The 63,108-nt window shown below is 38.9% G+C and overlaps 4 protein-coding genes, 1 long non-coding RNA gene and 1 pseudogene across 6 annotated transcripts; 3 read left to right on the forward strand and 3 right to left on the reverse strand.

Annotated features, from left to right (window-relative positions):
• Nucleotides 26,253-27,822, forward strand: LOC109947060. Its single transcript, XM_020556436.1, has 2 exons — nt 26,253-26,457; nt 26,842-27,822. Exon 2 carries the CDS (start codon nt 26,844-26,846, stop codon nt 27,390-27,392), a length of 549 nt encoding a protein of 182 aa, XP_020412025.1. The 5' UTR covers nt 26,253-26,457; nt 26,842-26,843; the 3' UTR covers nt 27,393-27,822.
• LOC109947061 (T-complex protein 1 subunit gamma-like) lies at nt 28,008-30,744 on the reverse strand. The gene is made up of 3 exons (XM_020556437.1): nt 30,383-30,744; nt 30,172-30,246; nt 28,008-29,816 (listed from the first exon to the last, which is right to left on the reverse strand). The coding sequence occupies exons 1-3, from the start codon at nt 30,515-30,517 to the stop codon at nt 29,580-29,582; spliced, it is 447 nt and encodes a 148-aa protein (XP_020412026.1). The 5' UTR covers nt 30,518-30,744; the 3' UTR covers nt 28,008-29,579.
• Nucleotides 33,490-34,939, forward strand: LOC18786231 (protein MKS1). The gene has a single exon (XM_020556328.1). The coding sequence runs from the start codon at nt 33,902-33,904 to the stop codon at nt 34,592-34,594; it is 693 nt and encodes a 230-aa protein (XP_020411917.1). The 5' UTR covers nt 33,490-33,901; the 3' UTR covers nt 34,595-34,939.
• LOC18786355 lies at nt 39,688-43,521 on the reverse strand (annotated as a pseudogene).
• Nucleotides 46,102-52,375, reverse strand: LOC18787284 (cysteine protease ATG4). Of its 2 annotated transcripts, XM_007217864.2 has the most exons (9): nt 52,065-52,375; nt 50,856-51,365; nt 50,689-50,774; nt 50,477-50,527; nt 49,981-50,360; nt 49,021-49,159; nt 46,817-46,872; nt 46,673-46,743; nt 46,102-46,562 (listed from the first exon to the last, which is right to left on the reverse strand). In XM_007217864.2, the coding sequence occupies exons 2-9, from the start codon at nt 51,313-51,315 to the stop codon at nt 46,342-46,344; spliced, it is 1,464 nt and encodes a 487-aa protein (XP_007217926.1). In that variant the 5' UTR covers nt 51,316-51,365; nt 52,065-52,375; the 3' UTR covers nt 46,102-46,341. The 2 variants fall into 2 exon arrangements, with proteins under 2 accessions (XP_007217926.1, XP_020412710.1); XM_020557121.1 differs by lacking the exon at nt 50,477-50,527.
• LOC109947093 lies at nt 53,211-54,686 on the forward strand. Its single transcript, XR_002270085.1, has 3 exons — nt 53,211-53,312; nt 53,409-53,641; nt 53,726-54,686. It is a non-coding gene; the product is annotated as an uncharacterized LOC109947093 (long non-coding RNA).

Below are 63,108 nucleotides of genomic sequence, written 5' to 3' on the forward strand. Positions count from 1 at the left end.
ATCTGCAGGTAACTCCATGTTGTCGGGAGTAGGATGAGCAGCCAAGAAATCGGCAAGAGCTTGCCCTTTGATCGCCTTTTGTGGCACAAATTTTATCTCAAACTCAGAGAGGAGGAGTGACCACTTGGCTATTCGCCCAGAGAGCACAGGCTTGGACATTAAATATCGGAGCGGATCTGCCTTGGAAATCAAGATGACTCTATGAGAGAGGATGTAGTGTCGTAGTTTCTGGACAGCAAACACTAATGCAAGGCAGACCTTTTCGATAGGGGTGTAATTTTGTTCTGCCCCTACGAGTGTTCTACTCAAGTAGTAGAGTGCATTTTCCTTTCCATCATCATTGTGTTGAGCGAGCAATGCCCCCAACGAGCGTTCTAACGCTGCAATATACAAGATTAAGGGCTTCCCTTTAATTGGCGCCATAAGAACTGGCGGATTTAATAGGTATTGTTTAATGCTTTCCAAGGCATTTTGACATGCTTGATCCCATACAAACGGAACATCCTTCTTCATGAGCCTCGAGAATGGTTGGCACCTTCCAGAGAGATTTGAGATGAACCGTCGTATATAGGCTAGTTTCCCTTGCAACCCTCGCAACTCCCTTAAATTTTGTGGGGGAGGCATTTCACGGATTGCCTTGATTTTTGAGGGATCAATTTCAATTCCTCGATGTCGGACAACGAAACCAAGGAATTTGCCTGAAGTTACCCCAAATGCACACTTCAAGGGGTTCATTTTCAACTGGTGCTTTCGGAGTCTATCAAAAACTCGTTTTAAGTCACTCAAATGATGCTCCCTTTTCCTGGTTTTAACCACCAAATCATCAACGTAACACTCAATAGTATTGTGAAGCATGTCATTGAAAATTGTTGTCATAGCTCTTTGGTAAGTTGCCCCAGCATTTTTCAACCCAAAAGGCATCACAGTGTAGCAATATATTCCTTTTGGAGTGCGGAAGGCAGTTTTTTCTTGATCCTCTGGAGCCATTTTTATTTGGTTGTAACCTGAGAATCCATCCATGAACGATAGAGCACCAAAACCGGTTGTTGCATCTACCAATAATTCTGTGATTGGGAGCGGAAACTCATCTTTTGGGCATGCGTCATTGACATCTCTATAGTCCACGCATATACGCAGTGCCCCAGTTTTTTTTTTAAGTACTGGAACAATATTGGACAACCAAGTGGGATAGTGGACTTCTCGAATAAAACCGGCAGCAATAAGCTTGTCAATCTCAATTTCTATTTGGATTGTTAGCTCTGGCCGAAAACGGCGTGGCGCTTGCTTCACCCATCGAACCTCGTTAGGTATCCCAAGTTTGTGAACTGCAACGTTTGGGTCTAACCCTGGCATGTCTAGATAACTCCATGCAAATACGTCTCGGTACTCTTGCAACAGTTGTGTGTATTCTTCTAACTCTTGCGGCGTTAACGAAGCACTGACAAAGATAGGTTTTGGGTCGTCAACTGTACCAAGATTAATTTCTTGCAGATCATCAATTGTGGCTTGACCACCCTCCTCCATTTGGGGTGGAGCTGGTTGGACTATGTCAATGAATCCCTCGATATCTTGAGGATCATCGTCTTGGCCCACTGCTTCTTTGAAAGAGGTGCAATTGACTTGGACAAGGTCATCCTTTATTTTCACCCTTTTGACCTTCTCGATCACGGCTTTCTCTTGACTCCTAACCTTCCATTTCCTTTTATTATGGACTTTCCCTTGTTGAGAATTGGAAGGGTTTTCCAAGCGGTGAAAGACTGAGATGCGGGATGGCTGTCTGCTCCCTAAGCGTTTGAACACAGAGACACGAAGCGGCCTTATATTCACCTCATCTTCTCTAAACATAGCTTGTTCCATATTAGTGAGTATCTCGGACTCGGAAACTTCCAGCTGTGGCCTTCGAAGAAACACTTTGAGCACGCCACACTCATTTTGAACTGTGAGGCCGTCATTGCTTTTCTTTGTTTTACGGCCTCTAAGTTTTATCTTTAATGGAGTAAATGTTGTTTCTGGCAATGATTCTTTTTTGTGAAGAACTATACGTTTACTCAGGCCCTTGTTTTTGCCAAAAGTAGTCGAAATGACCAAATCGTCCCCTGGGATAGACTGATTGATCTTACGAAGAGGACGAATGTAGCTTGCCGTCATCAGTGACTCCATTGTTTGTTTCGAGGAACTTGTTTCCTTTTCACTAGGCTCCTTTTTTGAAGTCTTGATAATTATCTTTGGCTTGGGAGCCTTTGCAGTCGGGATTTCTTCCACTTTTGAGAATGACGTACCACGAGGTTTTAGCTTCACTCGAATTACGTTTGAAGGTTTGGGTACTTCTACCTTTTGTGCCTTTCCCGTTTCAACAATCACTCTTTCCTCTTTATCAACCTTTGATGGCTGTGTGAATGAGATACCTAGTGGACTGTAAAATTTTGCATCCGAGTAATTTACCTCTTCGCCTCTGAATGGGTCCATGTCAGCTGAAACGCTCTTGACTTCCCCATCCATCGAGTATTTGAAGCACTGGTGAAGTGTGGAAGGGACTACGCCATATGTATGGAGCCATGGGCGTCCTAGGAGAACATTGTATGAAGTGTCAGCATCGATCACATGGAATAGGGCATCTGAATATAGTTCCCCTATTTCCACTTGCAGTGCGATAGAACCCATGGCTTTTTGCCCAAGTTGATTGAACCCTTGAATAGTCAGCATAGATGGAGATAATTGTCGGGCACTCATCCCTATAGCATGAAGTGTCTTTAAAGGGATAAGATTCACAGCCGAACCACAATCTAACAAGATTCGATTGATGATCGTGCCTCCAACTTCGCCAGTGACATAAAGAGGTCGATTATGGAATTTGGATCCAAGTAAGAAGTCATCTTCACCGAAGGTAATTGCTGCCAGACACGATGCACAAAACTTCGAGGTTTCAGTTGTGTGGACCTCTACTGATTTGAAACATGATTTGTACAAATCCGGGCTCTTTAAAGCCATTACAAGTGCTTCTCTAAGCTCTCTCGACATTTGTAAAGCGTCATAAACACTTAAAGGAGCGGGGATGCGCTTAAGATGAGCCCAGATATCATACTTAAGTGCATGTGATTGTGAAGGCTCTTTTGTTTTACTAGTGTCGGGCTCAAGGTCTTTTGCTTTTGAAGAGGACGGTGGAACTTCCCTTGCAACAGCTTTTTCCGACAAGGAGACCTTAATCTCTTTCGCCTTTGACTTCTTCTCGATTTTAAAGGGATCAGCTTCCTCATTTTCTTGTTGTTTATTGGCAGATGGGATGCTCCGACCGGAGCGGAGGTTAATCTCATCAACCTCTGTGTCAACCTCATATTCACCCACAGAAACCATATTGCATTGGATAATTTCTTCCTCAACCTCGGATTCACTCGAGAAGAACTCAACTGGCAAGAATTCAGTGAGTGTGACAGGGACCCTTGCGGGTTGCTCATATTCATCCTCTTGAGGGATATGAACCTTCTTTTGCACCTTCTTCTTCTTCCTTTTATTTTTTAAGGCTGGCATGCCTCGAATCTTGACACCAGGACGAGAAACAGATTTGTGATTGGGTGGGAAATGTTTGGCCATGTGCTTGGCTCTTTTAACAAATGTCTTCCACCCCTCAGCAGATTCGTCGGCCGAAGAATCTTCCCATACCTCTAGACTGGGTGCAGTCATAAGCTCATGAAGAGCGGGAATTTGAAGATCACTAAACCACGGTGCATTTGGATAGGCATGCACAATTGTACCCTCATTGTCAGTATTAATACCTGCAAGTTTCACTCCGTCTAGTGGTGTAGTGGTAGGTGTGAGCTTTTCCTCTATCATATTTGCCGCAGCTGAATGATGTTGGGGAGAAGAGTCTATCACCAAGCCACCATTGTTGAGGAGCTCTTGAATTTTGTCTTTCAGGATATAACAATCCTTGAGCGTATGACTGATGAGGCGATGATACCGACAATACCTAGGGTCATTTGTCTTGTTAGCCTCAGCAGGACGCTTTGATTCTGGCAAAGCAATACCATTGGAGGCCAAAAGTTGGTCAAAGATTTCTTCTACATCCTCATCGTTGAAAGAATATTTAACCTCTTTGCGCTCTTTGAGAGTGAGCCTTTTGGGTGGGTCTTTGCTTTGGCCTTTGTCATTTCTCTTTTCTGTTTTGACAAAAGTGGCCAATGACTCTCCCTTTGCAGACTTCTTGTCATTTTTCTTCTCCCCAAATTGAATTTTTTGGGTCGCGGACTTTTGACGAGCAATTTGTCTTTCAACATTGCTCGCCTTTGACACCAAGGCATCAAATGATTGGGGTTCAGCAGTGGCAACAAAAGTCGCAATATCTGGTATGAGGTTGTTATAGCACATTTGCACGGCTGATTGCTCAGTAATTTTCTCCGGGCATTGAAGATTGAGGCTCCTCCATCTCATTATGAAGTCATTAGCACTTTCCCCTAGCTTTTGGGTAGTTTGAGCTAGGTCCATGATCGAGACCTTCTTCTTTGAGCTGACAAACTGTGCCAAAAATGCTTTTTGCATGTCGTCCCATGTCAAGATAGAACCTGGCGGCAGTTGTGTATACCAAGTGAAAGCTGACCCTTTTAGGGATTGGACAAATTGACGCACCAGAAGAGCGTCTGACTGAGATGTCTCGCCACATGCTGAGTAAAAATGTGCCAAATGTTCATGGGGTGAGCTACTTATACCATCAAATTTATCAAATATAGGCCGTTGATAACCCTTCGGGAATGGTATGGCGTCATAGTGGGAAGGGAAAGGTTTTCGATACCCTTGAACAGGAGGTGCTATAGACAATTGAAACTCACGAATTCCTTCAGCAATTAACACCTTTATGTCATTTGGGGAAATTGCGCTCGTAGAGCTTTCTGCTTTTTCCTCTTTTGTTTGTTGTTCATGGGCGGTCGATTCATTTGTTTTGCTCATATCTTGCTCACCTATGATGTTTTTTCCTTTCAGCCGAGCGGATAGTAACGCTATTTCCGCGTCTTTTTCTGCCAACTTCTGCTGCATTTCCCTTCGCAGGTCTTGCATCATTTCTTGGATTAAAGGTAACTGGTCCTCAGTGTTAGAAGTACCAGTCATCATGACTTGCATGCTTTCCACTCCCTGATGAAGTTTGGCCCCTTGGGATGATATACAATCATTCCCTTGAGTTTGAGATATAGGATCATCATAGAGAGGATTCCATTGCAAATAATCATCCAAGGTTGAGCTTAGACTGGATAACTCGGGAATAATCGTCCCAACCATGTTTCGGGATTTAGAACGAGTCAATGGACCCACGTAGGTCCTCGACTGATCTTGAGGTTTTGGGACTCCCCCTTGTGATACGAGAATCTGATCCCTTGAAACATCAGTTATCTTCACCTTTTTCACGCGTTTCCTTTGTGGATGAGGTATGTTCACCACCTTCTTTTTCATGACCGTGGCTCTGCTTTTACCCTTAGGAGAACATGGGTAAACCTCTTGTAATGTGGATTCCACAACATGGGCTCTAAGGCTTGATGGAGGTTCGGCCTCTTGGACCTCGACGTTCTTCACGAAGTCGTCTTTTTGACCTTCATCTCTAGCTTCGTTGATGGAAGTCATCAGAACAGAATCTGTAGGATATAGGTTGACTGGAATTGATCCAATCATGATTTGGACAAATTGGGAAGTATTTGTTCTCTTGGGAGTCGGCACAGCCAGGGTGGTTAAGGTGTTCTTGCCCTCAGTCATTATTGGGCTTGTCCCAGAAAGCTGGGATAAGATTGCCTCAATAGACTCCTTTTTTGCTTCTTTCTTTCTTAAAGCACGCGCAGCCCTCTTTCTTCCATTTCGGAGAGCGTTCTTGGACGCAGTTTTCTTCAATTGGGTCTTGACGACCTTAGGAGTGACCTGAGGTCTGGCCCTCTGAATGGGCTTTGGCACAGTGCACTTGATGAGGCTCTCACCAACAATGAAAGTCTTTTTGAACCCTACTCGTTTGGTGCACGCATTCTTGGTAGTTTCAATTTTGTGAAAGAAAATCGTTACTTGTGGTGCCATCGTATCTGGTTTTGTTAACCTGATGAAAAACACAAATAAATAAAACAAACATTAGTCACTTTATGATTGGAGATGAAAAGGTAAATGGGTCCCACTGGGCGTGCCAAAAATTATGTTGAAGGAAAATTGTGATCTTCCTAATATAATTTCACCACCACTAATTAAATAATGGGGTTTTATTATTTTAGGTTCGACCCATTCGAGACGCAAGTCTCTTAATTACAATCCCTTGCTTCAAGGGAAAACCCTTTGATTCCATCATAAAGAAACAGAACGTGTGTGTTTTGATTTTGCAGCTACTCCCAAGTCCAACCTCAGGATGCCTACGTATCCTTTGCAGGAATCAAGCCACTCGTAGTTCAAAGATTCATGATGAATAAATGACTCATCACAAAACGAAGAATTTGAATGGGTTTAATTGAGGAGTTTGAGTGAATTTAGCTGAATAAACCAGGGATTCGATATGGAAATATGTTTGGGATGGTTGCATCAAGATTGAATCTCTAGATTGCCTACGTACCCTTTTAAAGGGATCAAACCAACGTAGTTCGAATTTGATTTGTGTAAAGGTAGATATTTGATTTTGGGGGAATTTGGTTGATGTAACCAGTGATTCAAATTGGTTGCGGTTGCGCCTATTGAGATGTTAGACTGCCTACGTACCCTTAACGGGGATCAAACCGACGTAGTTCCAAACTTTGGAAATTAATAGGTAAGTGTAGCCCAATAATTGAGAATTTGTGTCTTTGGGACAATTTGGAAATTTTTATAGGTAGATGACCTATGGGAAAAATTGGAAATTAATGAGTAAGTGTGGCCCACTAATTAAGAATTTGTGTTTGAGATATTTGAATTTAATCTCATTGGAATTTTCACGAGTAGATGACTCATGAGAAAAATTGGAAATTAATGGGTGAGTGTGGCCCATTAATTGAGAATTTCTGTTTAAGAGATTTGAATTTAATCTCAATGAAATTTGTATGGGTAGATGACTGATGGGAAAAATTACATGGTTTTATACCATATTTCTTTTTGTCAATCTCCAAGAAAAATAATGAGAAATTTTGATGAACCCGCTAATTCTCTACAATTGACATTTGCGTTTGGACCCAAATATGGCTATGAGGATTGTTGAATTAATCCATTAACCATATGATAGGAAATAAGAAATCTAGACCTCTATAAATTTAATGGGTAATTATTTGGCCACCCACTAAATATATTGGGCCTTTAAGAATTACAGGGTATATAACTTAGTAATTTGACTATGAACCCTTTAACACATATATATTTTTTTATCTGTTGGTTTGTGCTCATTTGGTTTATCGAAAACCAATCACAATTGAACTAGGACTTCAGAGATAGAGACTGTAAAGGACTCGTAATTTCTGACTTGGAGAAGAGTTACGCTACTGCCAAGACACTTCTGCTCTATTTAGAGTGCCAGACTGACCCTGGCTCAAACTTCATGCCATTAACTATTTACTGCCTCACTGTCAGACTTTTTCACAAGAAAACCTCCACAAGGTACGGCTCTTCTTTGTTGGTCACAGTTTACCCCTTCACCTAAACTGACATCTTTTCCTTCCTGTTAGCCTGACCTCAAGGCTTCATCCATGTGCAAAATAACCAAAGTGGCGTACAGCCACTCCCCTTTTCTTTTCTTTTGTTACTTGTTGACTTTTCTTCTTCTCTTTCTCTGCAACACCAAGTCTTTTGTCCCATTTATTTTACTTTTCTTCCAATTTCAATAAGTGGCGTCAGCCACTTCCCTTTTCCTTTTTTTTTTTGCTTGTTGGCTTTTCTCCTTCTTTTTCTATGGCTGTAGCAAAACTTGTTTTTTAATTGTCATATATCATGCTCTGCACTTTGGCTGTTTGCTAGGAAACCAATGAATGGGGGATTCAATGCATGGGCAACGTGGCCCTTCCCAAGTTGTGCTCCTTTTAACCCAGCGAAGTGGCGTACAGCCACCTTCTTTCCTTTTCTTTTCAAAGCTGCCATATGGAACTGCCAACCAAAACGTGGCCACTCTTTTTTTTAAAATTTCTTTCACACACCCAGAGCCCAACTAATTTTAAGTTTTGCTTGTTGTGGCCAACCGTACCCCCGAAACTTTCTCCCCTTTTCTCTTTCGACAGGAGTCTTCCTTCTTCTTTGTTATTTGCTGCTGCTATCTGCAGCATCAGGCCGAGCCACAGCCAACATGGTTGTCTTCCTTTTCAAGCACAGTTTATTTTTTATTTGCTGTGAGATTAAACCCTCAGTGATTTTGTTTGTGGGTTTTGTACCCAACCTGGATTTGTGCTCTTGAGAGAGGCTGTGACAGAAAAATATGGCCTCTATTTTCTTTCCCCTTTGTTTTACAGATCTCCATTTTTTCTCTGCCTATTCTTTTCTTCATGACTAACATCCTTTACATTTTTTTGATGTAGTTTGCTCAGAGAGAAAAATATAGGCCTTCTTAAACAGAGATGGAGAGGAGTGGTGAGAAAGCCCAAGAGGTAAATCACGCTCTCTTGTTTTTTTTTTTGTACATTTTTGGAATTAACCCTCCAAACACCATCTCCATTTCAAAGGATTTCCTCTTGCTCGGCAGAGCTTTGTTAAACAGGAATCCTTTCATGGATTTGTTGTTCATGATTTAAGGGTTGCCACCCATTATGGATTTATCATCCAAGAGTTTTATTTGAGGGTTGCCACCCAATATGGATTCATCATCCAAGAAAAAATGATTTGAGGGTTGCCACCCAACAAGAATTAATTGACAGGATCCAAATACCTGTGAAAATCTCCTCTTGTATTTGTGCTCCTGCAATTTTCCTTCTGCAACAGTTTTCTTCTTCTGTCGTGTTCTCCTCTTTTTTTTTCTTCCCCCTCCTCCTTTAATGCAAAATATTTATACTAAAAACTGGATAACCAGCTCCCCCAAAAATAGGAGCCACTAAACTCTTTAGACCCCCACCTTTTTCCAAACTTCCCCCCACCTTTTTTAAACTTCCCCCCACGTTCCAATATTTTGTGACTTTTGTGATTTTTTTATTCCAACACGTGGATTTGTTTGTAATTATACGGCGTCTTATACGTATTTTTATTTTTACGCGTGCAAAGCTTGAGATGCCTTTGACTATCATTATAAGCTAACATATGTATATGTTTTTTTTTTGTTTTTTTTTTTTTTTCTACCTTTGATTTCAGGTGATGGATGCTTATGGAAATCTTCACAAGGAACATGCTTCCGATGAATATGGTAGGGCCATGGCCTTTGGCCCCCAGTACATGAGATCTTGTCCTCTGAATTCGATCAGGCTTATGGTACCACCTGAGAGTCGGACAACATGGTTCACCACAGATCACGTGAGTAGTGGACATCTCAAATTCAACCCCCATGAAGAAGACCGAGTTATTCAAATTTCTCAAGCCAAGGGCCCATGTTTTCTGGCCCATTCTTTGATGAAAGTAAACAATGAGATTGATGGAGATAAGCAGTGTCTTCCTAGAGATGAATTTTATCCGGTTATGCACAGGATGCTTCGTAACCAAATTTCGTGGGGAAGCAATTTCAAATTTTTCGGTCGGGCTAACTTTGGATCCTTTGTACTGGAGTGGACGGAGTCTATTTTGAGTGACTTTGGTGATGTCCTTCGTCAAGCTGATATATATGGGGCTGTGGCCATTTCTCGGTACTCCTATGATTTTTGCCCTAATGTTTGGAGAGCATTCTGCGAGTTATGGGGGCCTTTATCCAACACATTTCATCACGGGAACGGTGAAATGGGCATTTCCTTATACGACCTAAAAGTTATTGGCGGGTTACCAATTTTGGGTCTCCCCTATGATGAATTTATCCCTTTAAACAGAGAATTATGCCGTGAAGACTTGTATCCTTCAACCATTGGTGAACTTTTAAAAATCCATGCTCAACTATGTGTTTTCCATAAGAAAGGGCAAGTTTTCCACGATCAATGGATTGAGCATTTCTTTCGAGGGGAAGCCATATATGGTGCTGCGGGGAGTAAAAATAACATAGTTCCCAAACATAAGGCCAAAGACCTCAAATTTCCCTTGAACATTTCACGTGAAGGACAATTGGCTGCTTTTTTAGCCTTTTGGCTTAGCCGTTTTGTTTTGCCCCTTGATAATGCTATAAGGCCAGAATGTTTCTATATGGCAAGTTTGATGGCGAGAGGGTTTAGAGTTTCACTTGCTCCAGCAGTGTTGGGACTTATTTATCATGCCCTCGGTACAGTTGCTACTCATCGTAGGGGTCCTGGTTTAGCAAATGCATATCTTCCCATTCATTATGTGATTGGATGGTTAGGGGAGCACTTTCCTGATCTGATCGACCGTCGGAGTGACAATGATTTTCCAGCACATTACCCTCTTCTAGCGAGGTATAGTCAGATTGAAGCCAAATATGTCAGCTCTAATCAAGCTAGAATCATCTTCAGGAGTGAGCTTATGGTTTATCGCCCCAGTGTCTTCCTTGCACCAGAAGATTGCATTCTTTTAGACACAGAGAGCCTTGCGGACGATGCCTTTGAATTCTTGGTTTGTATGCGCTCTGCACTGCTTCCTGTAAGGTTAGGTGGCGATCTTTGGTTGGAGCCTTACTACCCAAATAGATTTGCTCGCCAGTTTGGCTTTGATCAAGGAGTTCCGGAGAACAAACTTTTATTTAGTGTATGTGAGAGGCAGCGATGCGGGATTGAGAAGTTGGCGAGAGCCCAAGCAGTCCTTCTGCGCAAAGATACCACAGCGCGTTTCTATATTCCGCGCTCCACCCGCATTGGGGAATGCTCTTGGTGGTATTGTAGATGGTGGATGACTGCATGTGCACCTTATATGGGCTTTTCTGTGTCAAAAATTTTCTCAGTGGTAGACAAGCATGTCCCGAGGAGGGACCACGTCTTTGTGACTGATAATTTGAAAAGTATTTCGACCGGCATGAGCAAAAGCGGCTTTAATTCATCTTTACTTCCTCGTGGTGCTTCTTCGAACAGAGGACACAAGAAGAGAATTCACAATGCTAAAGGGGAACATTTCTCAGGGGTTAATCACGTGATGCACCAATCCCAAAGGATTAATCGAGACTCACACCACAAACGGGCGCGACATGCAGATCACAAAAAGGTTGAGGATGGAAGCTCTAGCCATGTTCTTGACGAAGAGAGTTCTAATCCGGTGCAGGGGGAAACGAGATTTGACGACATCCTTTTTCCTCGCGAAATGGAGCCTATTAACGTGGATAAACCAGTCTTTGAAGTCATTTCTTCAAGTGAAGAGGAAAATATTCATCATGAGAGTGCTAACTCCAGCATGGGTGGTAGTGGGTCAAACTTCCTGGCAGAAGTGTCTGAATTTCAACAAGTTCAGAATAGCCCAGCTGATGATCAGTTTCCTGAAAGTGTTGGGCCTATAGCAGTTGTGCGACCCCTCCAAAATTTGGTATCAGTCGAGAACTTTGTTCGTCAGATTTTTGGGAATGGGGTAAACCAGAATAGGCGGGAGTTTATCAGTAAAGAAATTGAAGGTATCTTTAGCAGACTTTACTCCTCAGAGACACCTGCTCAACTTCATATGCACCATTCTGAGATCATCAAGGCCCTTCGACTTTTGGGGTCAACCGTTGACATTCTTGAGTGTGGTGAAACTGCATTTAAGCAGTTTACCCAGCTTGTGGATTGGATTTTTGAGCTTGCCAGGCGACATTCCAAGAGCAGTGCCTATATTGAAGCCTTAGGAGATGTGAATATTGATGTGATTCATGATTTGATCCGCCAACACGAGGAATGTTTAAACACCAAGCTGGCTCTTGAGGCAGAACTTACAGAAGTTGCTAAAGAGATTGAAGGCTTGGATGTCAGGGAAGTTACCATCAGGGAAGCAGAAGAGAGAGTTCGCCAGATGCGGAAAGAGCATGAAGCTAAGAAAACTTCCCTTAATATGCAAAAGATGAACTTGGAGATTTCTTTGGAGCATCAGAATGAACAAGCAATACAGCTTCAACAATCCAGAATTGATGCTAAAGAAGATCTACTTCCCCAGATCAGGAGCACTCGACTGTCAATGAAGGCTCAAGAGAGAGAGATCCACCGCCTAATCAATGCCTTGTTTTCTTCTTGTAGCGAGCTCTAAGTGATGAGGGCGGCCCAAGCAAAATCAGAGCACAAAAAAAAAAATAAAATAAAAAAATTTGGATTGAAAACCCGAAAGGGCGGCCCAAGTAAAGAACTACGGTTGACTTGATCCCTAAAAAAGGGGTACGTAGGCAGTCTAGTCTCTAAAAAGCTAGATTCAGTCACAAGACCCCAAATCCCCCTTCATTACCTCAATTCAAGGAGGGTGAACTACGTTCGGCTTGATCCCTTCACAGGGTACATAGGCAAGCTAGCCCAAAAGCTAGACGCAGCCGTAAACTATCATGAATTCATTCTTGTCCACCGATGGTGTTAGCACGTGGTTAAACTGTTGTATACTACGCCAAAAAAAAAAAACTCCAACTTCGCACGAGTATAAACTGTGAAATAGAAAAGCAAATCCGACAAAATCTTTATTCTGAAAATTGTTCTTGGTGAAAAAACTACATTACAAGAGCAAAAGAATACTGAAGCAAAGGCCTACCTACAAATTCTTGGTGGAAACCATACCACAAGAACATTTATTGAAGGGAAAAAAAAGAAAGGAGGAGAACACGACAGAAGAAGAAAACTGTTGCAGAAGGAAAATTGCAGGAGCACAAATACAAGAGGAGATTTTCACAGGTATTTGGATCCTGTCAATTAATTCTTGTTGGGTGGCAACCCTCAAATCATTTTTTCTTGGATGATGAATCCATATTGGGTGGCAACCCTCAAATAAAACTCTTGGATGATAAATCCATAATGGGTGGCAACCCTTAAATCATGAACAACAAATCCATGAAAGGATTCCTGTTTAACAAAGCTCTGCCGAGCAAGAGGAAATCCTTTGAAATGGAGATGGTGTTTGGAGGGTTAATTCCAAAAATGTACAAAAAAAAAAACAAGAGAGCGTGATTTACCTCTTGGGCTTTCTCACCACTCCTCTCCATCTCTGTTTAAGAAGGCCTATATTTTTCTCTCTGAGCAAACTACATCAAAAAAATGTAAAGGATGTTAGTCATGAAGAAAAGAATAGGCAGAGAAAAAATGGAGATCTGTAAAACAAAGGGGAAAGAAAATAGAGGCCATATTTTTCTGTCACAGCCTCTCTCAAGAGCACAAATCCAGGTTGGGTACAAAACCCACAAACAAAATCACTGAGGGTTTAATCTCACAGCAAATAAAAAATAAACTGTGCTTGAAAAGGAAGACAACCATGTTGGCTGTGGCTCGGCCTGATGCTGCAGATAGCAGCAGCAAATAACAAAGAAGAAGGAAGACTCCTGTCGAAAGAGAAAAGGGGAGAAAGTTTCGGGGGTACGGTTGGCCACAACAAGCAAAACTTAAAATTAGTTGGGCTCTGGGTGTGTGAAAGAAATTTTAAAAAAAAGAGTGGCCACGTTTTGGTTGGCAGTTCCATATGGCAGCTTTGAAAAGAAAAGGAAAGAAGGTGGCTGTACGCCACTTCGCTGGGTTAAAAGGAGCACAACTTGGGAAGGGCCACGTTGCCCATGCATTGAATCCCCCATTCATTGGTTTCCTAGCAAACAGCCAAAGTGCAGAGCATGATATATGACAATTAAAAAACAAGTTTTGCTACAGCCATAGAAAAAGAAGGAGAAAAGCCAACAAGCAAAAAAAAAAGGAAAAGGGAAGTGGCTGACGCCACTTATTGAAATTGGAAGAAAAGTAAAATAAATGGGACAAAAGACTTGGTGTTGCAGAGAAAGAGAAGAAGAAAAGTCAACAAGTAACAAAAGAAAAGAAAAGGGGAGTGGCTGTACGCCACTTTGGTTATTTTGCACATGGATGAAGCCTTGAGGTCAGGCTAACAGGAAGGAAAAGATGTCAGTTTAGGTGAAGGGGTAAACTGTGACCAACAAAGAAGAGCCGTACCTTGTGGAGGTTTTCTTGTGAAAAAGTCTGACAGTGAGGCAGTAAATAGTTAATGGCATGAAGTTTGAGCCAGGGTCAGTCTGGCACTCTAAATAGAGCAGAAGTGTCTTGGCAGTAGCGTAACTCTTCTCCAAGTCAGAAATTACGAGTCCTTTACAGTCTCTATCTCTGAAGTCCTAGTTCAATTGTGATTGGTTTTCGATAAACCAAATGAGCACAAACCAACAGATAAAAAAATATATATGTGTTAAAGGGTTCATAGTCAAATTACTAAGTTATATACCCTGTAATTCTTAAAGGCCCAATATATTTAGTGGGTGGCCAAATAATTACCCATTAAATTTATAGAGGTCTAGATTTCTTATTTCCTATCATATGGTTAATGGATTAATTCAACAACCCTCATAGCCATATTTGGGTCCAAACGCAAATGTCAATTGTAGAGAATTAGCGGGTTCATCAAAATTTCTCATTATTTTTCTTGGAGATTGACAAAAAGAAATATGGTATAAAACCATGTAATTTTTCCCATCAGTCATCTACCCATACAAATTTCATTGAGATTAAATTCAAATCTCTTAAACAGAAATTCTCAATTAATGGGCCACACTCACCCATTAATTTCCAATTTTTCTCATGAGTCATCTACTCGTGAAAATTCCAATGAGATTAAATTCAAATATCTCAAACACAAATTCTTAATTAGTGGGCCACACTTACTCATTAATTTCCAATTTTTCCCATAGGTCATCTACCTATAAAAATTTCCAAATTGTCCCAAAGACACAAATTCTCAATTATTGGGCTACACTTACCTATTAATTTCCAAAGTTTGGAACTACGTCGGTTTGATCCCCGTTAAGGGTACGTAGGCAGTCTAACATCTCAATAGGCGCAACCGCAACCAATTTGAATCACTGGTTACATCAACCAAATTCCCCCAAAATCAAATATCTACCTTTACACAAATCAAATTCGAACTACGTTGGTTTGATCCCTTTAAAAGGGTACGTAGGCAATCTAGAGATTCAATCTTGATGCAACCATCCCAAACATATTTCCATATCGAATCCCTGGTTTATTCAGCTAAATTCACTCAAACTCCTCAATTAAACCCATTCAAATTCTTCGTTTTGTGATGAGTCATTTATTCATCATGAATCTTTGAACTACGAGTGGCTTGATTCCTGCAAAGGATACGTAGGCATCCTGAGGTTGGACTTGGGAGTAGCTGCAAAATCAAAACACACACGTTCTGTTTCTTTATGATGGAATCAAAGGGTTTTCCCTTGAAGCAAGGGATTGTAATTAAGAGACTTGCGTCTCGAATGGGTCGAACCTAAAATAATAAAACCCCATTATTTAATTAGTGGTGGTGAAATTATATTAGGAAGATCACAATTTTCCTTCAACACATATCTTACCGGTAAGTTCTAATGTGAAGTGCCTATATATCTGATAACGCAATATCTTAACCGTAAGTTATTGAGTAAATACCCTATTTTTCTGAAAATGCAATATCTTACCCCTAAGTTAAAGAGTGAAAAGCGTATATATCTGAGAACGTAATATCTTACTGGTAACTTAATGAGTGAAAAGCCTATTTTTCTGAAAACACCATATCTTACCGGTAAGCTATAGTGTGAAGTGTCTATATATCGAAAACGCAAACTCTTACCCGTAATTTATTGAGTGAATAGCCTATTTTCTGAAAACACCATATCTTACCAGTAAGTTATAGTGTGAAGTACTATATATTTGAGAACTGGTATGTCCTTGCAAGTGCGCAAGATTGATGTGTAATACCCCAAACCTTAATTAATATTCAATTATTAAACTATTAAGAAGAAAGGACAATTTTGCCCTTGGAATAATTTATTAAAGAAAAGTTGACTTTTTGGCCGAGAAAGAACTAGACAATTCCACATGCACCGTTGCATAGATCACGACGATCCGTAGACACGTAGTGGGCTCAAATCGGGGCTATAACGAAGAAAATACGGTCAAAATACTCTTAGGGGCAAAATGGTAATTTCAAAAGTCAGAATTTTAAAACCCTATTTTCTCTCTCTTCTCCCTCAGTCTCTCTTCTCTCTGCCCCGACATCCTCCCTCCAATCGTCACCTTCCATTCACACCCATCGCCACCACCGTGAACCACCGGCCACGAGATTGGATCCGTTCGAACCATCGGCTTTCCCCCGTCCTGTCCTAACCAGCTTCACCTGTCTCCAACCACGGAGCTCACAAGAAACTGGAGAAAACTTGCCAGTTTTCGTTCGAATTTTCACAACTTCGTTCTCTCTCATTTAGCTGAACCCTCCAAACCTCCATAGCCACCCCGTCTGACCACCCTAGCCCTTGCCGCCGGTGCCAAAAGGACCGACTCGATCCCGCCTTCAAACCCCGACCACCTGCCGCCGCCAGCCGCCGAAAAAATTGACGTAGTACGCCGTCCTTCGACCACCAAATCGGACAATCAAGGTATGGATTCTTTCTTATTTTTCATGACTTAGCTGTTGGTTGGGTAGGATTTCATAAATTTCAAGCATAGATTATTTGATTTTCAAGTTAGGGTTTCGGCCTGGATTCCAAAGCAGAATTTGGGTCGGGTCCTGTCAACTTGGTATCAAAGCATTAGGTTTAACTTCTTGTAGACTCCGCACTTTGTGCATTCCAGTTTTAACGAATATCTGTTTCTTGTGACAGAGTTATTAGCCCTAAGCGTGGTGGCTTCCGTAGAGGGGCTAGGCAGTCGTCCAGACTCAGGGGAAATTATCCCCATTCCGAGCCAGAGGAATTCCTTATTCCTACACCAGCAAACTTTGGAGGCCCATCAGGGGCCGTACTCGTGACACCCACTATGCCGGAAGATCCCAACTTCCAGCAAACTTTGGAGTTGTTGACTCAGGCTCTATCCAGGACTGGGTAGTCCAGAGATCCCTCCCAGGGATATGCTGATCAAGCTAAGAGGATTGGGGCCACAGATTTTGATGGTGATGGTGACCCAGCAGTAGCTGAAGAATGGATAGAGAGGATGGAACGGATCATGGAGGTGATGGCCATTCCACAGGACTATAGAGTGACTCTGGTCACTTTCTTTTTTATCAGAAATGCTAGACATTGATGGGAATCTATCAAGATGAGATATCGGGATCCTTCAGCCATTACATGGAGGATGAAATCAAGAAGTGCCAGCTGTTTACTAGAGGGTTGAAGGCTTCCATTCGAGATATCGTGATCAGTCAGCGGCTGACCAACTTTTGTGATTTGGTGATGTCTGCCTCGCTGATAGAGAGCAGCCAAATGATTGTCAGAGTGCTGGGTGAACCTCATAGGTGACAGTTTGATTTGGGTAGTCCTATTCAGGGGTCATCCAAGAGAGGCAGTTATAGTTCAGGGTCATCTAGTGGCCACAGTTATGGAGGTTTCATACCCGGAATCAATTCCAGTGGAGGTTCCAACCAGAGTAGCAGTTTTGGGAATCGCTCTAGGGGTGGTGCAGTTCGAGATACCGGGAGACAGTTACAATCAGCATCTAGCAGGAGGAGACGTCCCCAGTCTGCCGGACTTGCCATCAGAGCACTGCTGGATGTTATCATTGTGGACAATCTGGACATTTTTGGAGGGATTGCCCGTTGCTTCTTCATGGTGGAGAGACTATAGCTGCATCGACTTAGGAGACAGGCACTCAGGGTAGATCTCAGGAGACATCACAGTTTGTGGGGGCCTCGTCCAGTGGTGGGGCCCAGACCAATGTAGCCAGCCGAGGTGGTAGTCAGCAGAGGGGACATGGTGGACGTTCCAGGGCCACAGGCTGAATGTACAATATGTCCCAGCATGAGGCAGAGGCGTCACTGATGTAATTATAGGTATTTTACCAGTCTTTGGAATCCCTACCAGAGTTTTGATTGACCCTGGGGCTACGCATTCCTTTGTCACACCTAATTTTGCCCACAACGCTAATGTAAGACTTTCAGCTCTGCGGAACAAACTTGCAATCTTTGTACCTACAAAAGAGATTTTTAGGGTAGGTACAGTGTATTGAGATAGTATAGTCATGGTGGGAGATGTATTTCTGGAGGCAGATTTGATTCCTTTGGAAAATGGTTGGTTTGGATGTCATTTTGGGGATGGATTGGTTAGAAAAGCATCATGCCTCAGTAGATTGCTTCCGGAAAGAGGTTGTGTTTCGTAGTCCCGGACGACTGGAGGTGACATTTTGTGGCTAACGCAGAGAGCTTCCATCTTGCCTCATTTCAGCTATGACGGCAAGCCAGTTGTTCAAGAAGGAGTGCTCAGGATATTTAGCGCATGTGATCGATACCAGAGATAATGGGCTGAGATTTGAAGATATTCCAGTAGTACAAGAATTTTCGGATGTATTCCCTGAGGATCTTCCTGGACTACCTCCTCACCGGGAGATCGAGTTCACTATTGAGCTCATTCCATAAACGAATTCGATTTCTCAGGCACCATACAGAATGACACCAGCAGAGTTGAGGGAATTAAAGACTCAGTTGTAGGAGCTGGTAGATAAGGGTTTCATCCGACCTAGTTTTTCACCTTAGGGCGCTCCAGTGTTATTTGTTAAGAAGAAGGATGGCACCATGAGATTATGCATTGACTACAAACAGCTGAACAAGGTCACGGTACGGAATAGATATCCATTGCCTCATATTGATGATTTATTTGACCAGTTAAAGGGTGCCAAGGTATTCTCTAAGATTGATTTGAGATCCGGATATCATCAGTTACGGATTAGAGAAGAGGATGTGCCTAAGACAGCTTTTCGAACGAGATATGGGCACTATGAGTTCCTGGTGATGCCATTTGGGTTAACTAATGCGCCAGCTATGTTTATGGACCTCATGAACAGGGTGTTCCGACGTTACTTGGATCGCTTTGTGATTATGTTCATAGATGACATTCTGGTGTATTCTAAGAGTCAGAAGGCACACATGAAGCACTTAGCACTTCTCCGGTGTTAGCACTTCCAGATGACAGTGGGAACTTCGTTATTTACAGTGATGCATCCCAACAAGGACTTGGTTGTGTGCTGATGCAGCATGATAGGGTTATCACTTTTGCTTCTAGGCAACTTAAGAACATGAGTTGAATTATCCTATTCATGATTTGGAACTTGCTGCAGTAGTCTTTGCCTTAAAGATTTGGCGGCACTATCTCTACGGGGAAACGTGCCAAATTTTTACAGACCACAAGAGTTTGAAGTATCTGTTTACCCAGAAGGAACTGAATTTGAGGCAAAGAAGATGGCTAGAGTTGATTAAAGACTATAACTGTACCATTGAGCATCATTCGGGAAGAGCTAATGTTGTAGCTGATGCACTCAGCAGAAAATCCTCGGGATTGGTAGCTTATCTCTAAGGGAGGTATTTTCCATTGATGATAGAAATGAGGAAGCTCAGAGTTGGGCTAGGTATGGATGATCAGGAGGCTCTGTTAGCTACTATATATGTGAGACCAATGTTAGTAGAACGAATACTTGTAGCTCAATCACAGGATCCTTTGATCTGCACGTTGCGATTAGAAGAGGAGAATGGCTACAGAACTAACTGTTCAATAAGAAATGATGGAGCTTTAATGGTGGGTAACAGGTTATATGTTCCTAATGATGAAGCTTCAAAAAGAGAGATTCTTGAGGAGGCCCATGGTTCAGCTTTTGCAATGCACCCTGAAAGCACTAAAATGTATCATACTTTGAGAGAGCACTACTGGTGGCCTTTTATGAAAAAGGAAATAGCAGAGTACATCAGTAGATGCTTGATATGTCAACAAGTTAAGGCAGAGCGACAGAAACTATCAGGATCGCTGCAGCCACTTCCGATTCCTGGGTGGAAGTGGGAGCACATCACCATGGATTTTGTGTTCAAGCTTCCTCGGACAATGAACAAGCATGATGGAGTTTGGGTAATCGTGGATCGACTCACCAAGTCTGCCCACTTTTTGCTGCTGAGAGTAAACTATACTTTGAATAAATTGGCTAAAATCTTCATAGATTAGATAGTGAGACTTCATGGGGTGCCCGTATCCATTGTCTCATATAGAGATCCACGGGTTTACATCTTGTTTTTGTACAAGGTTAAATGAAGCTTTTGGAACCTAGTTGTTGTTTAGCACTGCATTTCACCCCCAGACAGATGGTCAATCTGAGAGGACAATTCAGACTTTAGAGAATATGTTGAGAGCTTGTGCACTGCAGTTTCGGGGTGACTGGGATGAGAAATTACCACTCATGGAGTTTGCCTATAATAACAGTTATCAGGCGAGTATTGGGATGTCTCCATTTCATGCCTTGTATGGGAAGCGGTGTAGAACCCCGTTTTACTGGAATAAAGTGGGTGAGCACAGATTGGAAGTATCTGAGGATGTCGAACGGACAAAGAAACAAGTAAGAATAATTGGAGAACGACTCAAGACTGCCCAAGACTGACAAAAGAGTTACGCGGACGGTAGAAGGAAAGACATTCAGTTTGAAGTTGGTGATTGGGTATTTATGAAATTATCGCCTTGGAAGGGCCTAGTGAGATTTGGAAAACGGGGAAAACTAAGTCCTAGCTACATTAGGCCATATGAAATTGTGGAGCGTGTGGGCCCAGTAGCTTACAGGCTTTGCCTTCAGATCTTTCCCAGTTGCACGATGTATTCCATGTCTCAATGCTCCGGAAGTATATTTATGATCCTTCACATGTTTTGGAGGACCAACCAATAGAATTGCAAGAAGATTTAACTTATGAGGAGTAACCAGTTCGGATTCTGGATTGGAAGACACAAGTGTTGCGTTCAAGAGAGATCCCACTTGTGAAGGTTTTATGGAGGAGTCATAGTGTGGAAGAGGCTACATTGGAACCCGAGGACCAAATGCGGGAGCAGTACCCTTACCTCTTCTAGTGACAGGTATGTAAATTTCGAGGACGAAATTTTTATGACGGGGTAGATTGTATTACCCCAAACCTTAATTAATATTTAATTATTAAACTATTAAGAGGAAAGGACAATTTTGCCCTTAGAATAATTTATTAAAGAAAAGTTGACTTTTTGACTAAGAAAGAATTAGACAATTCCATACGCACCGTTGCATAGAGCATGACGAAACGAGTCCGTAGACACGTAACGGGCTGGAATCGGGGCTATAATGAAGAAAATATGGTCAAAATACTCTTAGGGACAAAATGGTAATTTGAAAAGTCAGAATACCCCATTTTCTCTCTCTTCTCCCTCAGTCTCTCTTCTCCCCCCCCCCCGGACATCCTCCATCCAGCCTTCACCTTCCATTCGCACCCACCGCCACCATCGTGAACACCGGCCACGAGACCGGATCCGTTCGAACCGTCGGCTTTCCCCCGTCCTGTCCCGACCAGCTTCACCCGTCGCCGACCATGGAGCTCACCGAAAACTGGAGAAAACTCACGGGTTTTTGTTCAATTTTCACAGCTTCGTTCTCTCTCATTTAGCCACCAAATCGGACGATCAAGGTATGGATTCTTACCTATTTTTCATGACTTAGCTGCTGGTTGGGTAGGATTTTAGAAATTTCAAACCTAGATTGTTCGATTTTCGAGTTAGGGTTCGGCCCAGATTCCAAAGCAGAATTTGGGTCGGGTCCTGTCAGATGTAGTATAGCATGTGACAAGTCCAAGTATCATTCCCACAAGGATTCCAAATTAATCGAATATTCGAATACCTATATTAAATCTAACTAATACACAAGTAAATTTGTAGAGATTGTTGTTGTGAAAGTTTATGAAACAAAAAATGAAATTAATAAAAGCAATTGAGAATAAAAAGGTTGAAATTAAAGGTTAAAAACAATGATGAAGGTCTAGGGTTTCGAAATCAACCACAAGCAATCCAAGTTATATTTCAATGCATTCAACAGATTCTTTCGATTCTTTAGATGATAATTCCCATATCTAAGTCCTTTTCAGGCACTCAGACCATAGTTTTCCTTAAGTGTAAGATTCTTTTCTAGTTCAGACAAAGATCATATACCCAATCCTACAATCTATCCTGGTTAAGGCATAAATTTAACAAATTGGATTCATTACGTTCTAGAAAACAAGAGAACCAAGCAAACCATTCTTCATCAAGCAATAATGTAATTCACCACACTTAATCACAAGAAGCTAATTGAATTATATTGCGAGTTCGGCCTCAAATTCATTTTCCAATTTATTAGATGCAAAGCCCTAAGGTGATCAGTCAAAGAACTTAAACAAATAGCACAATTAAAGTAGTGATTAAACATTCATCTAAAAGAAACTTAGAAGCCATTAAATAACATTAAAAATCATAACTATCCATGCTCGGGCATCATCCTCGCCCTAGAGAATAATTTAGTTACTCATGTTCAAAGAAAACATAATTGAAAAACTAGAAAACATAAATAAAACTTGTGGAGTGACGATGCTTGAGAACTTGACGATGGCAGCGGCTCTTTGACTCTCCTTCAAATTCCAGCATAAGAGAACCCTATTTTCTGGTCTTCTTTAAATGAGGAACAAATCCTCTTTTGACTTGGTAACTATATTTTCCTAGTTTGGCTTCAATTGTCTTTGATGAGTTGGCATCCACAATCCTACTAAATATAGGATCAGACCTTAGAAAATAACCTTGCATCCTTGTAGACACTTCCCAAATGCAATTGACATAAATTGGACTCCAAGGATTGAACTTCAAAATGATTATTTTGCAAAACCCGCAGAACACATTCTGCCCAAACTGTCTGTACTAAAAAGGCCACAACTCTCTCCACACACGTCCGAATCATGAACCGTAAAATTTTACAGAAAGCTAACATCCGTATCTTTCCAATGATATAAGGCTCAACATCTGGTTAGCTCTGAGGAAGTACAGTATATTCTATCAAGTTGACTGATCTGCACAACACATTTTGCTCCTAGGATTTCACATTATATTTCAATCCCAAAATTGCTCATGTTGCTTGCTTTTCCATCTTTACTTTTCAAACCTAGTAAAACACAAAACTAAGTAAAAATGGACTAAAATCACTCAAGAACATATCAAGAATCTAAGAGAAAGATAATAAAAATATACGAAATAATGGTTATATCAGGAACGCAATATCTTACCCATAATTTATTGAGTGAATAGCCTTTTTTTTTTTTTAAACGCCATATCTTACCAATAAGTTATAGTGTGAAGTGCCTATATATCTAAGAACGCAATATCTTACCCGTAATTTATTGAGTGAATAGCCTATTTTTATGAAAACACCATATCGTACCGTTAAGTTATAGTGTGAAGTGCCTATATATTTGAGAACGAAATATCTTACCCGTAATTTATTGAGTGAAAAGCCTATTTTTCTGAAAACATCATATCTTACCGGTAAGTTCTAGTGTGAAGTGCCCATATATCTGAGAATGCAATATCTTACCCGTAATTTATTGAGTGAAAAGCCTATTTTTCTGAAACCACCATATCTTACCGGTAAGTTCTAGTATAAAGTGCCTATATATCTGAGAACGCAATATCTTACCCGTAATTTATTGAGTGAATAGCCTATTTCTTATGAAAACTCAATGTCTTACCCCTAAGTAAATGACTGAAAAGCATATATATCTGAGAACGCAATATCTTACAGGTAATTTAATGACAGAAAAACCTATTTTTTCTGAAAAATACCATATCTTACCGGTAAGTTAGATTGTGAAGTGCCTATATATCTGAGAATAGGCCTCATCATTTAGCAAGCGGGCTCATGGGCCAATGGGGGCCCACCCGGCCCAACCCGTTATGGGCTTTGGGACGGCCCGACCCGCCTTGGGCTGGGCTAGGCTTGGGCTTGAGGGTCTGAAGCCCAGCCCGGCCCATAGGCCTGGCTCGGTTAAGCCCAAGAAAGCCAGGCCCGGCCCGCCCACAAAAGCCAGGCCCGTTAGGCCCGCAAACATATATAATTATGTATAAATAAGAGTTTAGGTTTAGGATTATATCACTTGAATCACATGTATAATTTGTTTCATTTCATTTACTTTTCTTTACTCATTCCTAGTTTATAATTGGATGATTAGCATATTAATTTGTGTCAATTATTAATCCAACAATTATATGTATATAAAAATAAGATGAACAACATATCACATCACCAAATATACTCATATCACGAAACATAATCGTACCTCCAAATATAATCATGCTTTTCTTGAACACATCACCAAATATTTGCATATTTATTCATACTATCCTTTAAAAAAAAATATTTTTTTTGATACTTATTATTTTTTAAAACGTATTACGGTCTAATTATGTAATAACCTCAAAAATAATACTTGATTTTATTATTTTTGTGGAAAATCTTATTGAGTTGTGTGACTTTATTGGGTGTTTTATGAATTTGGTTTGATGTAAAAATATTGGAATTAAGTGAGTTTAATCTCAAATTTGGACTAAAATGCCCTTATGATTAAGTTTATGATTTTTTTTAATGAAGTAGGCCCGTTTAAGTCCGGTCCATTGGGCTTCGCCCGACTCGGCCTGATGGCCTTTCTCAAGCCCGGGCCACGGGTCGGGCTTGGGCTTTGAATTTTGTAAAAAAACTTGGCCCGGCCCGCCCGGCCCCTTATTTTCTCTCTCCTCTTTAAAGCCCAGCCTGGCCCGACCCAAGCCCATTAAATTTGGGCCATGCTAGCCCAGTCCAGCCCATTGACGAGCCCTATCTAAGAATGCAATATCTTACCCATAATTTATTGAATGAATAGCCTATTTTTTTCTAAAAACACAATATCTTACCCCTAAGTTAATGAGTGAAAAGCATATATATGTGAGAACGCAATACCTTACCGGTAATTTAATGAGTGAAAATCCTATTTTTATGAAAACACCATATCGTACCTGTAAGTTATAGTGTGAAGTGCCTATATATCTATGAGCACAATATCTTACCATAATTTATTGAGTGAATAGCCTATTTTTCTGAAAACGCGATATATTACCCCTAAGTTAATGAGTGAAAAGCATATATATCTGAGAACGCAATATCTTACAGGTAATTTAATGAGTGAAAAGCCTATTTTTTTGAAAACACCATATCTTACTGGTAAGTTTTATTGTGAAGTGCCTATATATCTGAGAACGCAATATCTTACCCGTAATTTATTGAGTGAATAGCCTATTTTTCTGAAAACGCAATATCTTACCCCTAAGTTAATGAGTGAAAAGCATATACATCTGAGAACGCAATACCTTACCGGTAATTTCATTAGTGAAAAGCTTATTTTTCTGAAAACACAATATCTTACCGGTAAGTTATAGTATGAAGTGCCTATATATCTGAGTACGCAATATCTTACCAGTAATTTATTGAGTGAATAGCCTTTTTTTCTTAAAACACCATATCCTACCAATAAGTTATGGGGTGAAATGCCTCTATATTTGATAACACAATATCTTACCCGTAATTTATTGAGTGAATAGCCTAATTTTCTGAAAACACCACATCTTATCAATAAGTTCTGAGAACGCAATATCTTACCGGTAAGATATTGGGTAAGTTAAGTTATGGATCCAAACCACTCTCTAAACATGTCTTTGTATGCATTTTTAACATCAAATTGATGTAATTGCCAATCCATATTTGCTGCTAGAGACAGTAAAATTCTTATGGTGTTGATCCTGGCTACTAGGCAAAAGGCTTATGAAATTCCACCCCATATTTATGTGTGTATACCTATGCTACTAACATGGCCTTATATCCTTCAATTAAGCCATCAGCTTTAAGCTTCATGGTATAGACCCACCTAGATCCTGCCGTTTTCTTTCCATAAAGTAAAGGGACAAGCTCACATATGGCAATTTTTGGCTGAGCTTGCATTTCTTCATTCATGGCATCTTTTCACTTTAGATCCTCCATTGCTTCTTTCACACTACTTGGAACAAATATAGGGAAATAGCCCTAAATGACACCCATTTCATAATTTTAATTAAAAATACCATCCTTTCCCAATTTTTGTACAACTATCACCTATAAATATAAAATTATTGCCCACTTATTGCTGATTTTTCACAAGTTCAGAAATTTTGGAGAGAAGAAGCTCACACAGCTCTCTCTCTCTCTCTGGCACAGCTCTCTTTCTCTTTGGTATCTGTCTATCACAGCTCTCTGTGTCTCTCTTGGCTCTCTCTATCTTGGCTCTCTCTCTCTTGGCTCTCTCTCTGTCTCTCTAGCACAACTCTCTGTCTCTCTCTTTGCTCTGTTTCTCATAGCGCAGCTGTCTCTCTCTAGCTTCGTTATGTCCCTTTCTCCCCTATTCGATCTCTTGCTCTCTGTTTGGAATCGCGAACCCCTCCCTTTAGCTATGTCTTCTGAATAGCTGCTTGCAACCTTGAAGCTCTACTGGATTGCCGACCTCGAAAAGGTAGTGTTGATGGTTATTTTCTTAATATCAGTATTATGTGAAATGGGTTATAGTTTGATTGTTTGGGTTTGTGTTAAATTCGTTTTGGCTTTAATTTATTTGGGTTAGGTTTTGTTGAATATTCATGCTCATTCATCTGGGTTTGTACCAATTGCATTTAGATTGGTCTGGATATGTGAATCTTGAAACTTGGGAATTTCTATTTGATGTAGTAGATCTGTATAGTGTGATTCTGATGTGTTCCTCTTATTTTACAGTCGTATTGCTGTTATATTGCCATTATATTGCCTATATATTGCTGTTATATTGTGGTTATATTGCTATTGTATTGTATGGTTATTGTGGTTATATTGTGTGAATGAAATGTTGTTTTGTCATGGTCAGAAATGGAGACAATTGTTATTCTCGTGTGCTACAATGGAAAATGGGTCACCTCGAAGAAGATGTGCAAATACGAAGGGGGTGACTCAAAAGGCTTAATAGTTCCACGGACCATCAATTTTGCTGAACTGTTAGACCGTGTGCATCAGATTGGTAATACAAACAGCAGGGAAGACAAGGTTTGCTTAAAATTCTCAGTTTTGGTGGCCTCGAATGAGTGGAAGTGCATAAAGATTGAGGACGATGATGATGTCAATTTTTTTATGAAGTACAATTCCGAGGTAACACCTTCAAAACTAGCTCCCTTACTCATGAGTATAGAAGATAAAGGACTGACAAATGATGTAGTTCATAGTATGCATATCACGACAGATAGTAGTCGGATGGGTCATTCTTCAGTTGCCATTGTTGAAAGCAATGAAGTAACTTGGAATAATACAAATGTCACTGATTTGGGAGGTGAAGTAGGGACAGATTTTATGGATATGATTGATTTTAGCGAGGTGGAGGAGATGCATGGTGGTGATAATGGTACTGAAAGAAATGAAGTGTAAGTGTACTCTGCCCCTCCTAATTTGGGGTGCTTGAACACAGCTGCCCAGTTGCCAAAAATACGTTTAGGAGGAGAATCTGAACCCACTCGTCAACATTATTTTTGCCCAGTTGCCAAAAATACATAGAGATACAATTTTATTGTTGTTAATGTCATGTTGTACTGCTGTAACTTACAGCCAAGGAGTTAATGGTGTAGTTTTGAATCCCATCAATTTAATGCACCAACACAAAACCCAATTTACCTCATATAAGTTCGTACATATAACTGAACCTTCCTATATAGAACTGCAACAGAGGCACCTTCTTAACGGGAAAGGTAATTAGTCTTACTGAAAGGCAAATATTCTCCACTCAACCTAACCATATAGTCGTTTACAACTGGAGACTGAATGTACCTCTATTTGTTTGGTTGCAGGCAACAGCTGTGAATTGTCCGCAGTAATACTTCAACATGTCAGATGTACGCCCTCCTAACGAGCATGTGAGTTACCCGGGGGACCAGCCCTGGCATGTGCCATTCCCATCTCCACCTCGGACTCCCAATCATGATCCCACTTCATCTGGAAGTGAGGCTGACACTCATGATCCGCTTGACAAAATCTCCGCCGTCAAGCACCACCTCCAATATATGTCAAAGGCAACGGATTGGTGGGAGAGTAAGTGCGATATTCATGGCCAAGTTATGGGAAACTTGGCCAACAAGTTGAACAAAGCATACGCTGGAGAGGTGAAGCAAGCTCTTAAAGCAAAAAGTCGGAGCAAAGAGTTAGAGTCCTTGAAGTTGAAATTGGAAGACACAAAGAAAAATGCCCTCGAAACATTCACACAATCTGAAGAATATAACCATGAAATGGTTGAATGTTTCAACAACGGCTTCGAAATGTTCCGAGATTATGCTTCGGTCATCTCACCAGACCACAATTGGAGTGAAATTGATGTAGCTGGTGTCTGGCAGGTACTAAATATGGGTTTTGATGGAATGGCTCATCATAGCCTCGTGCATGCAGCGAGAAGAAAGGACAAAGACATGGATCTTTTGATGGACCTGTAGTAACGGTGAATGCTGCTTCAGTTCATCTCACCCGAGTACATGGATCTTTTGTTGCCTTCATTTTCCCTTCGTGGGATAGATAGTATTGTTCAGTTTGGGAGGCGATTTCTTTCGCATGTGTGAAATGTTGTCTGTAATGTGTATGTATTGTATGTACATTGACTTAATATTGCATTTGTATTGTGTTTGTATTCCCTTAATACTGTAATGTGTATGTATTATATGTATATTGCCCTAATATTGCCTTTATATTGTACTTATATTGCTCTACTATTGCCTTCGTATTGTATATTTATTGTGGCCATATTGCCCTACTATTGCCTTCGTATTGTATATTTATTGTGGTCATATTGCCTTCGTATTGCCTTCGTATTGCCTTTGTATTGTAGGCATATTGCCCTACTTTGGAATATGATGAGGACTGGAAAATAAATCCACAGGCTCAGAATCACCAATTTTGCCTCCTTCAAGAGGCGTCCCATGCTTGTATGCAACCCTCACAGCTTCATCCTCGTTCAGCCTCGCTTGTGAAGTCCCAGACTTCATGTCATCTTTGCTATTTGCCAATTTCAGTTGCATCAGCTGGCCGTGTCTAGGGTTTTTTATCTGCTTTCGTTTCATTTTTAAGCTCTGCTTTGAATCAATACGTGGCATATTGGCTGAATATGGGAGTGACAAGATCAATTCTTACTCTCCCTAAGTGGATAAAATAGATGCTCAATATGAATCCTTTCCTCCACAAGTTTGTGTACAGTGCCGTACGTTGTGTGTTTTAGGTGCCACACTGGCTTATTAAAATTGATGCTTGGCCATGAAAAACTTTTTGTTTTCTTACTTTTAGAAAAGTACATATTTGTGTCAATAACTAAGTTTGGACTGTTAACAATCATTCAGAAGAATGGTAGAAATAAGCTCCACTGTGCCAATCCACGAAGTTGAACAAAGAAATTGTGTTCGATACACAGATGACATGTGAAACTAACATTAGCATTCTCCAATAAGAAGACTTCTCTTCTTTCCACCTCGTCGATTGAGAAAGAAAGAAGAGGGACAAAACACACACTACCAAGTTAAGGTGACATTACAAACCTAAAAAATATCCTCATCAAACTTATAATGCTCCTTTTTTTCTTCTTTAAAGCAAAACTTCATTCAAACTGAGATAACCACGTGCTCTCCATAAGCACTCCGGAATTATTTGCTCATTATCTGCATCGCCTTCTGTCTCAACTTGAGGCTTGGAATGAGCTTTGGCACCAGGAGGCTGCTTCTTCTTCATCCCACTCACAATGTCATCGATTCTGAGAAGTAGGCAAGCAGCTTCTATGGCCGTTTTAAAACTCTGGCCCTTCACGTTGTAGGCATCCCATATCTGACATCATAAATCCTCAAAATGAACAGCCTTACCAACAAAATAAATTTATTGGGAAATTTTTTAATAACCACGACAACAGCACTTCCCCTCACATGAGTGCTGTCGAAATATATTGGGAGAAGCTCTAAACTAGAACTACTACTGAAGCAAATCGACAATATAAACCAGAAGATTGACACTTATGCCATATCAATAAAGGGACATATAATGGATACATTTGAGAACAATACTACATTAAAAGTCCTATTTCAGAGCTTTCAGCAAATATAAATCACCCAACAAATGTGAATATTGAGATAGCGAAGGAAATAAAAGAGAGCAACAATAGTAAGCCAAAAAGATATCCACCTATCTTTTTCTCTTTCACATCAGTTATCACACCAGTGTTACCATCAATGCCAATCCATGATTTTTCACCATTTGCATGCTATGGAAAAAAAATTGTGGTTAGGATCTAAATGATGCATCATATTCTGACCAAAATAATAATGATGCATCAGAACGTATATAGAAATGACAAATCATAAAAAAACTGAACAAAGCCATACAAAACAGATTCAAACCTTTCCCTGCAGCGCCGTCATTGTTCTAATCATATTCACCCCGCAATTCTGAGCCAAAGTACGTGGTATAGCCTCAAAAGCTATAGCAGCAGCTTCATACAGCCACTGTTTTACCATAAAAACACGTGTAGCCATAAAACTCCAATAAAATGCATGTAAGGTGAAACCACAACTAATTCTTAATCTAAAGTATGTCAACGAGCATGTGAATTGAAGTGACAGCCAGTTTATTCACAGAATTTAGATTTCTACTTCCTATGAATTAGTGGCAACCACAGTACTGACTCTACTATGGCCCTCCTTTCAAATGTAAGAAAATGAAAGAAATTGGCACCATCCCTTCAGTTTTTTCTTAACAAAAAATGAAAGATAAATTCATAAATAAACCATCAAAACGGTATAAAATGTTTGTAAGACATGTACAATTACAAAATTATAAGTTCTCCTCAGAAACAGACTTCTCTAAGTATCCATACACAAACAACAAAAGCAAAAGCTTAAACAGTTAGCTTATAGCAAAATCAATGTCCCCATTTCTCTAAACCACAGCTGCTGCTGGTAGGTTCCCATCTTCACTCATTTCCCGCTTTCTTTTAAGCACACAATGATCAAGCACAAAACAGCAAACTTTTAAACAACTCATATTACACCACATATGGTTCTAAACAAAACTCATCCATATCCAATATGCAAGCCCTAAACTTAGTAAACAAAGTTATACAAAAATATGTCGAATTAACAAGCATTATTCTCAAACAAAAAGTATGATATGGTTGGGAGTTTACAAGTTCAAATATTTATACAATACTTGATTTTGTCAAACTCTGTCTTGAGATATTTTATCAATCTAGAAGTTTCTTTCATATATGAAAAACTACGAACGATAACAAAGGAAATTATTTATATGTAAATTATTCTTCGATTCCATCAGACAACCATGCAAATCCTTTGCACAATTGAGTGTAATGTGAAGGGTCACTACCTCGTTGGAAGATAAAGAGAAAAAAATTAAGGAATTTAGCAAGCCACCAACAGTTTGCTTAAGATATTTCAAAATGGTTGCTTCCATCATGGAGTTTTAGCCACAAATTCTTTTCATGGCCACATTTTCTACGTAAAATATAATCAGCGAGTATTTTTTGGTAATGATCCATAGAGAAGAAATCACCATACACAGGTTAATTGTCTTACACTTTAGATATCATCTTCAACAAACAAAATAGATACCAATTAGACTTCTAAGAAGGTTAAATGCAATGCTCATAAAGACTCATACTAAGCCACCAAATACCATTCAATAACTGCTACAAAAACCATAATAAAACCATACTAAAACTAAAAATACAACTGCACTAAAATGCCAACACAACATCACTACATTAGCAATACACTAGCAAAAAAACACAATACGACAGCAATAGCAACAGCAACAGCAACACAACAGCAGTGCAAGCATCAGTCCACAAAGAACAAACCCATTCACTGTTTGAAACAAGGAATCATCATACTCAGATCATTTCAGACAAACCCCTAAAACAATTTCGATGAAACCCCTAAACCAATTTCAGAGAAACCCCTAAACCTTCAACCAATTTCGAACAAACCCCTAAACTAATTTCAGCGAAACCCCTAAACCTTCAACCAATTTCGAACAAACCCCTCAGCCAATTTCAGAGAAATGCATAAACCCTAAAACAACTTGAGAGAAACCCTTAAACTGTAAGAAAATGCCGATGAACAGTACCTGTCGCTGGGAGAGGAAGAGAGAAGAGACAGTCGGAGCTGAGTGAGGAGAGACTGAGAGCTGAAGGACCACAGATTCGGAGCAAAGCCACCGGAGAGTGAAGAGAAACAGAGGGCAGCGAAGAGACAGAGGCGAGAGAGAACTTCAGCAAAACAGAGACAATAAAATTTCAGCAAAAGTGATATCTGTGCAATAAGGGGACAATAAAATTCTATTTATAGGTCATAGTTCCAAAATTTTTAAAAAAGGGTGGTATTTTCAATTACAATTATAAAAATGGTGGCATTTTGGGCTATTTCCCAAATTATCGGCCAAAAATATTTTAGGCAATTCATTAGTGTCATCAATTTCAAGGGAAGATAGTACCTAAATGACATCCTATGATGGCAATTGATGTGGTACTATAGTAGAAAGATGATCCAGAGTAGGCAAACTCCAGAAAAAGACCGAGTTGATGCTCCTGATTTTGGCAGCTTTGCAACTGGTCACTAGGGAGGGGTGACCAATCATAATTTGGGTCTGCTCCTATCTTTTGCTAGGTATGGGCGACCGGTCGTTAGTGGGCAAAATGTCCTCCTACATGAAACTTTCCAAATCCAACTGGTCGCGAAGGGATGGGCGATTGGTCACTCTCTGGCAGATCCGTATACTAAAGGTTGATGCCAAAGACTGATCGGTCGTTGAAACTCATTTGACTGTTCGTTTCATGCTGGACCTTATTTTGTTCTTTTGAATAGTACATTTCGTGTTCCCGAACCACTACATCCATGGACGTATACACCTTCGAACTTAGTTAACATCAGTACCACTTTTGTTGTAGGGCATAGCCAACAAACACGCATATTAATGTCCGTGAATCTAATTTACTCCGCTGGTGATCATGTAGGTGTACAAACACAACATATCCGAAAACTTGTGGCTCGAGGTTTTGGGAGGAAGGTATATACTAGTGATGATTAAGTGTTTGGAAAGGTGTTTAAAAATTGAAGATGCTGGAAAAATGCAATTGATAAGATAAGTTGTAGATGTGACCATCTCCCCCCAAAACTACCGAATACTAGCACGACACGTAAAAGCCTATTAAATTGTAAAATTAAAACTCAATTTCACCTCAACTGCATAAAACTCAATTTCACGTCAACACTGGCTCGACGTTAGTCATGTATGCAACTTCTTTTATTTTATTGCAAAAAAAAATTTCGCATTTCAATTTTACTAATTTAATTTAATTCTAATTCAAGACTCAGTAACAAATGCTAGCACAATGTTTGTTCTTGTAGATTGTTGCTCAATTATGAAATTTTGAATTTTAGGCCCAACAAAAAAACCAATTTAATTTTGATCTTACATAAAAATTGAACCGAACCGAACTGCGCTTACCTCTAATACTAATTTTAGAAGTATATATAGGTTTTAGTCTATGTTTGCCCATGAGTCAACGCTAACTTCAACACCCTAGCCCATCGTCAGTAGTGTTGTGTTGGCGTCAAGTCAAACTCTTGTTAGCATAAACAATGGAAATAGAATGAATGGCTATGCTCCCATTAATTAGTTGCTCCATCCACCTACCAAATTACCCTGTCAGTCTCTCTCGTCCTTGAAATTGAATACAGCCCCGCCCCAACTTCCTCTCCAAAATTCATAACCAGCACAATTCAATCACGGTTGGCTAGTCACACCAATTCTTATACGCGCCCAATCCAACCCAACTCCACCCAATTCAACCCAACCCAATTCAATTCAGACAAAACAATTAACCGAACCAAGTACCAACCATGAACCCCCCGCCGCCACCACCACCCACACCCAAAAAGGAGGTTCAACTCCACGGCCCACGCCCCTCCCCTCTCAAAGTCAACAAAGAATCGGTCAAGATCAAGAAGCCACCACCACACCCACGCCCAGACCCAAACCCAAACCCAAACCAACATGCAGATGTCGAACAGCGCCAGCCAGTGGTGATCTACACGGTGTCTCCTAAAGTCATCCACGCAACAGTGAGTGAGTTCATGTCCTTAGTCCAACGCCTCACCGGCCCTTCCCCTTCGTCCTCCCCCGGCGACGGCGGACTCTCACCGGCTGCAAGACTTGCCTCCATCCACAAAACAAGCCCCAATTCTTCTTCAATTTCAGATCACAATAGGCCCTTGATGCCCACCATCACTACTTCTTACCACGACGACTTCATGGCAAGTATTTTTAATAATCTTGAAGATCAAGGAAGAGGAGATGAAATGGGTCAGTTTTCGGGCATATTGTCTCCTGCCCCGGCGACTTTGCCGCCCATCATCCCAAATGGGTTTTTCTCTCATCAGCATGACGTCCTTAGCAGCCCATTTCACAGTTGGCAGGGAATTGGAAACAACAACATCAATTTCTTGCCTAGCCCTGGCCCTGCTTCAGCCCCTTTGATTTCTCCAAGTCCTTCTTCGTGGGACCTCTTTAACAATTTCTTAGACTACTTTTAGACCCTTTGCTTTCTCGATCACCTTCAGTTTTCAACAAGTGGCTGCAATGCAATTGGCTGGCCGGTGAGATTTTTTCTAATGTATTGACTCTTGACTCACTTTCTTTTTGTTTCATAGTATTTAGCATGCTTATTAATTTATTTATTACCCAGCTGAGACCATTGGATACGGGGCTCCCCTCTTTGTAATTTTGTAATTCAGACGGTTTATCTCTCCCTAGCGGCGGAGCAGAATTTTATGTATGGGGAGCCAATATATTAGGATTTAGGGTTGATTTCTTTCTCAATGTTAAGTTTATCAATGATAATCATGTGTGCAATTTCAGCAGCTTGAGTATTTTTCAATTCATCTATACGCTTGCATAAAGCACCAACAATATTGACAAAACAAGTCAATTTAGTGAAAAAGTGGTGAATATGAGTAACTTCTCTTGATGATGCAACTAAAGTCAATTGTAATCGATGTGCTAAACAATAAACATAGTATTGGTCCTTTTTTTCGTCCGCCATTCCTTTTCGCCTCCCATAGGGGTCAGCTCTGCTAGGAGGAACGGAGAGCTCGTCGGATCAACACCAATGCCCCGATTGGATGTCTCTTGGCTCGCAGAGAGGACTCTTTCAATCTCTCAACAAAATTGAAAGTTGAATCAGATTTCCAGAAACGAGCGGGCTCGGTTGGAACCCTTTTTCCTTGATTCCTCTTGATTCTGATTCGTGGTGATTGTGTTAGCATGCAACTATTGGGTATGAGACCAGCCCAATAGACCTGGTATGGAAAAGTGTTGTGATGAACTTTGGTAATTTTCGCGCATCTTTTTCTGGACTTCTTCTCAAGCCATTGTGCTTCAAGGGGGGTACTGGCCTAGATTGATTCTTTTCTATGCCTCAGTTAAGAGGACTTCAATATTCTTTCATTCGCGTATGTCAACCTGTCAAGCGTGAGTGACACCTGGACAGGCAAAGGGAAAAGACCAAGATCGTGGTTAGTAAGACCATGTCTGGGTTTTAACAATCGGTTTCAATATTTAAATAATCCTTGGGCTGGATTAATAGTTAATTCGGGCCCAATGATATGGTTCGGACTCGATTTAACCTCCTGTCCCTTCTATTGTCACTATTCTATTCGGACCCTAGATTTCCTTTCGGGCCCGAATGATGGTTCTTTGAATTTTTAATATTTTTTTTTAAAAGGACGAAGACAGGATTTCGATTTTTAGGTTAAACTAATCTGTAATTCGTTCTTAAGTGATTAAATGGGATATTTTAAGATGATTCCTATCATTTTCAACCAGTCTGAGTGTGAATGAAAATAAAATGCAGAACCTTCTTTAACTAATCAGTCTTCAAATTCAAATTACAAAGTAGAAAAAGAAGAAACTGGAGATTTCTCGATCCAGTTAGATGATTACATAAATTGAAATAGATCACTTTGAAAGAAAATCATACCATGAAGATGGCAGAGCAACGAGAGAGATAAACGCAAGAGTTATCAGCTGGTTATCTAGAGAGGAAGACAAATTGTTTTTTTAAAAGTTTTTAAGACGTTGCGTCTGGTTTGGAGAGAGAGTCCTTTTCTTTTGAGGTGAAACCTCTTTATTTATAGAAGAAGAAGTAACTCGTAATGATGGAAACTGCGAAAAGAGACTTGGCTTATGGTTCAAGGTCAGTTGCTGGTTTGTTGGTCTTAACTGGTTCATAGAGGGAATGATGGAAGGCCACTGGCATGAGTCATCCGTTTTTTTTTGCGAAGTTCTCTTGATTTGACCCCCTCGTACTTGAAAATATGGCTGGCAACTTGGTCCTTCTTTGGTTTTGGTGGCTTCTGTACGTCTTACTTTCTTGTTGGGACCCTAGTTCAGGTTTTCTTTTCAAGATTGCAGGAGTAGCTGTTGCTTGAAAGAGTGCTAAACAATCTGGTGTTTTGAGTTCAACCATGTTTTCAGAATACATAGCTTGCTATGAAGCCACTTCTCATGCAGTATTGCTACGGAATTTTATTAAAGACATTAAAGTGATGGAGTCGATTTCTAGACCAATACAGATATATAATGACAACTCTGCGGCTGTTTTTCACTGCATGAACAACAAGATGTCGACTAAACTTCAGTATATTGATAGAAAATATTTAATAATGATGGAGAAGGTAGCGGACAAACTAGTCAGGTTTGATCATATCAGAACTCAAGATATGATTGCAGATCCGTTCACAAAATTTTTGCCTTTAGAAGCTTTTCTTAGACATGTTGAAATCTAGTGGGAGTCTTGTTCCCATTTTGATATTTTACTAGTTTGTTTATTTTGCTGTTTTCTGGATTGAGGGATTTGCATTCAAGGATGTTAATTTGGTTGACACAACAAATGCCACATACTTTAGACCTTGACAAAATACTCTTATGACTAGTCAACTGCTAGTCATGAGAAACCATAATGAAGAACACACAAAGGGCATAACAATCTGTACCTGCAAGCCTAGAAGATTACTAGTGACAACCTAGGCACTCAGAAGGACCCGTCAATCTAGGCATCCCCTGTGTTAACAACAACTATGGTGAAAGTGTGTGAAAATATCATAATCAAATAAACAGCACACAACAAATAGTGATGACTAGTCAACCGCAAGAACACAAACCCATAAATGCATGAACATCATGCGATTACTAGTCAACTATCAAGAACACATCATAATCAAATAAACAGCACACATCAGATAATGATGACTAGTCAACCGGAAGAACACAAACCGAGAAAATGCATGAACATCATGTGATGACTAGTCAATTGTCAAGCCAGAAAATAATAAAGCTGCAAACCAGAAATTGTTCGCTTAGAAACCCACCATTAGGAAAAACTAGGGGTCATCAACCGACCAGGCAATCCACTAAGCAAAGAAGATTCTTACAAAGGAACACAAGCAAACTTAAGAAATCCTAGATCTATTTAGAAAGATAAGCTATACATCCTTTGTGCAATCTTCTTCTTTAACTTCGCAAAACCAGCAACTTAGTCCTTCATGGCAATGGCAGCTCCTTCTTTAGCTCTTTCATCCCATGGCACCAGCTAGCTAGCTCCAACTCAAACGAAAACAAAAAAATTGGATTCAAAGGAAAATGACCAATTTCTTCCATAAACCATACTCTTGAAGAAATCAATCTTGAATCTGACCTAGATATATATGAGAGAGTGTTTGATCTAGCAAGATGAGGTTTTCATATTTCAAACGCAGTTTTCGAAAAACAATTTAGAAAACTCATAGATGAAATAGTGGTTTTCTCTTGAGGAAGAAGAAGCAAAAGGATGGAAGAAACCTTTTCAAAACTTCCCCTCAAAAGTAACAGCAACCAAATGAGGAATTTTTTGGCTTTTACCCAAAAATTCCAAGGTCGGAATAGACACATGGCAGCTGAGTAATTCGTAGAATATGACAAAAAAGATGGATAGGATCCAGTTGGAAACAGTGAGCTAGAAATCCTATTTATGCAAAGGTTGACTAGTCATACGGAGGAAGGATGACTAGTCATACGAAGGAAAGATGACTAGTCATAATCTTTAGAAATTTAGTGAATGAAATGTAGTGCAATGTGGAATTTACCTCTGTCAAACACATTGATTACCCATTAGATTATAGCCAGATAAGAACACCTAGAGAAGTAATTTTTAATCTAACTAGAGCTTGGAAAAATACAATGATTGTCCTATTACAAATTTGTCAAGGGAAGCCAAAAGAAAATCACAAAATGCATACACTTACAACCTCTAATCACATTCTTTGGGTGTGCAGATCCGTAGGTTTCCTTTAGCAAGGTAGTGGGTTGACTCAACTCTTCAGAAATGATATACGAATTAAATTCCACAATTTAATTCTTCATATTAATAAAGGTTAATTGAAACCTTTTAAGACATCCACAAACCATAGTTGTCACCTAGCAGTAAGTCACGATCATCCGAGCTAAATGAGACGTTGTGAAAGAACCTATTCAAATTGGAATGACCGTGCAATTGAATCCTTCTCTTATATCTATACTCCTTATTCACATTATTAGATCATGAAATCCAATTATTAATATCCTAATGTGAATCATTTATTTTATATGATTATCTTGGTAAGATTTGAAGACTTCTTCTTTCAAGTCTTATCCACTACTCTGCGCAGAGATTTGACCAATCATATCTTGGAGTATTCTCTCTCCTTTACTGAGAGTAGAGATTCCTTATTATACATTCATTTCCTTCCATGACTTTATTGAGAATCCTGATGAGCACCTTTAAGCTATGCCTAATTCAGCATAACCGTATAGTGCCCTTAAAGATTAACAACATACCCACAAAACATCTATGATGCCTCAAGTCTAAAGATTAGTTTGCACCATTGCAATTTATGAGCTCCAGCTTGACATGTGAGTAAAGATTTCCATGCTGTAACTCATGTGTTGGATCGCATTCAATGTACTTGTTCTTCTACAAGCACCTACACACATATGACTTGAGACCTTGTTATTCCCTACATATAGAGACGATACTGTGTGTACTGGTCTTTGCAGAATATTGACGCCCAATCAATATTCCTATGACCAGGAACATATTCAGGATTTAGGGATGATAAGAAGTCTCTATGTATGCAATCTCATTACATAGCTCTCATATCCACTTGTGTATTCCTTGGACTATGGTTATTCTACATATTGAAAGATAATATATGATGATTTAATGTATAAAACAACATTTCTTACCCATTGAAAACATAATATGTCTTTTATCAAAGATGTCCTTAACTCTAACTATTACATAATTAGTGGCTTTAAGGGCATATTTCTAACAACTTGTTGCAAGAAAATTCACAATGTTAGCAAACCATGGTAATTTATAAACACCAAACAATTGTTCATCAGGAAATGAGTCTTTTATAGGCAAACATTCAGAAGGCTCCTCAAAAGTTATCCTAGAAAGATGGTCTGCAAGAACATTCTCCACTTCTTTCTTGTCATTGATTGTAAGATCAAATTCTTGGAGAAGCAAAATCCATCTAATCAATTGTGATTTCGCTTCCTTCTTTGTCAATAAATACCTCAAGGCTAAATGATCTGTAAAAACAATAATTTATGAGCCCAAAATATATGATCTAAACTTTTCCAATGGAAAAACCACAGCAAGCAATTCTTTTTCAGTTGTAGTGTAACTTTTCTGTGCACTATTCAAAGTTCTGCTTACGTAGCAGATAACAACAGGCTTCTTGTCTCTTCTTTGGCCTAGCACTGCCCCAATAGCACCATCACTAGCATCACACGTTATTTCAAAGGGCATGGACCAATTTGGGGGCTGCATTATTGGAGTTGATGTTAGCATTTTAATTAATTTCTCAAATGCTTCTTGACATGCAAAATTCCAATCAAATTTAGCATCTTTCTCCAAGAGATTATTCAATGGCCTTGCAATTGCACTAAAATTTTGTATGAATCTCCGGTAAAAACTTGCATATCCCAAAAAAGATCTAATATCTTTAACAGTTTTCTGAATAGGCAAATTAGCAATTAAACCAATTTTTGACTTATCCACTTCAATTCCTTTGTGAGAAACAATGTGTCCAAGTACTATGCCAAATGTGTCCATGAATTGGCATTTCTCCCAGTTAAGCACCAAAATTTTCTCCTTACACCTGATAAAAACATTCTCCAAGTTAGATAAACAATCAGAAAATGAATCACCAAACGCAATAACATCGTCCATGAAAACTTCTAAATATTTTTCTACCATGTCACTAAATATGCTTATCATGTAACGTTGAAATGTAGTTAGTGCATTGCAAAGACCAAAAGGCACTTTTCTAAAAGCGAAAGCTCCAAATGGGCATGTAATAGTTATTTTTTTCTTGATCTTCCAATGAAATCTCAATTTGATAATATCCTGAATAACTATTTAAAAAAACAATAATACATATGCCCTGCAACTCTTTCTAAAATTTGGTCAAGAAATGATAAAGGAAAATGATCCTTTCTTGTGACTGAGTTCAATTTGTGGTAATCAATAGACATTCTCCATCCAGTAGTGACCATAGTTGGTACCATTTTTCCATTATCATTTTCAACTACTGTGACTCCTAATTTCTTACGAACAACCTGTGTAGGACTTACCCATTTGCTGTCAAAAATTGGATATATGATACCTGCATCCCAAAGTTTATGTACTTCTTTTTGTACAAATTCTTTCATTGTTGGGTTAAGTCTACATTGAGCCTGCCTAACTGGTTTAGCATATTCTTCAAGAAAAATTTAGTGTGTGCAAACCAAATGACTAATACCTTTAATAACAGATAAAGTCCATCCAATAGCAATCCTATGATCTTTCAAAACTTTAAGTAACATACCTTCATGCAAAAGCTCTAATTTAGAAGATATTACCACAGGATAAGTCTCATCTCTTCTCCCATAAAAGCATATTTAAGTCTAGCAGGAAGAGGCTTCAATTCACACCTTGGGGCTTCTTCTCTTGATGATTTTGTCTCATCACTCACAGTTGGCAGCTCCTCATATTTTGGTACCCAACCATTATGTTCTTGTACCTGCGTAGAATCCAACAAAGAACAAAGATTACTTCAAAATCTTGTGCAAAATTACAATCCCCATTTACTAAAAAAATTTGCAATAGATCAGAAGAAAAAGAAGAATTAAAGCAATTTTGAACAATTGTCTCGATCATATAAACTTCTTTGTCATCTTCATTGTTTGCGGACTGCTTGCATATGTTGAATATGTTGAGCTCCAATGTCATGTTCCCAAATGACAGTTGCATAAGTCCATTCCTGCAATTTATATGGGCATTAGATGTAGCAAGAAATGGTCTTCCAAGAATAACAGGAATTTGAGAACTAGAATGCACAACCGGTTCAGTATCCGAAACTATAAAATCAATTGGAAAATAAATTTGTCTACCTGAACCAACACATCTTCCACAATACCTTTTGGGATTTTAACAGAATGGTCAGCCAATTGCAATGTTACTGAGGTGGGTTTTAATTCACCAAGACACAATTGCTTATAAACTAAGTAAGACAACAAATTAACGCTAGCACCCAAATCTAATAAAGCTTGTTGAATGCTAAAATTCCCAATAATACAAGAAATTGTGGGACAACCTAGATCTTTGTACTTAGGTGGAGTATTAGTTTGAAGAATTACACTTACATTTTCAATTAAAAATGCGGTCTTATCAACATTGTGCTTTCTTTTGGTAGTGCATAAATCCTTTAAAAATTTTGAATATGAAGGAATTTGTTTTATAGCATCCAAAAGAGGTATATTGATTTTCACTTGTTCAAAAACCTCCAAAATTTCAGGATTTTGGTTTTTATTTACAGCCTTAAGTGCTTGTGGGAATGGAGCAAGAAAAGGGCACTTAACAATTTCGGAATCATTATTTTCTTTCTCATAATTTTTGGATTTTTTTAAATTTCTTTTTATTTTCAACTCTTTCTGAATCACCTTTCCCAATTAGTTTCCCACTACGAAGAGTGGTGACAGCCTTCACATGTTCATGCTTATTTTCATTCAAAGAAGAAGAAGAAGGGGTAGTTACCTCTAACTGTGCATGTGGATTGGGTTGGACTTGAGAAGGAAATTTACCCTTTTCTTGAATTGACAGTGAAGAAGTGAGTTTGCAAGGAGTGCTCTTAATCTCACCAATGTATTGTGCATTCTTTGGATTTGTGGCAGTTTGGCTTTGCATGAATTGCTTCATAACATCTTCCAAATTTGATATGATGATTGTCCTTCCACCTGTGGAGAATAATAAAAAGAATTAGATTTTTGTTCAGGCACGTTATTATTAGTATTATTTCTCCAACTGAAATTTGGGTGGTTTCTCCATCCTGGATTATAAGTTTCAGAAAAAGTGGATGGTTTTTTAAATTGATTCACAAAGTTTGCTTGATCATGCAACATTTCTCTGAAAGCTGGAAGTGTTGGACACTCTTTTGTTACATGTCCCATGACCCCCACAAACTTCACAAATCTAAAAAATTTCTTGACTTGCAATTGAATTAACTTTTTTAGGCAATTTTGATTTTAGAGTTTCAACTTCCCTGGCCATTATTGCCAATTGAGCTTTGAGACTATCTTCTTCCTTAAGGTGATAAATACCGCCGCTGGAAGGATTAATAGAAGATTTTGCTTTTTGGGAATTATGGTCAAATGTGTTGCCAGTACTCCAAATATGAGATTTCTCTGCAATTTCATCAAGAAAATCAAAAGTATCTTCAGGATCTTTATACATAAAATTTTCATTGCACATCATCTCAATAAATTGTCGATCTTTAGGTGTTAAGCCATCATAAAAATGACTTACCACCCTCCATCTTTCAAAACGATGGTGAGGACATAACATTAACAAATCTTTTAATCTTTTCCAAGCTTGAGGTAAAGACTCAATGTCTTTTTGAGAAAATGTGGCCATCTGTCTTTTCAAAGAATTTGTCTTTTGAATTAGGAAAAATTTCTTGAAAAATTTAGTTTGCATTTCAAGCCATGTTCCAATTGTTCTTGGCCTTAGAGAATAAAGCCAAATTTTCTCTTTATCTTTTAGTGAAAATGGAAAAAGTTTAAGCAAAACTGTATCAAGCCTACATCCTTGTGTTGGAAAAGTTCCACAAACTTCCTCAAACTCACGCACATGTGAATATGGATTTTCATATTTCATTTCATGAAAAGTTGGTAAAAGTTGTATCATGCCAGGTTTAAAATCAAAATTTTGACCATTTAACGGAAAAATGATGCAAGATGGCACACTTGTACGAGCAGGATGCAAATAATCATGTAATGTCCTAACAAGTGGATTCTCATCGTTATGAACACTATGATTCTCATCATTATGAACACTATGATTATCTTCATCATTTTGGGGCATTTCCAATACATTATTATTAATATTGTTCTCAGCCATTTGTGATGAATTTTGGTCAAATTGAGTTCTCTTTGCAAATCTACCAAACCAATCACGATATCTCATAAACAAAATAAAGAAGCAATAGATAAAAAAAAAAAAACTAAACTAAACTAAACTAACTTTTTCTTTCTTTTTCTTTTTTTTTTTATAAAAAAAACTAAGACATAAGCAAACAAAAAACACCAAAAATGAAAATAAATAATAAAAACATAAATGAAAATTTGAGTTTGATAAGCCTTACCGAATTAACTTTGGAAACTAAAACCTCAAACATTAACAATGAATTTCCTTGTGCTACTTTTCGCTTCACCGCTCCCTAGCAACGATGCCAAAAACTTGTTGAGTCTGCCCAAGTGCAAGTAGTCACATGTAGTAATAATCTTGGAAGTCCAAGTATTGTATCCTCAAGGAGAAGGTAGGCAAATGTCTGCACACAAAGAAATAATTAAACTTACCAAAATAAAAGTGACAAACAAAATGGAAAAGTAATTTGATTTGATTGTTGTAGAGTTTAAAAATGAAATATCAATAATGGAAATGCCAAGGCATCAAGGTTCAATTCTTTAAGCAAAATATGTTTCATGCTCTTTAATCCAAATTATAACTCGATTAAAATTATCATTGAGAAACTTTAATCGGAAGATAAAGAAATTAAAACCAATGTTATCTTTTATTAATGATTGTTCAGAAAATGGAATTGCTTAATATCTACTCTTTTAATTGAAAAGTATGCTAAGTCAGTTCTTAACAATGAGAAAAATATAATTGAACTCATGAAAAGATAGTAGCACTTAACATCAATCAAAATAAAAGGATATGAAAATATTGAACAACCAAAAATAAAAGAATTTAGCAATTCATACCGTATATTGGATTAAAGAATAATTCACAAACTAACTCAAAGGACATTCCCTTTAGCCTTAGCTAGAGTTCTAGCAACTCATTACAAAGGAAAACATAACTAAATTCTGAATGAAATGCACAAAGAAATCTGTCATGATGGTCCCCTTGCCAAATAAGTTGATGGGGTGATTTATAATAGTCAATGAGGTGAGTGGAAAGTTAATACATTCATGGTGGGTAATGAAGGGTTTAAGTGAGGGATTAATTGGATTAAACATGTGTTGATGGTGGAGAGTTAGTGAAAAAGAAATAACTTATCAAATATGGATCGTCCCAAAGCAAAAGCCCCTTGATTTGAGCGATGCATCTAGAGAGAAGAGGTCTAAGGCATTGGATAATAATTTTGGTGATCAGTTTATAGGTGACATTACAAAGATTGATAGGTCTAAATTGTCCTACGTCCTCAAGGTTACTCACTTTAGGAATTAAGGCTATATTAGTATGGTTAATAGAGGCCAGGGGCAGATTATTGGCGAAAAACTCATTAACCATGTTCTTTAACATGTGCTTGCTTTTATCCCAAAATTGGTGATAAAACAAGGCATGCATACCATTAGGCCCAGGGGCCTTAAGAGCTCCAATACTCTTAATAGCTTATTCAAGTTCTAAATCAGACACATGAGCTAACCGACGATTATAGTCGCTTGGGGTAACACAAGGTTCAGTGATCTTGGTAAAGTCCTTAATTTGATTATGGTTCGGGGATTAACAGAAGAAAATCTATGTTTGAAGGCAGCAATGAAAGTTTGGATAAGAGTGTCACCTTCTACCCAAAGCCCCCTATTAATGCATTATGTTGTTAAGGCATCCGCAAGGGTTGTTTAATAGTTCAATGCAATAGAAAAAATACATCAATAATTTTTTTTCTTCAAATATATTCAAAATTGGTCTCTTCTTAAAGATCTCCTTCAGAATATTGCAATGGTACAATTTTTAGTGTTATTAAATTTATCCCTTTTATTTTATTTGAGTATATAAAAAAGCATATAAGTAGATATAATGATTGATCTGAAGCTATTGAACTATGTCATTGCAAGTAAAACTGCAGTTCAATTTAAAAGATGCCAAAAAAGTTCAATTTATTAAACTATTATACAACCATTTTGGATGCTCTACCTTTAGAATTCCCACGCACACGTAGTAGCCCACAAATCTAACAAGATCATTTGTACTCGTCGGCACCTTAATTCCAAGCACATTAAATTGTATTCAATCATATATCCATCCGTCCTGACCCAAAAAACCATCATACATCCATCCGTTGGGAGTTTGGGTTCCAATCTAGCCCCCTTTTGATTTGGTGTAATAGTGGTGAACAATCACCAACTAGAGGCCAATAACGCAATGACATATAAGATAACTTTTTCACGTGTTATTGTGTTATTAGTCAAAAATAACAAAACAGTGCCATCCCCATCACATGTAAGTTTTTTTTGACAGGGGAGGGGAGGGGTGAGAATAAGAGGGAGAGTTTAGGAGCTCGACAAATTTGACCCTAGAAAACGTGATCATTTCTAACAGAAAACTGATTAGATTCGACCCCATGGATTAACACTGATCCACGACCATAAACTCCAGCACTCAATTTAATATTTTTCCGCAAATACTCAACCATAGCATGGCAATTTAATATTTTCCTCAAATACTCAACCATAGCATGGTAGGAGGCGGGGAAGGAAGGCGAGCGACTGATAATAATTTAATTAACAAGAATAATAATTAATCTGTTCTCTACAAATGTCAACTTCACCAAACTCCAGGAATAATGCACACAATCACGAGACATCTGAATTTGCAGTCCAAATGCCAGTCAGAGGTTCTCTAGATCTGGGGAGATAACCCAGGCAGCCAGAAACACCCACAATGTACAAGGTTGCCAAACCCCATATTAATTTTACACCCAGTAAACAGTCATCATAGGAGTTGCCAGTCATCTTCATGTGCACTTCCGTCAGCATCACTTATGGGCGGGGCCACAAATGAATCATCATTTTGAACCCCACCACTATCATCCAAAACATCACTGTGGTTAACCGGCTTGGGAAAATTATGCGACTGAGTCACAGTGAACAGCGGAGCACCGTTTGATCCATCTGCCAGCTTGGAAGCTCGAAAACAAAAATCATCAAAATCATCTGCCAGGCATGAAAATTTAACAATACTAAGAAAGTATATGTGTTGAACTATTAACTACATAAACAAAAGTTCCGAAAACTATGAATTCAGCCAAGAGTAACCAGCAAACCTCTGTCACGGCAATAAAATCCTATCGCCAAAGATGGATCAATAGAATCAAGGGGAATGTGCCGTATAACACTGCACAAATTACCAATGGTTAGAAAAATAGTATAACGAAACACTGAAGACAACTAGTCTGAAAGGATCTTACTTGCAGTGGTAAGATAAAGTATCAGCCTCTAAATCATCCCGTCTTATATTGATTGCCTGGCACAACCAGCACCAAAAAAACCAGTCAGGCATGAACTTGAAGAGAACTCAAGTAATGATGCAAAACATTATCACCAGTATCAAGCCTAGATAAGAACAAATAAGAACCCTTGTAAAAAGCACATCCTAATAATTAAGATGAGTCCATAGAGAGATGAGTTGGACATTCCCTATCAGCGATGCACTTCATCACACTCAAGTGTTGTAAAGATTGCTGTTACCGTTGCCCATAGTAGACCGTTGCCCATAGTAGCCCAAAATCTGAACACTTGTAAAAAGCACATCCTAATAATTAAGATGAGTCCATAGAGAGATGAGTTGGATATTCCCTATCAGCGATGCACTGTGCCACACTTGAGTACCGCAAAATCTGACCCTGCCCAAAGCTCCTCTCCTCCTACCCCTACTGCATCTTCAAAAAAAAAAAAATTTGTTTCTTTTCCCCAAATGACCTAATGACAGCTATTATCACACTTAAACCGTTCTGTGTTTGAAATTTGAACAAAATCTTAAACTAGAGGAGTCTGTTGGTTATCGGAACTACCTAATTTCTATTCTCTAGGAATATAATGTGGAAACTTAAACTAACTTGTTTCCTGCTGATTTAAGACTTGTACTGAAATTTGAACAAAACCCTAACTTGAGGAGTCTGCTTAGTCATTGAAACTCCCTAATTTCTAAATTTTATTTTAAGAGCAAAATGCAGGAATTAAATCTAACTTGATTCATGCTGATTTTTACTCTCAAATTTACAATTTCATAATATGTAGAGAGGAATGCATGCTGAATGAGTTTCAAAGGCTTAAATTAATTCTGCAGTTGATCTCAGGTCCTAGTTAGTTTATATCCTACATCAACCCTTCTCTGCATCAAATTCTCTAGGATCTTCTTGTCTAGGTACTGAAGACCAAGAATCCATGTTTTCATTTTCCCAACCTCCATTCGCATTTTCCCTAACCAAAGCAGCAATAGTTTAAGCTATTTTACAATGAAACAATTGTTGCAATCAACTCATTGAGTGCCTTATTGCCTCGAGAAAGCTCAACCCTAGATGAGTTTTTGCATTTGTAATCACTGTACTTGAAGAAATAAAACAAATTTGAAAGAACACAGATTTGATGTATGTTAACATGTTTCCTATGTCGATGCTTGGAGTAGCCTTAAGATACTAAAAAGTTTAGCAAACAGAACAGATTTAGAGAACAGTAGATTTAGGATTACATTGAAAAACAGAGAAGAATAAGGAAGATGAAGGAGAAGAAAGTAGAGGAGATATGACAGCACCGAGTCCAACAACACTTAATTTTCATTCATCCAAACCATATTTGATTTACAAGAGATGACCTAATTCAAATATATAGGCTTCAGAAAGTGATCCCAAATATTCCTGGGAATACTAAAAGTATAATAATCATTTAAAAAAGAAGATAATACTCAAAGACACATCATTAATAGGAGACTCTTATAAATAAATAAATAAATAAAACAGAGTTGTTGTAAGACCCAAATACATCAACTTTTATGACACTTGATATTTACAGTATAGGGACTCTTTAGCCTATTTCTCTATAAGACTTTCAATTATTCTTTTTTATGCCTGACCCTTGCACTACTGTGGCCATTTATCTTTCAACTAAAAAGGCCTTATTGTTCAATTTGGGCCAACAGGCTTAGGCTTCACCTTGGGCTTTCAAAAAGGAAATTTCTTTTCTCACCAAGTTGTTGCTACTGCATCAGATATTATGCCGGATAACAGTGAATAAGGGAGCTCCTATTACATACACTAAGGTGGTTCAGTCCATTTTGGACATGTAGAACAACAACCTGGACATGTACACAAGAGTAACTTGATTCAAGTAGAGGGCATTAGGGGAAGTGGAAGCCCAAAACATTGAAGTAGTTTGAGTGGAGGGGCAAGAGATATTCAAAATTCACAACAAATACCACTAGACTACCTTAACTGATTTACCCTTAGCATGAGATATTCAAAATTCATCAAATAATATTCTTTGCCCATAGGACAGGCCTTTGCAACACAGTTTGCTCATTGAATGATGCAAATTTTAAGGCTATTAGCATTTTATTCAGGTTAAGTACATATCGAGACATTTGAATGAAAAGTAAATTATAAAAAAAATGCCATACCGGCTGAACTTCATGCGGATCAAGGTAAAGTGCTTTTTCATCTTGCACACCTATAATGTAAGTTGATGCACCAGGTTTTCCACCCATGATGCCAAGACTTTGGGGAAAAGTGAATGTCGCCCACAATGATGGAATGTACCTGATAATAATGTTTTTATGAGAAACAATACTTTATTAAAGAGCTTAAAATTACAAAACAAAACGTAGTGCAAAAGATGTCGACCAACTGATACCACCCTAAAAAAATGCAAAAATCACGTCTTACATTGTAATACAACTAAACTATCCTACAGCAGTACCTGATAATTAATTAAATCATCCCATTAAGTACCATAAATGGTTGTGAAGTTTGGAGTTATGAATTCTCTAATTGTATCATTCCCTATGTCATCTAGGCTGCCAAACTCCAGGTTGACTTTATGGTTCAGTTAGCAAGATAAACATAAAGTTTTAGTAAAGCACTTCCTAAATCAAAATTCTTAATCTAACCAGAAATAAAAAGCGATATTTAGTCATATACCCATTCTTAGCGCTAATGATATAGATAAACCCTATACCATTTAATTTCTATACACAAACCCAAAAAATGACAGCTGGCCCTATTGAATTTAATTTTGATTATTAAATTACTTTAATGCCCTATTGAGTGTTTTGGTTTTTTTATGAGGTTTTGGGGTTGGGCTTGTTTTAAGAAATTTATGGCAGTTTTGTAATTTATAAGAAGTTAAAAGCCTCTTTGTTATGTCGTAAGGTGTGTATCTAAAGTCCATTTCATATAGGTTTTTTTATAATTTAGGCCCCTATATTGCGTATAATTGTGAATCTCCCAAATAAAAAAGGATTTAAAAAAAGCTAACTGGTGCTAACTCAATTTGCTAAACAAAAAATCCAGCGACCAAATATTCCCTAGGTCAGCAAAATGAATCATAATCATCTAGCTACCATGATTAAAAAAGGCACCTGGGGTTGACTTTTTCAAGTCCAAGAACCAAAGGAACCAGTAAAAGAATAGGCGTCCAATCAACCCGACCTCTTGAAAACTCCAAACAATGTCTAGAGGCATCTTGAATGCAGACAACTGGGGCTCCACCCCGTTCCCCATCTTCATCCCCAGATACAATATAAACAGCCATTGGAAGTGGCTGGTTATCAAAGGCAGTTCCTTCTCTCTTACACCGAACTAGAGTCTCCCATGAGCGGCACATGGCATATGGGCCAACCCATGACCCGGCAGCGAGGTCATAAGCCTTTCCAGCTTGAAGAAGATTGTGGATAGAGAAAGCTGATCCTTCGGAATCACCAAAATGATGCAGGATCTCAATATATTGTTCATCTAAAGGCTGCATAACAAAGGTATAAAATATATATGTATGTATGTATGACTAATAATTCCAAAATGAGATTCAAGAGCAATAAGTAGATGGATAAGATGTAAACTACAAACAATCCATCTTGCCTTGTGCAAGGTTCTTCTCCAAGATCTTCCCAATCTATGGAAAAGCAATGCCTGTAAACATACGCTGTAGTCATTCACTATCTAACCCGAAAGACAGCATGATTACAATGACTGATGCCACGATCAAGAAAGCTTAACAGTAATATTCAGACATATGAAACCTTAACCATGCATGAATGCAAGCACCCAAAAGAAACAATGCTGCACCACACCTGGGCTACAAGCATCTGACTACTCCGAAGCATGCAGCCCCAATTTACGTCACTAGTATACTTTGAATCTCCAATAGCATCAAAACCTAGAGATAAATATGTCAATATTGGTTTTGCTCCAGAAACTTATATGTGCTAAAGTTAAAAATGATGTTTGCAACTCAAACCTTTACGATATGTCATCAAAATTCTTGATGAGAAATCCTGTTCAAATGCTCTTAATCCATTGTTGGTAGCTGCGTCTCCAGAGGACTCATCTTGTGAGACTTTGTAGAGCACACCAAGAAGCCATATGTCACTAGCAGAAGAGATGCCAGTTCTGCTGGATCCAAGTACACGCTCGTGAATCCTCCTCATAGAGCCACCAGTCACAACTTTCCTCACAGCTTCTGTCCATCCATTGTTTCTAGAATGAATTTCCTTCTTTTCAGTAATTGATGACTCACTATGTGTTTCAAAGATTGAAAAGGCAGATGCAAAGAAGTTTGACCACAGGGACGCCTTGTCGTGCTTACTGTCCCTAGATCCTGAATCTGAACAAACAGACGACGGACCTCTATCTGTCGACTCTGTTGAACTTTTAGAGGAATATTTCGACGCAACAGCCCTCTCACAAAAACCCTTCATCACCTAGTCATGGAGCAGCATATAATCCTGAAGTTGCTCATAGAAGCAACCTGAGTTTTAAGCATCCATCTCAGTCAAGAAAGTTCCAAAGAACCAAAGGAAACCCGAGATGAATAAAGAAGCATGTTTATGACAAGTTAGACATAGTACATTCAAAGCAACCATATGTGCAATATTCTAGAGGAACTAAGACGCAACTAGCTTAACTTTCAGAGAGTATAAGAGAAGCAACGAAGGGGAAAAAAGTAAAAGCATTCAACTTGACCAAATAATGTTGCATATCCCAAAAGCATGGGATTGGATCCAGGAAAGACCATATAACTTAAAAAAGAAAAACGAAAAAATATCTTCGATCGTTACAATTTTCAGTTATCATCCTAAAATGCTAAACATATTCAATTGTAGGCCGGAATTTTGAAGAATCCATATAGCGCGAGACAAAGATGCAGAGGAAGCAAGAAAGTATAATTTGCAATTCATGCAAATCATTAATAAGTCATAGAAGAAGAATTAGGAAAGACATAAATCATGCAAAGCTGAAACAGATAAGAGATTTAGGAAAACAACAAAGGATGGAATTGCCAAGATATCTACCCAATCAATACAGTCACATCCCATAAGACAGCCCCAATTTCTGAACCCTAGAGAAGCCAAAAGGCGTCATGGCCTCGACCGATTATAATTCAACGACAGGAAACTCCAAAGAAATTTTTTTTGCACAAACAGAGGAAAGAAAAGAAAAAGCAAACCTGGTGATCGGTGATGACAAGGAAACTGGCTGACCGACAACAGCCCACAAACCACACACGAAAACCACGTACCCGGTTTCTGAGTCTATTCTTTAACAGAAACACTGGCACCGAGGGGAAATTCTACTAACTGAAATGAGGGGAAATTTGGAGATACGGAATTCCAGGGTAAAATTCTCCAACGGGGTGTAGTCGATTAGGATTTTGGAGAATTTTGAAAAACTTTTCCAAGTAATAGATTTTGGACAATCTGCTCTCCTCTCTATATCCAAACAGATTCCAATGGGTTTTGGGAGATTCTACATGGACTTTTGGGGAATTCTATTTACGCTCCCTTCTATTTAGGCCATTCCAACGGGTAAGGAGAAACTCAAATTTTGGGTTTTTAGCCCAGAAAAACCTCCCAATGCGTGTGTACAAGGTTTTTCGGCCCAAACTCTTTTTCGGGCGAAATATCAGACTCAATATGAGTCCAACTGGAAATTTGTGGAGCCCAATGACATTCCAGCTTCAACTCACATGAAGCTGCCGTAGAGTGGGGCTCATATCAAGCCTTTCTTTTTTTTCGCTCAAGACCATCAACTAGTGGAAATGCTATAATGAGGGAGTTGTGCTTGTGAGAGGGGTTCAATCCTACTATCCAATAAGAAAGAAAATATTGAACTTAAACTTTTTAAATGGTTGGATGGTTGGATTGAACCCCTCACCAAAATCCCCCTCATTGTAGCATTTTGTTCTCTTTAGAAGGCATTTTTACTAAGACCAAAGCAAGCTGTGCAAGTGGATCCAATCTCAGTTACGTGGTTAGTACCCATTTTATTCATGCAATAAAAGTAGGTGGGTGGGGGTGTGGTTGTGGTGATGGGAGGTGGATTGGGGTGATGTTGGAGGGGAGGCAGCTGGGGAGAGGGTGTTAGGGCTCTAGTGGGTGCACCATGGACATGTTTGGCCTAAAAGGGAGTTTATGAAATCCACCAAAGTCTATGGAGAAAGGGTAGGATTGTTTATGGCTTAAAATCCACTCTAAATCCCACTAAAATATACTACTTTATGTATGTCCATCAAAGTCCATAACTTAGCTTAATTATTGATATGTCCTATGTACTTTACCAAAAATCTCAATTTACCTTATGTACTTGTAATTGGCTCACTTTACCCCTTGTGCTTTATGCTCGTGTCTTTTGTTCCCTTATTCCATCTAGTTCCTCATAACAATCGTTAACTCTGCTTATATGGCAGCCACCTAAGGTCGAGTATTGTAACATCTGTCATTTGATAACATTTGAAGATCTATAAAAATTTAGGCTGCTAAAATTGACTATGTTTCCCCAATTTTGGGTTTAGTTTGGTGATGCAGTGCCCTAGAAATTGAAGGCTCATATCAATTGAAGACAAATTGGTCTTCCTCTATTGTGGGTCTTCGTTGCTGCTGTTGTAGTCAGTCATCATCAATTGATTAGATGGACACTGTTGAAGGAAGGCATCAGCGGTGTCAGTGTGGAAAGCTAGCTAAAATTCAAACTTCGTGGACTGATTCTAACCCAGAAAGGAGATTTCTAATATTTCCAAACTCGAAGGTAAGCAACTAAAATATAAGATGCTTGATGCGTGGTTATTTTGTGGAAAATAATAAATGATAAATGTGGTATGGGTTGATGCAGGGAAGACACCAGAAAGGATGTTACTTTTAGGAGTGGTTTGATCCCAAAAATTTTGAACGTTCAAAGATGGCGATACCTGGATTACTAAGAAAGATTGATAGATTAGAAGAGGAAAAAGCAAGAGGTTGAGGAAAATCAAGAAAAAATTGGGCTACTATGTTGTTTTCTTTATTTTTGTTTGTTGTCATCAAGTTAGTTTGAAGGTTCATGTTATGAAATATGTTTAAGAAGTTGTGTTTTGTGAAGTTAATAATGTAACTTGTTTAGTGAAGGTTGTATCTGGGTTTTTTCCCTGTTTCATCAATGAAAGTTCATGCTTCACTTAAACAAAAGGATCGGCTGAACCATAATTGGAAGTTGCACTTTTTTTTTTTCTTTTTTGGTGTAGGCCTAACACAACAAAGCCAAAGGCAAAGAAACCTAGGCCACAACACAATAAAACCAAAGGCAAAGAAACCTAGGCCACAACACAATAAAACCAAAGGCAAAGAAACCCGAGCCACAACACAACAAAGCCAAAGGCAAGGAAACCTAGGCCAAAACAGAGCAAAGCCAAGGGCAAAGAAATCCATGACAAACCTACAACAGCATAAACAAACAAAATAGCAAGTTTAATCCTATTGCAATCAAATGAAATTATCCACCAAATACCAAATAGTCATTGCATAACTTCCAAATGTCGTCATAAGTTCCAAACATAAGTTCAAAATCATAAATTCCAACAGGTTCTAAAATATAAATTCCAAACATAGGGTCTGCAGTAATAACACCCTAATCCACATAAGTCCAAAATATTTTCAAAATGACAATAGCCCAATTTGCAGCAATAGCCCAATTTGAATATAAGTGTTTTAAACAGTGTCTTTGCTCTGCATTTGGGAATAAAGTTGCTACAGCTTCTAAAAGACCTTCTTACTTGTCAGATTTTTTTTTTTTTTTTTTTTTTTTTTTTTTTTTGGGTCAAAGGAAGCTATCATTCAAAAACGAAAGACAGACAACAAGGGGAGAACCAGAAACAACAAAGACAGAAAAAAAGAAGAAGAAGGAAACAACAGCAGCAACAAGAAAAAAACACAACAGCTAGAAGAAACAATGCTAGAGACCAGAAACTATGACGCCTCCAAAAGGGGAGCCCGTCCGCCTCCAGCACAAAACTCCCTAGCACCGCGGGGGGCAAGGAAGTCCATCAGCTTGCAACACAAATTAGCAATGCTTCATCTTCACTAGAAGAGCTACATATGCATACAAGTGTAGGTGAGTCTTCCCTATGGTCTGACTCTTCATCATCTTCATCTGCCATCAAACCACTTGTCATCATGTTTCAACAAGCACTCCTCAGCTATTTATTCATAATTGATATCAACAAAATCAGGATCCTTGATATCATCCTCTTCATCAGCACCTTCACCATCATCAGTCTCAGTACCTTCATCATCAACTTGCTCATATACGTGTTCTTCCAACTCTGCCTCTTCCGTTTGGGTACCCTCATGTTTGAATTTATGACTACCACTATGGTATTGGTCTTATGAACTGATATCATACAACATAACAGTTTTTCATCTGATGATATTTCCATGAGTTCCCTAGAAACCAACTCATCACCATAAAAGCTCACACCACTATCATATCCCACCATTTTAGCCATTCCCCGTAGCTCTAATATAGACATGTAGTCTGCCTCACAATAATCAAACCAGCGAACTGAACCACCTAAGTAAGTCTGGCATGTCACTCAAGCCTTTCTCCACTAGTTTGCCTCCATGACAAAACTTAAATGTTACAAGATCATCATAATCTTCATCTGCCAATTACCAAATACCAAACTCACAAATAGTCCATGGAATACATACAAAAAAGGGACCACAAAACTACAAGCAACAGAAAAACAAGAAAAAGACCACACAAAACACAAAGACAATAAAAGGACCTCACATGCCAAAAGCCACAAAAGGGAAGAAAGTCACATGCTAAAGACAAAAAGAAATAAACATACCAGGTCCACAAACAGCAGAAAGACAATTAAAAATGATAAAGACATAAACAAAGACCTTTAGACCAAAAACAGACATAAACAACGACTAAAAAACTAGCAACACCAAAAGCACATGCCCAGATCCATAAAAAGAAGTGAAGAAAGACTGAAAAACTAGCAACACTCCAAAACCACACATGCGCAAATCCAGAAAAATAAGTGAAGAAAGACTACAAAACCAGCAATACTCCAAAACCATATGCCTAAATCTAGGAAAAAAAAAAAGTGAAGGATGGGTCCATTTACACACACATTGAACACCTCTAGCTTCTCTTGGAATGGTCACCTTCTTGTAGCCTTCAAGTCTGACAACAATCAATATTCAAAGCACGGCCTCAATCTCCAGTAACAGTGAGATTTTCTTTCCTGATTTAACTTCTCATTGACTCAATCAATATTCAAAGACAGACATATCTAAAGATTCGGGACCCAATTTCAATAAGTTGGAACCCTATTCCAAGATTCCCATTTTGCAGCCTTACAAATTTTGCCCCAAATGTTAATTATGAAATCCTACTAGACAATCCAATTAACTCGATGTCCCTTGACAAAAAAACAAAAAAACAAAAAAACAAACAAACAAACTCGATGTCAACAAATGGGTCCCATCATTTGCCACGTCCAATGCCCCCATTTGGATCCACTTGTTTGAATTTACTAATATACTCATGCCACATAAGTAGAGTTAACGACTGTTGTGAGGAACTAGATGGAATAGGGGAACGAAGGACACATGAATAAAGCACATGGGTAAAGTGAGCCACTTGCAAATACATGGGGTTGAGATTTTTGGTAAAGTACATGAAGCATATCAATAATTAAGCCTTTTAATACACCTAAACTTTTGTGGAGTATTTATACGTCTAAATTGAATACCCTTATATTTGTAAATCCTACATTGAATACACCTTGAGCGCCACTTGTCAATTCGGTACTTCATTTTTACAATGTTGCAATGCTAGACTCGAAAACATCCATGGCGTAATCTATTAATTAAGACCTTAATTTCTTTATTAAAAAAATACCTTAATTGATGACATGAAAAATGCAAACTCTTTGATGGCATATATACTAAATTTGGGCCATGTGAACAAGAAAGAACAAATAAAAGAGTTCTAATGTTTAAAAAATCAATAACTAAATTTAAAATATTAATAAATTATGCATAAGTGCCCAATGTTTTGTTTTTGTTAATGCCTTTTTCTTCCTCTTATGTCAACCTTTCTTGAGAATGGAGCGGGGGAAGGGAGAAGGTCGGGTCAGCACCAATGCTCCTATTGGATCTCTGGCTTGTGAGAGAACTCGTTCAATTTCAAACAAAATTAAAAGTTGGATCAAGCTGAAAATGGCAAGCCAGCATGGGCTGGGCCCTGGCAACTTGCTTTTTCTTGCCCTATTCATAGTTTGCGTAATCGTGCCACTATTGGAGATGAGATCAGCCCAATAGACTTGGTTTGTTTGATGAATTTGGACTTGTTCTGGACCTCTAATCAAGCCATTGTGCTTCAAAGGGGGTACTTGCTCGGATGAGTGCTTTTCTATGCCTCAATTAGGAGGACTTCAACATTCTTTCAATCGTGCATCTATGGCTTGGAAAGTACGAACGGTACCTATCCAAACAGAAAAACAAATGTTGTGGTCTATGTTTCCTTGATTGGGTTTGGAAACCTAATTTGGGCCTAAGATAACCCTGGATTGGGTTAAGACTTAGTTAATTCGAGCCCAATAGTATGATTCGAGCCTGAATAAACCCTTGTTTTCGGGCTAAAAAAAGCCCTGTACGAATTTTAAAGCCCTTGTTCTAAGCCTGTCCAGTAATGAACAGTTATATTATTCTTAAAGTGAAGATTCAAATATAAAAATGCAGGAAAGTGAGGTATAAAAAAAGATAAATGGCAGGAATGTAAAGTGCGATTAAGGTAAATTGCAGAGGGAGTAAAGTTCCAAAAGCTGGAGATTTCTCTATCCAGCCCCGACATTATAACAAGTTAAGACAAAAGCTAAAGATTTCTCCATTTAGCTATTTTAAAGAACAAGTTACAATAATGAAGAGATAGGAGATTTCTCTATCCAATCTGGTACAAGTTTTAGCCGTTTAGAAGAAAACTAGACTAATTGTTTAACAAAGATCATACCAAGAAGATGACAGAGCAATAAAAGATAAACGTAAGAGTTGTTAGCTGGTTATCTGGATAGCGGGTTGGTTGTTTGAAAAGCTTGAAGTTTTTTAAAGTGTTTACAAGACGTTGCGTCTGATTTGGGAGTGAGAGTCCTCGAGTGTTACTATTAAGCCTCTATATTTATAGGTAAAAAATCTAAACGATGACAATGAAGGGTAGATGATAATACTTGAGTGTTATCCAAAGTCAGATGTAGACCTGTCCTCGTGAGTCGATCCACAGGCAGGAGAAAAGGTATCTCAAATGAAAATATTGGTTTCAAGGGATATCCATTTGATTTGTCGTCCTTTCGACCTGGAGAACTAGTCGTTTGATCCTCCGAATAATTTGATCCCTGCACATCAGTAAAATCATCCGTCCCCTCTGCCACCTCCTTCAGCACAGGTGCTGTCTTCACCTTGAACAGCTCCGTCAGCTGCAAGACCTTGTTCACCTTGTAAATCACCAGAGGCTTCTCATCAATCAACGTCCTCGTTATCTTCGCCGTCACGACCTCTATCTCCAAGCTGACGACATCGTCGTCATTTTGGATGGTGAAATCGAACTTGTTGGCCTTGTCGGTGGCCAGTTTGTTGACGAGGCCGTTGTTGGAATTGAGCATCTGGAAGGACTGGTACACGGGGATGCCGTGGTAGAGCAACAACGAATCATTTTGGGATGTAGTTAGGTTTTTGTACTTGGGGAGAAAGCCGTTGATGACAGTGTCTATCGAGACAAACACCATTAGGCCTCCGTCAATGTTGGTCTCGAAGGTCGTGTCGGCTCTTGGTTTTGGAGCCAATCAGCCAACCTGTTTTCTTGCTAAAAGAGACAGCGGTCAAGTCATTCTTCATGGTGAAAACCCATCTTCAAGAAGTCACGTGGGTTAACCTGGTAATAGCTACCCTTTTTCTAACTTAAATGTGGGTCAAGGAGGGGGTATTTTGAGATATGGGCCTTTGAGTGAATTTTACCAAGTAATGGTTGATGTAAATTTTTGAACACCTAGAAAAGAGTATCCAAAAATCACAAATTAAATTACTCGCAAGCTCACGAATCAACAATAGTATAGAGATATGCTAGTATGAGGTCGAATCCACAATGACTGATAAAAATAACTTAATTAATTAAATCACACTAAATCCAATTAAACGAACGATTGATTGATTTGAGTGATGAATTAAAAAAAATTTAAATTGCAAGAATTAAAAGAAAGAAAAATAAAACACTCTACAAAGATAGAGTTTAAAAGAAATCAAATTATGAAGATTTAAGGTTATGAATCCACCAATGACAATCCTATTTTCTTTTCTTAGAGCCAATTACTATCCAATAAACCTAGTGGATGGCGTTTCTTTTCTAGATTTATCCAATTATCTAGATGCAAAGTTCCTAGTGGTGATTAAACAATAGGACTTCAAACCTCAAATAAAATTTACACAAAGATTAAGAATTTAACACAGCATATAATTGAATAGAAATCAACTAAATACTTCACAAATAATCATGTCACCGGCTTCATCATAAATCTTAGAAAGAAATTTAGTTACACATAGTTATAAAAATGAGAAAAGACACAAAATAAAATAATAAAATCCGGAACATGGTGGCGTGCCCAAAACTTTATTCTTCCCTTTAATCTCCACCCCCTTCTTTAGAGACCTAGGGCAACCTTATATAGTGCAAATAAACAAACCTCTAATCTCAAAAGGTCTGGAAAAACTCTCCTAAAATAAAATCAAAACAATAAACAATTAAGGAAACAAACTAGGAAAGAATCCTTACACGTCAGCTGACTTGCACGAAATCTTTGGTGTTCCACTTCCTAGAAAAATCTGAAAAAATATGAGAAACGTAGCTTTATCTCTAAGATTTCCAAATATATATTACACGTCATTTAGAAAAATCGAGAAGGTCTTCAAATGTTCAATCTCCCATAGCAGCATAGTTCTGACGGGATTGCAACTTAGGCTATGTTGACTTGCAATTCTTAAACAATTGGCTACATAGAAAATTATGAAAATTTGACACAATTATCTTCAGTGTCTTAGTTTTCTTCTCCAATTAGCCTTACACTAAAACTCCTCCGAAAAGTTGATTTTCCTTCAAAAACCTTCTATGAGTGTAGAAAAGCTGAAAATACGGAAAGTAAAGTAATAAGGCTCTTTTTAATTAACTTTCCCTACAAAACCAAAAATAAAAGGTATAAAAATGTAAGAAATAAGGCACTTATCAATGGCCCAAATATAAAAAGAAAAGCTCTTTTTGTTGGTTTTGAAAAAATGAAACTAGGCTTGGGTCTAATGTAATTTTAATATTTAAAAAATTAAACCAACTTTGGTCCATTTTCCAAATATGGTACAAACATTGCCCCTTAGTTTCAATGTGCTTGAGTAAAGCTTATTGAAACTAACCCTTCACGTCTTTAAGACATTAATGCATACCTAAAAAGGTATTTTTTTCGAAAGTAACACACCAAATTGACAAAAAGCAACTAACATGCCCATGTCTAGCATTAATTTCGGACGATTGACCAAAACTCTCCAACTTCTTCTTTTTTCGAACTTCATTTTTTCTTTCTAGAAAAACCATCACGAAACTTTCTTTCGAAAAACCTAATCTTGCTGCAATTTTGTTTTTCGAGTTTCTCTAAAAAAATTCTGAAAAATGGCTCCAAAGAAATCGAAAGCTCTGATGGATTCTGCCGTCATTCCAGACTGGATTTTGGGACAAGGTGTTGAAGAAAATGCCAAGGAATTGCAGGCGGCATTAGAACAAGAGTAAGCAAGCAGCTTTGCAAGGTTCTATTCCCATTTTCCCTTAAATTTGAGAAATCAATCCTCCCAGGATTCCTTTTTTGGGTCCAAACTATCATCATGCCAAGCCGGAAAGCTACAGGTTTTGGACACGCAACTAGTCAGAGCCCCATTTCCTTACGGTTTAGAGGATATAGGGCAACAAACCTAGATAGATTGGGTCCGAACCCAAAGGTGGCCCTCTCTGAAGATCTGCCCTGTAATAGATGGGTAGATGAACTGATGCCCAGATATCAGGGTAGATGGATACAAAATGTGATATGCTATGCCACCATGCTATCGAGGCATCAAATTGAGTTGAATGCGCCTCTACTGAGTGCTGCCTTGTGCTATTGGGACAACACTTCTAATACCTTTGCCTTCGGGCTAGGCCCAATGACCCTTACCATTCTAGACATGGCTACCCTTTTCGGCTTTAGGCCTTGTGGAATGAGCGTGGATATCTTGGAGGATTATAGGTCTAAGAACCGTAAGGTTGCGACTCCGATGAAGGCCACAAGGATGGAGATTATGTGCTTGAGAACATATTCCGAATATGTGATGACATATCAGGGGATAGTTGGTGAGGATCAAGAACACATGTTGTTCCTGCTCATTTGGCTGAATAAGTTCATCTTCCCTAACGCTGCAAAGGAAGTGAAGCTAGAATACATGCACTTGGCAGAAGTTTTGGATAATGAAGTAGGTGTGGCTACAAGGCCATTTATGCTAGCCTTTCTCTATCACTGCCTCCACTAGATCACCATTAATCTACTGGACCTCAACGTCTGTGGTTCGGTTTGGATGGCACAGATATGGCTGGAATGGTATTTCCCTGAGCTTGGGAATGAAGTGCTGAACTTTCTTGAAGACGATATTCCAGCCATAGCGTTGGCCATTAGCCTGAAGAGGATTGAAAGCACTAAGGAGTGCTTCGTCTTCTTCAGAGACGGCAAGCAAAGGGAGGAGAGAATCTGGCTGCACTCACTAGCCTGCGATCATCCCTGGTTCGAGGATATGGGAATCCACCAAGCTTCTACTCATTGGAAAGACCTTACGACAACAAGAGTCGTCGTCTATGCTCACAGGGGTGTATCTTGCCTGACCAGCACAGACTTTTTCTTTGGCGAGATACATACTGATAAGAAATGTCATTATGGGGTGGGAGCGTGTAATCCCCAATTCGTCAGCAAACAATTTGGGATGGTCTAGGCGATTCCAGAACTAAGGTATAGTTTTGTTAACAAAGGGAGTTCCTGGAGGAAGATGGATATACCTCCCAAGGAAGTCGGGACTGTAAGGTGTTGATGATTGGCTCAAAAAATTAGTCAAAAGCAAAACTGCTTTCGGCTGGCAGACATCTTGCGGTGCTTTCGGCTAGCAGACAAATTGGAGACAAATTAATGGCTAGCATTGATAGCTTACTTTTACCTTTTGACTTGTGTGTTTTGCTTTTGCCGTTGGGTGGTTGAAGAGCAAATGTTTGGCTTATAAAAGGGAACATGCATTTGGGAAAAATAGAGAGCGGAAAGCACCGAGAGTTGATGAGAGAAGAGAGAAGTTGGGAGAGAGAAAAATAATAGTTTGGGCAACTAAGCTTTTGTTGCTATTGTTGATTATTTTTCCCTCTCTAAATTGTACTCAATTTGTATCCCCTTTATATTCTTGAGTGTGTGAGCTTGGGTATATTTGGGGCTTGGGTTTTCTGAGTGGTTAAACACTATTGTATTCTCTCATTGATTATAGTGGAATACTCCGTCGTCTCCAAACTGGATGTAGGCAATTGCCGAACCAGTATAAATCTTGGTGTTGTTCTTGTTGATTATTTTTTCTATTTTTCTCCTGCCTGTTGTTATTTATTTTTCACTCGCAGTTGGTTGACGCTTCCGCACAACATAAGGTCAGCCTGGAGGACCAGGAGCAAGAGCGTAAATGTGCCTCCCCATAAGCCAACTCCACTCTATACTTCAGCCTTCCATGAGTTCTAGAAAAATAGGCTATACTTGTAGCTTCCAGAATTTGCTAAGTTCTCAACTCTACAACCTTCAAGGATTGCCCTTTCTCCCCACTAATGATAGAGTAAGAGGAGGCATCCATGCTGAGGAGGCTGAAGCATCTTTAGAGGCTGGAAGTGATAGGTAATTTCTCACCCTTCAATCAATAGTTCTGGACAAGCCTGGCGGCCATGATGAGGATGGTAAGGATCCTATCAGAATTTTGATATGTTCCCTGTTGAATTATGTTGATTTTGTAATTTTGTCAGCAAATCGAGAGACTTCTCCAACTTCTTATGGAGATTCATCAGATGAAGATGAGGAAGTAGGGAGAGTAACAATAGCTGCACCTTCTTCCTCTCAGCCTTTCAAAGGAAACATAAGGCTTATACTGCTCATG

The sequence above is a fragment of the Prunus persica genome, chromosome G2 (assembly GCF_000346465.2).
Source record: "Prunus persica cultivar Lovell chromosome G2, Prunus_persica_NCBIv2, whole genome shotgun sequence".
Taxonomy (NCBI): Eukaryota; Viridiplantae; Streptophyta; class Magnoliopsida; order Rosales; family Rosaceae; genus Prunus; species Prunus persica.

Coding starts and splice junctions, on each gene's coding strand:
- LOC18787284 (XM_007217864.2), bottom strand. CDS start 51,315: ATGAAGGGTTTTTGTGAGAGGGCTGTTGCGTCGAAATATTCCTCTAAA. Junction 46,873..49,020: donor ATCCGCATGAAGTTCAGCCG/GTATGGCATTTT, acceptor TGGTTGTGCCAG/GCAATCAATATAAGACGGGA. Junction 46,563..46,672: donor ATTTTATTGCCGTGACAGAG/GTTTGCTGGTTA, acceptor CATGCCTGGCAG/ATGATTTTGATGATTTTTGT.
- LOC109947061 (XM_020556437.1), bottom strand. CDS start 30,517: ATGGCTACACGTGTTTTTATGGTAAAACAGTGGCTGTATGAAGCTGCT. Junction 30,247..30,382: donor TGACGGCGCTGCAGGGAAAG/GTTTGAATCTGT, acceptor TTTTTTCCATAG/CATGCAAATGGTGAAAAATC. Junction 29,817..30,171: donor CTGATGTGAAAGAGAAAAAG/ATAGGTGGATAT, acceptor TTATGATGTCAG/ATATGGGATGCCTACAACGT.
- LOC109947060 (XM_020556436.1), top strand. CDS start 26,844: ATGGAGACAATTGTTATTCTCGTGTGCTACAATGGAAAATGGGTCACC.
- LOC18786231 (XM_020556328.1), top strand. CDS start 33,902: ATGAACCCCCCGCCGCCACCACCACCCACACCCAAAAAGGAGGTTCAA.